Source organism: Manihot esculenta, chromosome 13, assembly GCF_001659605.2.
Source record: "Manihot esculenta cultivar AM560-2 chromosome 13, M.esculenta_v8, whole genome shotgun sequence".
Classification (NCBI taxonomy): domain Eukaryota; kingdom Viridiplantae; phylum Streptophyta; class Magnoliopsida; order Malpighiales; family Euphorbiaceae; genus Manihot; species Manihot esculenta.
Window position 1 is genome coordinate 8,984,467 of NC_035173.2, and position 72,089 is coordinate 9,056,555.

General features: G+C 34.5%; 2 protein-coding genes and 1 pseudogene across 3 annotated transcripts; 2 read left to right on the forward strand and 1 right to left on the reverse strand.

Moving 5' to 3' along the window:
* Positions 1-3,422: 3,422 nt before the first annotated feature.
* Positions 3,423-7,663, forward strand: LOC110630131 (protein usf). Its single transcript, XM_021777457.2, has 5 exons — positions 3,423-3,661; positions 4,164-4,306; positions 4,420-4,549; positions 4,980-5,171; positions 7,105-7,663. Exons 1-5 carry the CDS (start codon positions 3,467-3,469, stop codon positions 7,312-7,314), a joined length of 870 nt encoding a protein of 289 aa, XP_021633149.1. The 5' UTR covers positions 3,423-3,466; the 3' UTR covers positions 7,315-7,663.
* A 4,917-nt stretch (positions 7,664-12,580) lies between these two features.
* On the forward strand, positions 12,581-15,231 carry LOC110630130 (annotated as a pseudogene).
* A 3,323-nt stretch (positions 15,232-18,554) lies between these two features.
* LOC110629795 (cyprosin) lies at positions 18,555-34,135 on the reverse strand. 2 transcript variants are annotated; one of them, XM_021776913.2, is made up of 14 exons: positions 33,988-34,135; positions 32,508-32,878; positions 32,352-32,412; positions 30,216-30,310; positions 30,023-30,135; positions 29,653-29,821; positions 29,528-29,567; positions 29,339-29,403; positions 23,414-23,527; positions 23,106-23,170; positions 21,680-21,836; positions 21,481-21,600; positions 19,480-19,568; positions 18,555-18,894 (listed from the first exon to the last, which is right to left on the reverse strand). In XM_021776913.2, the coding sequence occupies exons 2-14, from the start codon at positions 32,868-32,870 to the stop codon at positions 18,810-18,812; spliced, it is 1,536 nt and encodes a 511-aa protein (XP_021632605.1). In that variant the 5' UTR covers positions 32,871-32,878; positions 33,988-34,135; the 3' UTR covers positions 18,555-18,809. The 2 variants fall into 2 exon arrangements, with proteins under 2 accessions (XP_021632605.1, XP_021632604.1); XM_021776912.2 differs by having other exon boundaries at positions 23,106-23,173.
* Positions 34,136-72,089: the final 37,954 nt, after the last annotated feature.

Here is a 72,089-nt window from a genome sequence, read left to right on the forward strand (position 1 = left end):
AATTTAAAAAAATTAATTTAATTTTAATTTAATTTAATTTTAATTTTTTAAAAAATTAATTATTTTAATACGTATTACTAATTACTTATAAATGAAATGTCGTGTTTTATAATAAAACTATGTACTTCAATATGCATATTCATTATATTGTTTAGAATTAATAAAATTAAATAGAATTTTCAGACTTATTAAATAAAATAAACTAAATTTTTTTATGAATTCACAATTATATTTAAATTTTTTAATTTTGAACAATTAAATTATAATTTTGAACATATATTCAAATTCATTTTGATCAAAGTCCAAATTCACTATATATCATTCCACTGGGCTTTTCTTAATTTTATCTAATTAATTATATTTTCACCTAGTAAATAAAATAAACTAAACTTTTTCTAATTTATATATATATATTTTTTAATTGGAAATTGGGGATTGGGGATGAAAATGGGATTGAAAATTGAGAAAGTAAAACTGAGACCTTTCAGATTTACTAAAATGCACCACCAAATTAAACCTGTAAATGCTCATAAATTTATATTTATATTTTAACTTTTAAATCTTGGACAATTAACTATAACTTTGATATTGATTATAATTAAACGACTTTAAAAGGCGTTTGGTACAAGATTAAGAAGTGTGATCGAACATAATTTCAACATATACTTCATATTGTTCTTAGAATTGAATCGAGTATTTTTCTGATTAATTTTATATTTTTTAGTGATCTTTTACAAAAAAATAAAGAAGAGATAAATTTGATGAAAAAGGAGCGAAAAGTGCTGAAATTGACTTGACCAACAATTTGAACAAACTTACTATATAATCATGATTCACTGAACTAATAATTGTCTAGATTCTCGAGTTGAGTTGATCATATTCCAATTGAAAGATTGGAGCAGTGGTTTGCCCAAACCACTGGCCAAATCAATAGTCTATATATAGACTTGACAGTGAGCGAAAAAATAATTTAAATTTGAAATAAAAGACCATATCTCCTCATTTAAAGCTGCAGGATTTCATATGATCTTTCCCCCTTCAGCACCGCATAATATCTTCCTTAAATCAAGAAGTCCGCTCCTGAATGGAAATATATTAAAGTAGGAATTCTAAATTAAAGCAACGAAGATTTTATATTTTCAAAAGGATTCTACTAAGGTTCGACACCTATTTAATCCTATTTTTGTGGACAGCCGCAAATCATCTTCTGGCACTATCTCTTCCGGCCAAATTTCTTCTCTTCTCTTTTGTATTTTCTTTTAAGTCATGAGTGACAAAACTCTTTATTTCTAGTTGGAGTTAGGTTAAAATTTGTTTATTATTGAATTGTAAGATCTAAACATAATTGTTTATCTTTTATTCTTCCAATATTTATATAATTTCAGTTCTTAATATTATTATTGCTCTATTATTTGATCAATAGAGCCCATTGTTCATATTTTCAAAATGATTTATTGTTAGTTCGGATACTTGAAATTCGTAATTGTTTGGGTTATTCAACAATAAATAATAATTAATGTAACCCACTAAGAAATTATATGATTTAGTTTGAACTCATTATGCAGTTTAGTTTGTTGGTTAAAATTGAGTCTCTCTAATTTTTAAGGCAGTTGATAAATTAAAATACCATAGACATTCTATAGGTGATTTGTTGACTAGGGTTAGTTAACGAACGTCACCTAATTAATTTAAATCTAAGGAGAAATTTGTTAGGTGAGTTGTTGAGTAGGGTTAGTTAACGAACGTCTCCTAATTAATTTAAATCTAAAGAGAAATTGGTTATGTGGAGCGTCTTACATGACTAAAATTAATTTATTGGAATGAATAAAGTATTTTTGTTTCTATGATCGATTTCCAAAACTGAAATAGATCCTAATATTCAACTATAATTTATTTGTATTAATTTTATTCTCTTTTGATTATAATTTTATTCTCTTTTGATTACTATTTTATTTAATTGTCATGATCTTTATTTTGATTTCATCAAACCCCTTTTTTACTTTTATTATTTATTTTGAATTCTACCTTATTCACTCTATACATAATTCATATTTGTTGGTCTTTGATAGGTTATTTTCGATAATTTCGACACCCATAAAAAATTAATGCCATTGTCGAGGAGTTAATTTAAATTAATTTATTTCTTTTTATATCTATGTTTGATCATGAAAAAGATTTGCTTTGCGATATTGAAATTGAAAGGACTGCAAAAAACTTATGAAAACAAGCCAAATTGAAGAAATAAATCTCATCAGTATCCACTTCTGTAGGCTGCAAAGAATCAGCCCAAGAACCAAATTCTTGAGCTGCAAAGAATTAGATCTTCAAAAGTAATGCTTGAAGCTGCGTTTGGTGGGGAGGCAGCCCAAGTTTTGATCTTCACACCATTTGTTATATTAAATAATGTACAATTAGTTATGACAATCCCATTAACATTTATCTTATTCTTATACTTGCTAGGGCTACCGATATTATTACAAACAAGAAACAAAATAATTTAGACAAGAATTTAGTTAACTAATTAACATTATATTAATGCATATATTCTCATAGAAATTCTTATGTAAATCCAATTCATTAGGGACTCAAGGCATAACATGTATAATAGGATTTATATAATAAGCAAATGGAATCCACATGTTCATTGGGCTATAATCAATTAGGTTTGCTAAATTACTCCTTGCATACCTTAAACGGTGTCCAGAGCGCTACAAAAGACTTTAGAGATAGTAGCATTAGTGACTCTTTATCTAATAGAAATGCAATCATCATTAGTTTCAATAGTGCTATTGGTTACAGTAACACTATTTATGTCGCTAATATGCATCTCATCAGTATTAGGACTATGATTAGGAGCTACTATATTGAGATTGTTAGCTGTAAAGTGAGTGCAGGCTATGATAAGAATGTGAAAAATTTTATTATTGATTGAAGTAATACTAGAAACAACTGTATTGATCACCCTTTGAATTTTAATTGACCGCATAAGATCAAGGCACTAATTATAATTAATATCACTTTAAATATATTTTAATTAGTTATTATTTTAGAGATTTATTATATTATAAAAGTAAATAAATGTAAATACTTACACTAGGAAGTCTAAGGCAATTTTTTTTTTCTTACGATCATTGTACTTTCAAATCAAAAGGGCTTTACCCGTGAAAAGTTCTTCCACCACCACCTTTGAGAATCACTTCATTAACCTTTTCAAATAATATCCAAATATTCTTAGTATATGGAGTCAAATCATTGTGTGTATATATTACTCGTACATAATTTTCTTGTTATTAAATATTTAAGAGTTATCAAATGAATTTGACAAAATATACTTTAATTCAATGGCACAAAACAACTGCAAGCCAGAACGGCGTCGTTCCTGAGTTTTGCCCCTCAATTTATATCCCAGGCCCCCAAAAGAAAGGGCAAAATGGTATAAAACGCAGTGGAGTGTGATAACGGCAAAATGCTAGCAGCTGTACTGTCACCATCATCACCTACTAGAGTTTTCGCCTCAGCTACTCTCCGAAAACCTCCCGCCACCTTCTCTCGTCTGTGGCCTTTTTCTTCTTCTCTCTGTGCTTCTCGCTTTCAAGTTCGTGCAATGGCTGACTCCGCCTCTGCCCCCTTCAAGAAAATCCAAATCCAGAGAGACGATACTGTATGTTTTTCCCACTTTTTTGAAGGTTTTAACTTTTAATTAATGGGTTTCTGTTATTTCTTTGGAATTTGGCAAGTGAATATGTCAATTGGGATTGCTTTTAGTTTCTGAACGTTGCAGAATTTGATTCCGCGTTGCATTGTTTGAAAGGCGATTGATTCTGTATTTAGTTCTACCAGTTCTAGGCTTGAAATGATCAATTTCTAACTTTTGTTGTGATTTTGAATGCGCAATTTTTGTTTAGATCATTCTACTCTGTGATCTTTTATGTGATTCATCATTTGTGGTTTAGTTAACCTGGCTTAATGATATACAATTAAAAAATGGCGGGCTTTATTATGGCAAGACAAGAAATTCTCTGTACTTGAAACTCTACAGTAATTGAAGCAAAAGTGCACCTTAGTTAGGGTTTATGGTGGTAGGCACAAACGATTAGAACTAAATTCTTGATGATGGTTCCCTTCTTAGATCTTCATTTGCTCTCCTTGTGTATATTGATCAGACTTTTGATGCATACGTGGTGGGCAAAGAAGATGCTCCTGGGATCGTTGTGCTGCAGGAGTGGTGGGGTGTGGATTTTGAGATCAAGAACCACGCTGTGAAAATATCCCAACTGGAGCCTGGATTTAAGGCTCTTATCCCTGAGTAACTAACTAAACATCTTTCGTTTTGCAATTTATTTTAATGATACAATGTTGTGTTTCCGTCATTTCTTTTAAAAAATCTCAATTTCAAACATTTTTTGCTTCTTGTTTCAGTTTGTATCGAGGAAAGGTAGGCTTGGATGTTGCTGAAGCTCAGCATTTGATGGAAGGTCTTGACTGGCAAGGTGCTGTTAAGGATATCCGTGCTTCAGTTAATTGGCTCAAGGCTAATGGTTCAAAGAAGGTTTGGCAGATATACTTATTTCAAATTTGAACTATCAAATCTTAGGTCCCTTTTTATCAATTGACTTACCATGTTCATTAGAAACGTAATGTGCAGTTCATCCTATTCCTCCAATATACCCAACATCTATTGTCAAAATTGCTAGATCACTATTTTAGTGAGAGATATTTTATAGATTCTTCAAGGATGAGAAAAGGACTTTGTTATGGATTAGAGTTCCTACCGCCCACCTTGTTTTCTTTCCTTTTTCCTTGTGTTCTTCAAGTTTTGCTGCTCCTTAAAATCTCATGTTAATTTGTGTGCTTCTCTCTTGAATATTTTCTACCTTGTACTTGCTGAATCTGATTAACATTAATGGATTTTGTGATTTGACTGATTTCATTAAAAAAATAAGTTTTTTGCTGATTAATCTCGTGGCTAATTGCAACAGGTAGGAGTTACTGGATTTTGCATGGGTGGTGCTCTTTCAGTTGCAACCTCTGTTTTGGTCCCAGAGGTTGATGCTGTTGTCGCATTTTATGGCGTTCCTTCATCAGAGCTTGCAGACCCTGCCCAGGCTAAGGCACCTGTTCAGGCCCACTTTGGAGAGCTTGATAACTTTGTTGGTTTTTCAGATGTTACAGTATGTCATCTTTCTTTTTAATTCATCAATTTCAAATCTTACTGGTTTTTTTTAGTTTTTACTGTATTTTTCCTTGTCCATGGCCAAGTTATTCTACAACAATAATGCAACTTATATTGATTTTCTTCTGGAATACATAAGTTTTCAGCTTTAAGTGCCTCAGAAATGAGAACTTCAGGATCTAGGTATTCAAGTAAGAGTGCTCATGAACTTTGGTATGGAGGCACTCATCAAATAGTTGGATGTGTGTTATAGATGTAGACATGTGTTTTGGAATGGATTTCTTTCTTTCTTTCTTTCTTTTTTTTTTTTGTTAATATTCTTTCTGTAATTATAACTAAACTACATCAAATAAGAGAACTTTTAAGTAATGAAAGCTTGCATCTCTCTTAAGCATTGTGAAGTTCCCATTTGAATGTAATCTGATACAAGTGTTCTGTGGGTGGGTTCAACATCCTTTATTTCTTCCCTTTCTTTTTTAAAATTTTGTTCATCTAATTTCATTGTCATCCACTACAAATTCATGCCTTGAATTAGGGTTACAAAAAGTTGAGCTTCTAGCGAGCTACTTGGGATTCAGCATTTTAGCTCAACAAAAGTTTGCATGAGCATGTTTACTTTGGTTAATTAGCTGACCGCTAGCTTACTTTTAAAGCTTGTCTAATAAATGAGCCTAATTCTAGCTAGATGAATGAGACTAGATGCATGAGGCTGCTTGTTTGTAGGTTTGTGAATCATAGATAATATTGTTAATTATCCAATTTTGAACTCAAGGTTTATGTATTTTTATTTATAATATTTTCAAAACTATTCATTTAAATCATGTATTAAAAGAAATATTATGAAAAATAATTATTTTTAATAAATTATTTTTTAGTGTTGTAATGTATACTTGCAATGTAATCTTTGAAGTTTATATGCATTTTAACATACAGATTGTTAGTATTTTAAGATTTTTACTGTAAATGTTTAAGTTTTCAGATAAATTTGTGAATGATTTTATTGATGACTCAAATTAATCAAGAAACTTCATCTTTATTTTGGCTTGTTTAAACTTGCGTCTTGTATAAACTAGTTTTAAGATAAACTTGTTAAATAACATGAGCCAAATCTAAGTCTGAATGAAAGCTATTCTATAATAAGCCTTGCTTTTTTTCTTTTTTAATGAGCCTAGCTTAAAGTTAACAAAAGCTTTGCTTAGCTTGCTTAGCTTATGCGCACCCAATTGAGGTTGTTATAACTCACATTTTGAGAGAGAAAGGGAGTCTCTGGTAAGGAAACTTGGATGCAAGTTCTGTTTTCCTTTTCCCCTTTTGGCTTGAAGCATCATAAAATAAATTCCCTTTAGGAAGGTAGTAATTTCAATTATAGTTGATTTTTACTGCCTTTACTCTGCTGTTTTTTCTTTTAAAGAAATTTTCCATGTGTATCCATTTTATAGTTTTGCCTGAAAATAGTGGACAACTTTGTATTGTACTTTATTAGTTTTAGGATATTGGCTCATAAATACCGTAGTTTACCATGTTTTTATGTAGTGATTGTGAATTATGATAGCATTCTTGATTAAATATTTCTATTTTGCTCGTTTGCTAGATAACCAATTATGTACTTCAAGCATATAAAGGTTGCTTTGTCATCCCTCATTGAGATCTCTCTGTGTCTTTTTCTTCCCCCACTTAGATAATTGGAAATAAAATAGAAATAGAACAACTTGATGTTTGAATAAGTTGGATCATTAGCTATGACAGTGTTTCCATGCATCGACTTTTATCCATAAACAAGCACGCACTACAAACATGTGTGCATGTGCACACACATCTAGACTGGTTGGTATATGTCTAATATTGATATTTAGAGATAACAAAGTTCTGATTAGGTCACTATCTCCGGAAAAGAAATGATAATTGTAGTAATGCTGTAATTGGATTTTCAGGCTGCTAAGGCTTTAGAGGAAAAGCTGAAAGCATCAGGAATGCCTTATGAGGTGCACATTTATCCAGGCAATGCACATGCTTTCATGAACAGGTCGGAAGAAGGCATTAAGAGGAGGAAGGGCATGGGAATTCCTGATGAGGATGAAGCAGCAGTTGAGCTGGCGTGGTCTCGCTTCAAAACCTGGATGACTCGCTACTTATCTGCATAAACGACTGGTTTGTGTGAATATTAAATATCTCTGTCTACTGGCTTTCGCTGTTATCTATGTTCGAAGGTACAGAGTATTTTGCTATGTTTGCATGCAACCTTGAGGACTTGTGATGTTTTCCTAAAAGCTTGAGGACTTGAATTTCCCTAAAATGAGTTAATTTGCATGTGATACCTATGTCTGGACATGGCTATCTTATCTTGTTTTATTCATGTGGGTTTCCCGGGACTTGCTTGATGTGGATTTCATGTGAGTTTCTGTGCATTTCTTAGAGCCTGTTTGGCATTGAGTTTGCTATTAAATAAATTTTAATCTACTATTCAATAAAAATCTATTTTTTATTATTTAATCAAGTTGATCTCATATCAGTCGGAGAAAGAATTTCATAGTGGTTAAAAAAGAAAACTCACCAGCATCTCGCCCAGAGAAAATATTAGTGGAAGTGAGAATAAGAAATGAAGAATGTGAGAGGATTCTATATGGGCAATATTTTTGGCATTAAGAACCTTGATTTTTTGACAGATTCTTTTAGACAATAAGACAGCATCTGGAAATAAGCATATTTACGTTAGATTATATAAAAATTACAGCCAAGTAAACTTATAAGAAATTACCATTGAATAATAATATATGTATTATGAAAAGTCAATAATGTTGCAAGTATTTCAACAGTGTGACTCCACTCAAACATCCTTATTACCAGAACTTTGAAGAAGCATGATTCTTGTTTGGTCCTAAAGATAACATACACACTCCATCATTTCTCACCAAAACAAAAGTTATTGATTGTTGACCACAATCTTAACTACTCAAATAGGTGACTAAGATTTTATTTATTTCATTAAAAGTATTTTTTATATTTTAATATTTAAAATATTTTAAAAATTAATTAATATTAATGTATAAAAAAATACTATTTAAAGAACATTTGAAATAAGTTATTATAATTTTTTTAAAATTAAAATTAATAATTAATTTTAATGATTTAAATATATAAATATTAAAAGGGAGATATTTTAGTACGGAGCTAGTGGTATGTGGATTTTCCTTTATTAATGGGAGAAAAGCTTCTTTTCCTTGAAAATGGTTGAGGGTCACGGTTTTTAGAAATTTCTGTGGGTAGCAAATCTCTAGTCATATTCCAAGTTTGACTCATATAGCATTCATGATCTCTTTTACCTAGTGTTTGAATGAAATAAATGTTTTCATTTATTTGTCCACATATTAATTCATAAAATTTTTTTATATTTAAGACACTTTGAAAATTTTAAATAATTAATAAAAATATTTTTAATAAAAATAAAAATTATATTTTTTTCCCATAATTTTTATTCACTTTATTTTTTTTTATAAAAATATAATTTTAATAAAGTTATAATTTTAATAAAAAATCCGATAAAACACATACTAATATATTTGTTTAAAATACATAATAAGCAACTGATGTTGCTAAAGCATATTTAGAAATTCCCATGATTGGTTGGTTTTTAATTTCTTTATTGACCAGCAAGGATCTACCTAGCAATTGCTTTTGGGACAAATACCCATTTACTTCTATTTTTCCTATATATATCCTTAATTTTTAATTTTACATTTAATTTAATTTAATTTAATTTTGGATTAAAATTTGGTCTATGTAAAAAGTTTAATAATATTAAAATATTATAAATAAATATAAGTATTGAGGTTCTTTTACTCTCTATTAAAGACAATTTTTTAAAAAACAATAGATAAAGTAAATGATATATAGTCAAACAAAACTAAGTTAATTATAAAATAAAGATGATAATAATTTACTCAAAAATTTTAAACTTGCTTTGAACGTGTCGAGATAAAATAAATATAGAGAGATTTATAATTTAGTCTTTAAATATTACTATTATTAATAAATAATAGCCATATATTTTCAAAAACTTATTAAAATATTCTTATTTTCTCTCGGTCAACAAAATAATAATTCCATTTATTTTTACAATTAAAAATATAACAAAAAATTAAATTACCTCTTTCTTTTCCTCTCCTCCTTTTTCTTTGATTCTTTTTTTTTTTCTTTAATTTTTTTTCTATTTTTTTTAAGGAGTGGAGAAGAAGAGATTCTTCTTCTTCTTTTTTTTTCCTCGTCATCTTCTTCTCCTTCATTATCGTCATCTTCTTCCTTTTTTTACAGAAAAAAATGATAAACATATTTTAATAAATATAAGAAAATATAAGAATATTTTAATAGATATGAGAAAAGATAAAGATGTTTTAATAGATTTCTGAAAATATAGGGATTGACTTGTTAGTAATAAAAATATTTAAGATTAAATAAAAAATTTTATTTAAGGATAAAATTAAATTTTAAAATTCTTCTCTCTCATCTTATATTTATTTTTAATGGAAAAAAAATAAAATAACTATTTTATTGACAGAAAAAAAGATAAACATATTTTAATAGATTTCTAAAAATATAGAAACTGACTTGTTAGACGTGATAATATCTAGAAACTAAATTATAAATTTTTTAAAAATATATATATATAATTGGAAAATCAGAATCTCTGAGTATAAAACCAATTACAATCTATTCTTTTCAAATATTAAAGCATAACACGTAAAATATATTTGTTTTTTTTTATCAAATATATAAGAAAATTTAAAATAAAATAATAATAAACATAAAAAAAAGTATAAATGCACTGTGAAACCTAATAATCTCTAGCCAATAATAGAATATGAGCACGTTTAATAAATTCATTTTTATTAGTTGAATTTCATGCTGTATTCAGTTCATATGCTTTGATTTAGACCCTTTTATTCTTCTTTGATTTTGGACTACACCACAACACGCACCTCAATATTTCTAAAAGCCTAATGGATAAGAAAATAGAATTTTATATTTTAATTTAAATATTTAAATATTAAATAAATTGAGTTAATATTAAAGTAAAGGTTCAAAGTTTTTAACTTTCAACAACTTTGAATTCAAGCTAGCTATAAATTTCTCTTTGTTTGAAATTAAGAAATTTAAGTGAATTTTATTTATTTCAATTAATTTATTTTTGTTAATATTTATTTATGTTTATAGGTTTTTGTATTTTTTTAATATAAAAAATATTATATTATAATTTTAATTTTGTTAATTCTTATTTAAATTTGTTCAAAAGGAAATAAATATAATTTAAGTGAGAATATTTGAAATTTATATACTATCTATTTTACCAAAAATTTATTTATTTTTTTATTTTTAAAAGTTTGAAAAATTTTAAAAATTTATTTAATAAAAATATTTTTTTGATAAAAAAGAAAAATATGACTTTTTTTAAAGAAAAAAAAATCATTTCTGAACTTTGATCATTTTATTAGCACTATTATATAGTAATAATTTATAGTATTTTTTATTTTTTAAATTTATTAAAAAATAAAAAATATTTTTATCAAAAAATATTTTCTAAAAAACTTAGTATGATTGTTATTAACACTTCGTTTGATATAATTTATTTTACAAAAAAATCAAATGAATTTTTTTAAATTCATACAATATTTCAATTTATTTTAAAATAAAATTCTTTTAAGTTGAGAAAGATTGAAATCTTTTAATCTAAATAAGAAGATGAATAAAAAAAAATAATTGAATTGAATTTTTAGAAAATTATTAATTTCAAATAAATGGTAAAAAAATTGAATCTGTATGAAATCTTCTCATTTTGACAAAATTTTATTTATTTTCTAATATGTTAGAAGTGGAAATTTTTTGTTTTATTTTTTTATTTTCATTAACCCAAAATAAAAATATAGTTATTGTGAAGTCAAGGAGCTCAGCGGTGTAGACAGTAAAACCACAAAGCCAAGAGATTCGGTCCACATGATCCAATGGGGTCAACCCGATAATCTGGTTCGAACCCGTGTATCCTACGTGTCGAAAGTCAAAAAAACTCTTCGGATCATAGGCAGGTCCCACTAGTAGTGGGGCCCAATATTCCCATTGACTGAGGTAACCCTTCTTCGGGAGTCGCAGAGAGAGATGTGGCGAGCCAATACCGGCGGTGAATTTTTGGACCGCGTCAATCTCCTCCGTTTGGTCCCACGTTTTGACAGAACAAGATCAAACGATTTTCCTTTCTCTCGGGCTCTTTTCATCTCGCGGGTCCCACTCTCACTCCTATTTTTCTCCCTGATGACTATGCGAAGCTCTAACGTCACCGTCTCTTTGGGGAGAGAGAAAGAGAGATATGATCCTGTGAGGAAACTCCTATTTTCTTTTGCCACGACTGCTTTTCTCATCACCACACATTTTAGTCACAAACTCACGTAACCTTTAGGAAAAAAAGAAAGAAGCAAAAAACTAGAAAAAATAATCAAATAATAGAAATAACTCCATAAAAAAATTAATAAAAATAATATTTTAAAATTTAAAATATACTCCTTTCATCACATAATTTATTATTTATTTTTTTATTATTTCAAAATTATTATTTACTTTTTATTTTTATATTATAATAATATATAAATTAATTATTATAATCTATATAATTTTATTTTAATTTTAAAAGATTTCTTAAAAAATTTTAATATTTAATAAAATTTAATATTTTTAAATAAATATAATTGAAAAATTAATAAAATTTTTTTTAGTATATATAAAAAAAAATTATAAAATAGAAATATTCCTTCCTTAATTCATAATTCAATCGCGTTTTTTGTTAAAAAATTTTATATATGATAAATTATATTTTTTTTCTCATAATTTTTATTTTTTTTATTATCTCAAAATTATTGTTTACTGTTTTTATATTATAATAACATACAAATACAATATTATATATCTTCAAAAAAAATACAATATAATAATTCTATTTTATTTTATTTTATTTTTAAAAAATTATTCAGATTATTTTTTAATATTTAATAAAATTAAATATCTTTAAAATAGGTACAATTTAAAAAGTCAATAAAAAAATTTTCTTTAAATAAAATTTATTGGACAGAAAATTACATGATTTTATGAAAATTCATTTAAATTTTATCTTTACAAAATAAAGCATGTCGAGTCCTACTTTATTTGTTTATGAAAAATTAATTTATATATAAAAAATATTTTTGAAAAGTATTTTCTATAAAATTATTTTTAAAAAAAATTACTTAATTTTCGATCATTAGGTATAATGTTAACAAATAAAGAATATTAATAAATTTATGTATATAGTTGTTAATAATATATTTTTTTTTAAATTTTAAGTCAAGACTTTTCAGTTTTTCTTTAAACATAAAAAAAAGAAAATTATTTATTAATATTTTTCAAAAACAAATAGAGACTTGGTATCCAATCCAGTCCATTGCTAGAAATCAAAAGCAAGGAAGAAATTTTTAACACATAAATTTTACTACTGTTTGGTCTTCTTCTAAGGTCTCAACTTCCCTTCTTTATTGCCGAGTCCATTGCACCGTTTTAAAGACTTACACTTCTCTCTCTTTCTCTTTCTTTCTTCATTTATGGCCAAGGGAATTATCAGTGGACTCTCCATTGATTCAGATCTCATCACTTCTACTTTCTTCATTCATAATCCTACTGATCTTCTCAATCCTCTCCTTCACAAAAACTTCGATCTTCAGTCTCATGGATGCCACTCCTGCTGCTGCTTCTCGGTCTCCTCCTCCCACTATCCAATTCCCAGTCCATCTTAACTCCACCACTCATGATCATCGTCGTCATAATTCTGATGATAATAAACGAACAGTCATCGATGAGATGGACTTTTTTGCTAAGAAAGAACATGATGATGATGATCGTGTTGAGCCCTCTAATGGTCATGGTTTTAAAGACAATAAGATTCCTACCCGATTGGAGTTTGACGTAAACGTGAGTTACCCATCTCAGTTTTTTTAATTTCATGTTGGAGTTTTTATTTCCTTTCGTGATTTTTCTTGGTTTTGTAATTATACACAGACTGGTTTGAATCTTCTTACTACGAATACTAGCAGTGAGCAATCCATGGTGGATGATGGAATATCGTCGACCATGGAAGATAAAAGAGCTAAAAGTGAGGTATAATTTCAATTTTCTTTCTTTTTCCTTCTTGTTCTTTATGTTTGATTATATATATTATGCAGTAGCGCTATCAACTTTTACTTTTTTTCGCAGATAGTAACCCTCCAAGCAGAGCTAGAGCGAATAAAAATGGAGAATCTACGCTTGAGAGAGATGATAAATCAGGTTACCAGCAATTACAATGCGTTACAGATTCATTTAGTGAGGGTTATGGAGGACCAAAAGCCTCGAGAGAACAATGAAGATCATGAGCAAGATGGGGAGCTTGAAGACAACAAGAAAAATGGCGGAAATGAAGCAGTGGTTCCTCGACAATTCATGGATCTTAGTCTTGCTGCTGCTGCTGCCGCTGCAAATGGTGGTGGAGGTGACACTGATGAGCTATCTCTGTCTTCATCGGAAGGTAGAAGTCAAGATCGATCAAGGTCACCGGGAAATAATGAAGAGAATCGGAATAATAATGAAGATGGGATGGTGTTTGATCAAGATAAGAAGGCGAACATCGGCAGAGAAGATAGTCCAGATCAAGGGTCTCAAGGTTGGAGTTCTAACAAGGTGGCAAGATTTAATTCCTCAAAAAGTAACGTTGATCAGACTGAGGCTACCATTAGAAAGGCTCGTGTTTCAGTCAGAGCTAGATCAGAGGCTCCCATGGTGAAGCCAATTTGCATTGATATTCTTCTGATGAAATTTTAACCTTCATGGGTTGATTCTAACTTGGAAATTTATTATTCTTTTCTTAGATAACTGATGGTTGTCAATGGAGGAAATATGGGCAGAAGATGGCAAAGGGAAATCCATGTCCTCGAGCTTATTACAGATGCACCATGGCTGCTGGTTGCCCAGTTAGAAAGCAGGTACTTGATAGATAATTGGAGAAGATTGGATTCCTGATAATAATAATAATGATATGAAATTTTAATCCTGATGACAAAAATGAGACGAAAATTTGATTTTGAATAGGTACAAAGATGTGCAGAAGATAGAACAATTCTTATAACAACATATGAGGGTACCCACAACCATCCTTTGCCGCCGGCGGCCATGGCAATGGCGTCAACGACTTCATCAGCAGCAAGAATGTTACTGTCAGGATCTATGTCTAGTGCTGATGGAATAATGAATCCAAATTTTCTGACAAGAACTCTGTTACCATGTTCCTCTAGCATGGCAACCATATCAGCTTCAGCTCCATTTCCGACAGTTACCTTAGACCTAACACAGAACCCCAACCCATTACAATTTCAAAGACAGCCAAGTCAATTTCAAGTTCCATTCCCAAACCCAACTCAAAATTTTGCAAATTCACCAGCTGCAGCAGCATCATTGCTGCCTCAGCTCTTTGGACAAGCACTTTACAATCAATCAAAGTTTTCTGGGCTACAAATGTCTCAAGAAACTGAAGCTAATAATAAATTAGGGCACCAGTCACAAGCAGCAGCTATCAACCAGCAGCAAGGGCATCAAAATTCATTGGCTGACACAGTTACTGCTGCAACTGCTGCCATTGCAGCTGATCCCAACTTCACAGCAGCTCTGGCAGCAGCAATTACCTCCATAATCGGTGGTGGTGGCGGTGGTGGTCATCCCAGCAGCATTAGTAATAGTAATGCTAGTAACTCCAACCTCACAACCACCACCAGTACCAGTGGCAACAATAAAAATTCAAGTTTTCAGGGAAATTGATGACAAATATTTTTCCTTTCCTTTCTTTTGTTTTCTGAAAAAATTTTTTCTCCCCTTTTCCTTTTTGAATAGACAAAAAGAAAACAAAATATACTTTCTCATTATATTCTTTTGTTATCTGAATAAGCTATTAATTTCCAGTTGTATGTCAATACAAAGTTACTGAAAAGAATAATAAAAAAAAAGAGATGTTGTAGTCGAAAGGTGAATCTATCAATGAGCTTTAGCTTAATAGTTAGAATTATTTTGGTCTTATTTTAAATCCCAATGCATCAAAAATAAATTTATTAAACAAAAATAACCCTATATACTTTGTTTGAATTTGTCACCTTTTGTCAAAGCTTGTTTTGAATGTTGATGAATGAAGGTGGAGGGTGGAGCCAAAAAAAACCCAGAGAGAGAGGAAAAAATAATAACTATAATAATAAAGGAGATAAAGAAAGAAATAAATGCTTAATGGATTTTTTTTTTTTAATTTTTTGGGTCAAATGGTTGATGGGGTTACGTGGAGAAGAGGGCAGTCAAGAAATCCGTCTACTGAGAAACATAGTGGTTGAAAAGGAGATTTGGGATATGTTTGACACGCAAAGGAAATTAAAGGAAGAGATATCAGAAGGTCTTGTTTTAATTTGAACTTTGTCTCTTTGGCAGATTTCATTCAAACCCCATTTGATTACAACCATTTATTATTATTAAAAAAAAAAATATGTAATCCTTATATTATAAAAAAATTTATTAATTCATCTCTTACATTTAATGAAATTTATTAATTAATCTATTGATTTAAAAAACTCATTAAGGCATTCGCTGAGGTATTAAAAGATCAATTAATCAGTTTTTTTTTACTATTTAGTATCTATATTATGAATAAAATTTATTAATTGATCTCTTAATTTAATAAAAATTAAACTAATTAATTCTTTATTTTAGACTTTTTTCAGTATTAACGGTTAAAATTAATTGAGAAATTAATTAATATATTTTTTTAAGAATAATTTAATATATTTTTTAAAATTAAAAGACTAATTAATAAGTTTTATTAAATTTGGAGGACTAAATAGTAATTTTTTTAAATATTATTATTATTATTATGACAGACAGCCATTTATTAGCGAGCAGACAATGCCCATATCATATGTGCATTAGATTTAATTAGATGGACAAGAATTTCGTTGGAGAGAATTAATCCATTCCCACTTGTTCTACCAAAGCTATGTAAAAGTTTTTAGAGTACTTTGTATTTGTCACCATTTCCTTCTAAATGAGTTGCACCTTCATAGCCCCAAACCTATATTTGATTTTCATTCACACTAAAATCTAAACCTCATAGCTGTACCTTCTGTTTGGATAAGAGGAAACTGAAAGAAAAGGAAAGAAAAATAATGGACAAAAAATATTTTAAAAAAATCTTCAATTTCATTTATTTGAGAGAGGAAGCAAAATAAATTTTGGAAGAAAGGATTTATTTTTTCTCTAAATTTATTTTCCTTTTTTTCAAATAAAAAAAGAAAATAAAAATATTTTCTTGCTGGCTAAATATGGCCAAAACTATTAAAGGATGATTTTTAAAACCATTAAGTTGAAGTTCCGCTATATATTCATTTTCTTGATTTTTGGGTTAAATTGAAATTTCTAAACTAATTTAAACTCCCATTAATCCATTGAAGTTCATGTCACTTTTTCTAGTGATTCTTTATCACTACATGCTTGTGAAGTACAGAAGCTGCAGATGGTTAGGTTTTGGGAGTGTATTAGTATTGTGCATGAGTTTACTCATACTATATTACCTGTGAAGAGAGGTTGAAATATCAAATAACTTTTGTAAGGCTCAGCTATCCTGTTTTCACAGCGGAATCATTCTAAATCTAAAAATTATAAAAAATTAAAATTATATATGATAACTAAAACGAAACTATTAAAAACTTGAATTAATAAAAAATTAAAATTATATATAATAATTAGTACAAAACTACTAAATAACTTGAATTAATCATTTTAAGCCAAATGAAAAGGGAATTCAAAAATTATTTGAGTTAGTTTGGCCCGGACTATTTCAATTGATATTAAAGTCATTTTAAGTCAGACAAATTGTGCAGAACTAGTAGACTTGCGAGAAAAGGGCTACCTAGTAGACTTGCGAGAAAAGGGCTACTCATAATAGATGAGGTAAAACGTTCGAAATACTAGCGAAACACGATACCAAGAGATCAGTCCTGATTAAGTAATTATATTCGATTCAGTTGCAATGAATACGTTGCAAAATTTAGTGGACTGAGCGTAATGGTAAGCTGCCTGCTTTCGCTGAAAAAGCCGTGTTACGTCGAAAGATTATAAAAAATTAAAATTATATATAATAGTTGGCACCTTGAATTAGATCGGACTGTTTCAACTTTATTATAATAAGACCATAAAAAAAATTAAGTTACTCGTGAGCTATTTAAATCTCAGTTAAATAAAAAATCAATTCAGATTAAATTAAACTTATTTAATAAATAAATTAAATTACACTTTAACTCATTATATTTAATTAGTATTCGTTAAAATTGTAAATTAGTCAAAGACATGAGTTATTAAAGACTTAGTTTGAGAAAAACTGGCCTAGCTTAAATAAATCAAATTTAAATTTATTAATATTTAACACAAATTTAAAATAAATAAAACTTGATTTCAGATCAAAGTTTTAAAAATTTTAACAAATTAAACTTAGTTTTTGAAAACTCAGTAGCTTTTTTTTTCTTTCATTATTTTATTATTGTGAAACTCAGATGAGTGAAAAAATTTCGATTGAATCAATCTAGTTGATTAATTATTTAATTCTTCCACTTTATAAGACCAACTAATAATTAATAATTTTAAAAAAGATGAACTAATTATCTATTTCTAGAAAAAGGAATAATTAAAGCAAGCTGTTAGTTTCATTTGAACCACTAAATATCATTTTTTTTTTTAATTAAAAGAAAAAGTGACATCTTAATCTAACCTAATCTCATAAAATAATAATAATAATAATAAGAGTGTCAAGATTCAAACCCTAGGCTCAATATTCAAATCTAGTTGTTAGGTTTCTACATTCAGCTGAGTAAATGAAAACTTACAAAATAAGAAAATGGCGTCAGAGATCTATAGAGATGTCTGGATAGATAGATTCCGACATTAAGTCAGCTGAAGAAAAAAGGAATTGAGACCCTTCTCAAGAGGAAGAAAACTCCCTTATCAAGGTCTGTTGGAAAACAAAAAGGAGAGAAATCCTCTTTATAATATTATAAATTTTAAAATTAAATTATATTCACAGTTTTATATAATAATGAATAATTAAATTTAATTAATTTAAAATAAATATTAATAATAATATATATAAATTAATAAAAAAATCATGATATACAAATAACGTTGCAAAATTAGTATATATAAAGGACCGTAACATTAATGTTGTGATTCATAATAGTACAGAATTAGTCAATATAAACTCGTTCTTGATTTTTGAAAACTTGATGGAAGAGATCTTTTAGCTGAGTTCTCAAAACTATAAGGACTAACTAATCAATTTTATCATATCATAGGAACTAAATACTAATTGTTCCAAACATTATATCAATTATAACATCTTGACCTTATTGAGGGCTTTTCAATAGTTAAGATTCAGAAATTAAACTTCAGTTAAGTGATACAAGACAAGCTCCACCACATGGTCAAGATATGCTAAAACCCCCAATTTACATAAATATTACACAAGGCAAGGGCAAAGCATATATATATATAGAGAGAGAGAGGTGGGTTTGATTTAGGCAGCTTCAGCAAATCCAACTCTTAGGTTGCCGTAGTCAAATACTGTGTGATAAGGGCCCATGAATACATCTCCCAAAATCCTGCATCATAAAAATTTCATGCCATTCACAAGTGATTTAAACAAAATCTTTCAACCTCTAAATGAATATTTCATCCTACTACTAGCTAGCAAGCAAAATACAAGTTTATAAAAATGTGGCATCGATTTCGCTATGTACCAGTAAAACAAATAAGGGAATAGTCCTTTTTTGTTTAATGCTATCAACTGTGATTCTGAGGCACTAACCACAAGGACATGTAATTTTCTGAAACTGCGTTCTAAGTAACTGAAAAATTATAATTTCATATTCACATATACTAATTTTCTAAAATAGAAAATCAGTAACTGATAGGTAGGAAGGTTGTAATATGCTAGTTCCACTTTTTAAACTTACCACTTGATAGGTAGGAAATGTCATATGCTAGTTCCACTTTTTAAACTTACCATACTTTTTGTAATGCTCATGGATCGAATTTGTTAATTTTTTTTCCGAATATAATCAATATAATTATATTTAAAAGAAAAACAAAAGAAAAAAGAATGTTATGCACTCTTGGCTACGTGCATCAGCAACAAATATGTAAATCTAAAGTATAATATAAGCAATAATGGAAGGGGAAATTACCATAGAGGTCCACGAGGAGGGGGCACGTCTAAAGCTGTAAATCCACTAATGCACTGAGCTGAAACTCCCTCTCCTACCTTAAGAACGTACTGTTGATACATGGCACCACCATTCAGAAAATTTTTCCAAAACAAAAGAAATACATCAGCATTACAACAGAAAGGAACAAACGAGATTATCAAGCATCAATATCAAGTTTTAACTTAAATATGCACTTTTCAGGATATGAGATTACGGTCTACCTCAACCATATATCTAGTGACAGATGCTACATTTATATATAAGTGAAGCTGTTAAATTTGAGTCCGGCCTAGCTTAAATCCAAAAGCTAGATAAGGGGAAGAATATCAAGACCCATATTACCCCTATCTCAAATTAATGTGGGATTCAAAACACCGTTTCACGTCAAAGACTAAACTGAAGCGTCTAGAGGCCCAACAACTCACCCCAAAAGTTAGCAGAGGGGAGGAGTGTCCAAAACCCTTATAAAAGGCAGATTATCCTATTTCAAACCAATGTGGAATTCAACAGAAGCAAAATATACACTTAATTGCTTTTAAAATTTTTACTAGAAACCTAGGGGATTAAATGTGGGTATTGATTAAAAATATATTCATATTCAACCTACTATCACTTGAAAATTAAATTTTCAGAGGGCAGTAGCCCTTGCCAATTTCTCTCAGATGTCATTGTACACCTAGCATAAAGAAATTCATGAGCCACTTAACAATGCGGGATTCACATTACCCTGTCCCAAACACGTTACCAATGTGGACTCAATAGAAGCAAAGTATACACTTAACAACTTTTTAAATTTTTATTAAAAATCTAGGGGATTAAATGTGGGTATTTATTAAAAATATATTCATATTCAACCTACTACCACTTAAAAATTAAATTTCCAAAGGGCAGTAGCCCTTGCCAATTTCCCTTAGATATGTCATTGTATACCTAGCATAAAGAAATTCATCAGCTACTTCCAAACATAATAATTAAATGGTTGAAAAAGCCAAATTTACTCTTGAACTATACAGCAAGGATAAAAAATATTAAATTTTATTTTTTTGTCTAAATTTGCTTTTGAACTATTATTAAAAAGTCTAATAAAGTAATTGTTTTTCAAGACTCAAGAGTGTGCATTATTGCTCTACAACTTCATTTAGGCTTATTTGGATTTCTAATGATACTTTAGAGGCAAATTTAGACAAAAAATGAAATTTGATATTTTTTATATCTGTGGTATAGTTTAAGGACAAATTTAACCTTTTTGCCATACTAAGATATCAAGCACCAATTTTTGTTGACCATTAGTTACTTCTAAACACCATTAGTCAACCATTCTAGTACCATCAACCTGACTTGACTATTACACTAATTATATTGTCCCAAAACTTGTCTCTTGAAATGTGCATGTAACATAACCAAAATTTGTCATACAACCTCTTTCGCTCATTACCCAAAATGAGATTGCTAAATTCCACCCTATAAGAATAGAATGGTTACCCTTTTATCCATTTACCCACTTAGAAAATATTGAATCCTACCCCAATCTACTCTCCACCCTTCCCCCACTGTTGAACCCTAACCTAGCATAATGTAAAACTTACATGAAAAAAGAAATTAAAACAGAAAAGGGAGGAAAATAGTCCAGAGCCAAGCTCCCTCTCTTTCCACTTCCTCCCTACTTCTCCAGATGTTGCACAGGGCCACATTGACCCAAATCAGGATATAACTGCCACATCAGACATTAGAGCCAGTACCAACTGGGGAACATCAACTTGACCCCTTCTTTACATTTCAAGCTAATTCATTACAAGTCTGACAATATTAAAAAATTAATTCAAAATTAATCAAGTTTGATAATATTAAAAATTCTATGACAACTATCTTTGAGCTTAATAAAGTAAATGGAAGCTGAAACTCTTGAAGCAAGAGCAAAATCACAATAAAAGACCAAATGAAATTTATACTCTTTTTATTAGAAACAATATAAGAACATACCTGCTCTGGTGTAAGGCCAAATTCTTTACCACCAATTGTGAATGAGACATGAGGCATGGAAGATAGACTGCTACAGTCAACTGCTGATTCTCCGTTTGGACTGGGCAATCGGTCGCATAGCTGAAATTGAAAGATCGAGCACTAGTTATTGCAAGACCATTTTCCTCCACAGAAATGTGAAATAAAAAGGACCACTTACTTCATTCACGTAGTTCAAGATCTGATCTTCTGTCTGATTTAGCTTTATGCGATTTTGCATCCATACAACCATCATCTCACAAGCAGTACACATAGCATCTTGTACACCATTAGATACTCTCTCTGTAGTTTCATCCACCACGCTCTCAATATTTGTACTGAAAAATTTGAGTTCATTTATTTGTGAGACCATCATACTACCACAAATCTATCTTTTAGCAGCATGGTTTACATGCTGTCAAAAGTTCAAAACACGTTATTAATAAGAATTATTAGCTGACATATAGTAATGTGCATAAATCCCATATCCTAAAGTTTTTAACAATACTTTTACAATAACTTGCAGTATTATTATGCATGACATTATACATATTATTTATTACATCATATGCTATAATGATGCCTTAATATGCTACCTTGATGCTATTTATTGTATTAATATCATGTACAAGATGATGTTTGAAAGGTGTTGTTAAAACCTAATTTTATTGTAGTGTCAATATAGTACCCTTAACAAATCAAGTGATATATAATAGTATTACTAATTCAGAGTGTGGGTGCACTGACACTGAGCATGGTTTGGTTCAGGAATTCAAAAATCCCTTGATTGAACTGAACTCTTTTTTTTTTCCCTAAGAACTGCACAAATGATGATGATGATGAGATACGGAACCAAATCAAAACCACAATACAATCAGTCTAATTCATTGTTTCTCTCCATCCACGTAGCTAAAGAACTTACCATTATAAAAATGTTGCAATATATTATAATGTAAAATTAAACCACATTTATTATAGTTATGAATTTTTATGGTTTACATTTCACTAAATATCATATTTTACTGTATCTAATTTATTTTATTAATTTTTTTGTGGAATTTATTTTCTTTTTTTTAAAGAAATCAGTTGTACTATTAAACTCTTTATACTTATAAACGCCTAACACTTCATACAATTTATTCATACACATCTTAATTAATTATAATAAAATCAATTATTCTTTCTCATTTACTTAATAAGCTTTAAATCTTTATAATACTTATTGATTTAGTTCTGCAAATAAAGTCCAACTACGATTTACTAACTAGAGCCTTTTATTATAAAACAAATTATAACACATCTGTGCTTAATTGAATATATATATATATATATTATATAACAATAATATACCTTACAAATCATATAAAAGCATATATATATAATTGGTTATAGCTTCAATTCAGTTGTTGATAAAGAATCAAAATCACATCAAAATAATAAAATAATTTGTCCAATATGGCTTCTACAATGTTTGTTCTTTTTAGCTCTAATTCTACTTCTAGTTCTAGCTCTATATGATTTCGTATTTCATTTCGATCTTGAGAAAATAAGGAACTATGGATATCCCTACTACAAATGTTGATATTGCAACTAGGTAGAAAGCTCACCTAACACCTCGAGTCCCATCAAAAGTACAAAAGCCCATTTGAGAGCAGATCTTCTGTGGTTTTGCCTGCTTTAGGAACGGGGAGAAAATAGTTTAAAAACAAAAATTTAAAAATATAACAATAAAAAATAAAAAAGTAAATATAGAAACTAGTTAACTGAAAGAAGTTCAAGGTTAAAGCTGGCCACAAAGATAAAAGGAAAAAAAAAAAATCTTAGCTGATTGCATCAAGTCTACCCAAATGTGCTACTCAGAAATGGAAGATTAGTAATGGACCAAGAAAAGCAAATGAAAACCTATAATTTTTACCTGAGCTATTAGCATTTCCAGTATGACTTTGCCATATTGTGCAACTACTGTCTTGCATTCTTGGCTTACAATACCAGAGGCTCCAATGGCATGATTAATTTGAGTAATCACAGTCTGTCAATGTGAAAGCATGTAGAAACATCAATCAAAAGAAACTTTATTTTCAAAGAGAACCATGATCATAATGGGCCAATCAATGTCCAACCAATAAATGATACAATCATAAGCAAAATGACTACAATTTTTCCAAAACTGGAATCTTAAAAATCACACAACAAACAAAAATACAATGGAACCAAGGAACTAGACAGATGGAACAAGAAAATGCTGATTGAAATACGAAGTTCATAGCACATACAGCAAAATTAAAAGATTTTAGTTATTTACTGGAAAATGAGAAAAGGAAACTAAACTAAATGTTGACCAACATTGAAGGTTCCTAATTAAAAGGATTTAGATTTTTGAGATTCTAATTAGACTTTATTATAGGCATTTTATTTTTATTGTAAATATTCCTAAACTAGATTGATTTTTTGTGTATAAATACTCAAACCTTGTAAAGATCAATTCAACTGAAAATTTGGAATATAATAAAAAATTACTCTCAAAATTCTTCATGGTATCATAACTTTGTCGCCTTAATTGGCATAGGCTCCAAACCTGTCACAAAAAGTTAGGGTTAACTAATAGGTTAAGCTCCTAGGCGACTATATCAAGGGAGTTGCTCGACACCACTTGTTCCAAAGAAAAGTCCATCCAATTTTCAGCCTATTCCTAGCGTTGCCATTGCCGTCCGGTCATGCGCATGAAGCCACGTGCCATCGCAAGATTTTGCATCTTTCCCACACTTCGGCGCGTGTGACGTTTTCCGATGGCCTTTTTCACCGGCGAACTTGTCTTCAAGTTGTGCCTCCAACTTGGTTCACCTTTTTCCGGCATGGGAGACGTTTTCCAATGGTCTTTTCTAATAGCGATTCTTTTTGGCAGACTCATCTTCAAATTGCGCCTCTAACCTGCCTAGGCTTGTGTCTTTTTGCCCGTGAACAGTAATTCTTCATTTGGTAAGAGTACTTTTCCACTGTTTTTTACAGGAAAGGATATTTTTTCCCTTTTCATTGAAATGGCAGTGTCTAGTGTGGGTAATGCAAAAGGCTTCTGATAATACTTTTGTTACTGCTCTATGGATTATTGGTTCTAATGTAAATAAACCATGACAGACACTTGTAAAGGCCTCTTTAATTACTTTCCGTGTCTACAAAAGGACACAGTCAGAATAGCCGATGGTCCTTTCGTTTCTATCTCTGAAACCGGATCGATTGTTTATACTTCCAATATTAAGTTATCCTCTATTCTCTATGTTTCTCATTTTCCCTATTAATCTTTTATCTGCTAGTGCTCTTATCAAAACTCTTAACTGTAAAATTGAGTTTTTTTCTGACCATTGTGCTATTTAGAACCTTCAAACTGAGAAGAGAATTGACTATGGTAGACTGTATAATGGCTTATATATGTTGAAAAGAAATCTATATTTGAATTCATCTCGAGCTCTTTTTGGAAAAAATTAGAATGTCAACCAGAAAATCATACAGTGGCATCGACGGTTAGGACACCCAGCCTTCTTTATTTTAGATAAATTTTATCCTGATTTATTTTCTAAAACTCAGTGTAATTCTTTAGTTTGTGATGTTTGTGAGTATGCTAAATATACAAGAACTTCTCATCCCTGGAGTAACAATAGGAGTACGATCCCTTTTGTGACCATCCATCTTGACATTTGGGGACCTACTCAAACGATCTCACTATCTGGTAATCGTTGGTCTGTTACTTTTATTAATTGTTGCACTCGCATGATTTATTTGAGGCAAAAAGTGATGTGATTTCTTACTTTCAATCCTTTCACAAGATGATTTATACTCAATAAAAGTTTTGAGAACTGATAATGGCACATAGTACATTGATGATCATTTTTCTGCTTATATGGAGTCTAGTGGGATACTACATTAAACTAGCTGTCTTTATACTAGTGCCCAAAATAGTGTTGCTAAAAGGAAAAGTAGGCGCATGTTGGAAGTAGCCAAATCTCCTTTTCACCGTGAATCTTCTAAAAACCTATTGGGGAGATGCAACCTTAGCCACAACTTATCTCATTAATAGAATGTTTCTCAAAACTCTTGCCTTTAAAAACTCTTTAGAGGTGCTACAAGAGAAAAATATTTATACTGTTTCACCAGAGGTGTTTGGATGCACGTGTTTTGTTTATATTAGGACAAGTGAAAAACTTGATCCGAGCGCTCTTAAATGTGTGTTTGTTGGGTACTCTTCTACACAGAAGGGTTACAACCGTTATCACCCTCCATCTAGAAAATACTTTGTCAATACGAATGTTATGTTTAGGGAGACTCCTATAACACTAAAATGTTTCACTCAAGAGGAGACTACTATACAAGAAAAGATTATTGGTGATAAGGAAAAGATAATTGGGCGTTTAGATAAACCAGATTTAAGGAGATACTCAAGAAAAGATATAGTAAAAGCAAAAAAAACCATTGTGCAGCCTATTCAGTATCATGAATCTTCATCTTCTCCCTCTGGTAAGTTAACTCTAAACTTTGAACCCATTAATGATCTACATAAACCAATTGCTAAAAAAAAAGGAGTTAGGTCTTGTACAAAACACCTTATTTCTAACTTTCTTTCATATGATTCTTTATTCCCATCCTATAGAGTCGTTGTTTTGTCTATTTTCTCTGTGTCTATCCCACAAGATTGGAAGGAAGCTCTCAAAAATACTAACTGGAAGGGAGCAATGATTGAAGAAATGAAAGCCTTAGCTAAAAATGAGACTCGGGAGTTGGTGTCTCGTCCACCTGAAAAAAAAAAAATAAGAAAAACTAGTTGGCTGCAAATGGGTGTTCATTATGAAACACAAAACGAACGGATCAATTGAAAGATTCAAGGCCAGACTAGTTGCCAAATGATACATTCAAACCTATGGAGTGAATTACTAAGAGACATTTACCATGTTGTCAAAATGAATTCAATCAAAGTTTTGCTATCTTGCGCCGCAAATCTTGACCGGGACCTACAATAATTTGATATGAAAAATGTATTCTCCATGGACATTTAGAGGAGAAAGTATATATGAAAATCATATCTGGATTTGCTAATGAAAAAACACAAGAAAAGGTGTGCAAGCTAAAGAACGCTTTATACGGGTTGAAGCAATTACCCAGAGCTTGGTTTAATCGATTCAGCAGAGCTATGATTTCCTTTGGCTATCAACAGCGCAATGTTGACCAGTAAAATTACTCTTCTCATAATCTACATTAATGTCATAGTAATGACAAGGCATGAGACTTAAGAGATGACTCAGCATAAAAAGCTTTTGGCTCAGGAATTCGAAATTAAAAATCTAGGAAAACTTCAATATTTTCTGAAAATCAAGATTTCCAGATCAAAAAAGGGAATCCTTATTTCTCAAAGGAAATACATTCTGAATTTTTTGAAAGAAAGTAATAGGTTAAGCTACAAACCAGCAAAAACTCCCATTGAAAGCAATCACAAGTTACAGGTAGGGATTGGTAAATCAGAGGATGATAGGCAGACTGATTTACCTTTTGCATACTCGATCAAACATAGTATATACAATCAGCTTAGTCAGTCAGTTTATGCATGGTCCTCATGAGCCTCACATGCAAGATATTTTTCACATTTTACGATACTTGAAATCTGCTCCTAAAAAAGATCTCTTATTCTCTAAACACAGACATCTCCGCATACACAAATTCACATATGCAGATTGGACTGGATCCCTTGATAATAGCAGGTCGACTAGTAGTTATTGCACACTTGTAGGAGGAAATCCTGTCACTTGGAGAAGCAAGAAGCAAAGTGTTGCTGCTTATCAAGTGTTAAAGCGGAATATAGAGCGATGGCACAAGGTGTTTATGAACTCCTATGGTTGCAGAGATTGTTGGAGGAATTGAAACTGTAGAGAAGAACAAACTGCTCTTGTACTGTGACAACAAAGCTGCCATCAATATAGCTTACAATCTAGTTCAACATGGTCGAACGAAGCATATAGAGATTGATCGACACTTCATTAAAGAGAATTTAATAAATGGTAACTTGAGATTAGATCATTTGATTTCCGATGAACAGTTAGTTGTTGTATTTACCAAAGGACTCAACAACAAAACCTATAGCACCTTGGTTTACAAGCTGGGCATGTGTGATATCAATACACCAACTTAAGGGGGACTTTTGAGATTCTAATTAGGCTTGATTATAATGATTTTATCTTTATTGTAAACATTCCTAAATTAGGTTGATTTTTTATATATAAATACTCAAATCTTATGAAGATCAATTCATTGGAATATAATAAAAAATTTCTCTCAAAATTCTTCACTAAAACATATTAAAATTGCTTGTGATTCAATTTTCCAATTGAAAAGAAATGAAGTGGAAAGAAACAAAGAATAAAAAAAATTAATAAATGTGGAAAGAGTTCTACAGCAGAGAAAGACACACACACATAGAAGTAGAGGCAAAGGGAGTAGATAGAGAAAGAGAGAAAAAAAAAACAGTAGAAGGATTGAGAGAGAGTTAAATTTGCATTGACCTGGATACCCCTCTTTAAGTGGAATAGTAGGAACTCTAAATAAGAAAACTAAAAAAGAGAGAGCACCTTCCAACAGGTGAGGCCTCAAGTGCCTCCTCCATTACACCTGACCTATGGTTATGAACGCGCCTCAGGCACAAGGCACACCAGGCTCTAACGGCTGCGCCTGAAAGCCTTCCAGGCGGGCAATGTTGCAAAGGCACAACAAGCACAAGGCACTGTCCAGGCGCACCTCTGTGTTCCAAGCCCAATTGACCCCAGTTCAGCAAACGTCAGGGAGAAAGAGAAAGGAAAAGACGACGAAGAAGTAGAAACAGAACTTGCCTCATCTTCTTCAGCTTCCTCAAGCAAATCTACAAGTAAGCTGGTACTACTACTTCTTCTCCTTCTTCTTCTTCTTCTTCACCACTATTGGTGCCATGAAGAAAATTGAGCACCTAGCTACTCTTTTCCACGTTTGTTACTAATCATCATGGCGTCATGTTGCCTATTTTTCCATGGTTTGGTTTTTGGATCTCGACAATTCATGCATGTCCCATTTTATGCTTAATTTCTTTCTAATATTGAAAATGAAAAATAATTTATTTTTATTTAATGTGATTAGAACTTTAGGTATGTTAATTTTTTAACTAAAAATTTATTATTATTATTATTATTATTATTATTAAATTATAAATAGGAATTTGAAATTGCAAATATTTTCTGTAAATATGAGGGTAAATTAAATTTGTATGATTAGCACTAAATTAATTATCATATTATTTAAACTTATTAAAAAATACAATTAAATAAATATAATTTGTAATAAAGTTTTATCGTATCACTAAACTTTTGTAATTATGAAAGTAGATAAATTTAAATGATCATCTAATATTATTTAAATTATGATAAATTATTCATATTTTTTTTTCTTTTTTTTTTCTAAATTTTGCAGCTCTCGTCGTTCAGGTGCGCGCCTGCGCCTGCGCCTTGCGCCCTGCGCCTTGCGCCCTAGTGTGCCATGCGCCTTGCGCCTTGCACCCTAGTGCGCCGTGCGCCTTGCGCCTTGCACCCTAGTGCGCCGTGCGCCTTGTGCCTTGTGCCTTGCGCCCTAGTGCGCCTTGAGCCTTTAATAACTATGACCTGACCTAAGAATAAATACGGCAAGTAAATGCCTTCGCAAATGTTCCCCATCTATTTTTGGCTAAACTAAAAATCCTAAAATATAAAAATCATTCATGCTTGTAAAGAGGTTCCAGTATGCATAATCAAACAGGAGTCTAGGGAAAACGAGTAACAGATAATGCTGCCTGAATAAATACCGTTGGGCCCGCCAGTAAAGAGGTTCCAGAATCAGCAATTGCATTACAGCCAGTACCACAAAGTCCTGAAAATTAGCATACATATTCCAAACATATCTTTCAATATACATAACAAGCAAAATTGCCAAATCAATAAGAAATGGCTCAAGATGATGATAACAGCAGTACACCATAGTTCTGTAGGACTACCTGTTGTATCATTGCCCACTAGTATGTCACCCATTTCGAACTGTGCAAAAAAGGAAGTACATTTAAATGTTTAGAATAGAATAAGGATCAAGATTCCAAGCACTAAGGGAACTTGAGAAGCTAACCTGCCAGTACCCTTTTTGAGTCACAGGAACATATGTGTGCTCGCCCTTGTAGTGATTAGCATCAACACCACCAAACACAATTTCTCCTCCTTCTTCTCCTTTAACATTGCGGTTTAGCCAAAATGAAAAAACTTGTTCTGTAACAAGACCTTCATTGACCATATTATACCTATTAAACAACATCATACTCGGTTAAGCAAAAACATAAAATGCAATTAAAAAACACTAAATATAATTTTCAAATTTCATAATAGAAGAAGATCCATTCACCAAAGCATGTTAATCATTTTATATGAAAAAGAAAGCAATTTATCATGGTATCTTCAAACAACCCATGCTCAGAATTTGGAGCTGAGGTGAAGTGACCCACCAAACTGGAACAGCTTTCCCAACTGAGATCTCTTGCAAACCAAGTCCAAGAATACCATCAAACTTGGCAGCTAAAAATGTGACACCTGGTTCTTTTGTTGCCTCAATGAAATCCTATTGCCAAACGCATTATTAATGTTAACTCAAATTACTAAGTTGGAAACCACCCAGATGAGCATCTTCTAAAAAATTACCTGATTCCTAACAACAATATCACCCACTTTCACATTGTCCTGGCTGAAGAAACCAGCAATTGAACCAGTTCCATACTGGATTGCAGCAGAAGTACCTGCAACAATGAGGAAACAATGACTAATCTGAAAACAAATTTCCCATCAGTATCAATTTCAAGCAGGTTCTTCTTATAAACCATGCAGTGGAAAATTTGTATTGCCTCTTATCATATGAGATAGGCAGTATAAGCATATAAAGTGATTTTGCTAGTTTAGAATATTTCATAATCCATGTTCAGGATAGTGTGAGCTATTCAAGTGTTGAAACTTGAAAAGAAGGAAACATGTTCTCGTCATTACCAGAACAAGTAACATATGACTTCATGCACTAAAACACATAGCATTTATTGACAAAAATAAAGCCATTTATATTTACGTTTGTCCAGGTAGTCAGAGTGCCACACCTAAAATATGGAAACTAAGTTATACCTACACGCATAAGCATTAAAAGAAATGATGCTCACTGCAGAGGCAGATTTACTGCATATTCAGTGTGGTCAACTGAAATATAAAATTTTTAAATTTCTTTGTAAAATATGATAATTTAGTTATTTGACATGGACGAATTTTTATTATTCCTATTTGGGAATTTTATTTAACTTTGCCTTATCACTAAAACCTAAAAGGTGTAATAACAATGCACTTGTTATGACTATTTAGCTAGCATTAGAGGTAAATAAGAATGAAAACTACACCATTCCATCTCTCAAAATATGACATTAAAATATCTAATATTTACTCTCTCTCAGTAAATTATTACCCTGTTTTGGGATCTCTAATTAAACTTTTTTTTCAAATGTGTAGATCCTTTAACAAGGTAAGGAGAACATTATGATTAAATTTTCTTTCTAACTAAATCAATTATACCTTACTTTCCAGAAAGAAATCTATTACACCTTGAAATAATTTTATAATTTCCTCTAATGCAATTAAGAACACTTAATTACAAAATCTTAGGAATTGTAAAAAAAATTTAAAAAAGGAGCTTTAATTTTTTGCATTATGCATTATTAGATCTATTTCATTAATTTGCGACTTTACTAACCAAATAATACTTCTATAAAACATGAAAATTTATAAGGATAGGACTAACACAATATTAAATTTATCTTTATGTGAATTATTCTTTTATATTTTATTATATTATATCTATTTTATTTAAGTAGATAATTATAAATAATATACAGAAATAAAGTCTTGTAATTTTTTTCCTTCACTAACACTAACATGCCTAGCTCCACCACTGGTTCACTTTTAGAATGAAGCATAGTTACCATTTAATTAAAGAAACAAGCTATGATTAAATGAATAAGTGAAGGTAAACAGAAGATTATTCCAAGTTAATTTAATTTACATTTTACCTGATATGATGCAATAAAAGGATTATGGCAATGTTGCATAAAATTCATATAGACTAGAGCTTCTTGTCTACAAGAAGTTCATTACACCAATAGGTGATTGCCAAGTATGAGCGAGTATAGAACACTCGTTGTACATGAAAATCATTCATTGTGTCCTCCTGTTACTCTTATACAAGCTAGCACTCTTATGCACTTGAATGTAAAAGACACGAGGTACTAGGCACTCACCCATTAGTTTGGAATAATGCACCTAGAGTAAGCAAGTGTTTCCCTAGACTAAAAGGGTCACTCAATGGATCCCAAATTCCACCACTGTCCTGACTTGTAAATAAGAAAAGGGAAGATCAAATATACTGGTTTAGACTCCATTTGTTAGCAGAAAATAATTTCTGCGAACAATGTTTTCTATGAAAAATATTTTCTAAGAAAATAACTTATTTTCCATTATTTCATTGTAATTTAAAAAATTAAGATATTAATAAATTTATATATAAAAATATTAATAAAACTCTCAAAGTGCAAAAAATCATTTCCTCTTTTGAAAAGAGAAAACCATTTTTCTTAAATGACTTAAATTTCCTTTTCAACAATTGACCAATTTTTGTAAGTGCCCAAATCAGAAAATATGGAAAATATTTTCCTAAAAGAGATTTTCTATGAAACAAACAAAGGCTTAGTCTCATTAGAAAGCATGTTTAAATCTCTTAAACATGGGGAAAAAGAAAAAAGAGCATACCATTCTTCTCATAGGTTCTTGATTCACTAGACTTATACTTGGAGTGAAAATAGCAAGCAAGCTGCATGAGAGATTTCACCAAGTAATTGCTTTAAAAAACATTAAGCAATAACTTGCTTAAACTTCAAAAAAAACAAGAAAGGAATAACAACCCACCGAGAAATAACATTTTGATGAGGGTACCCAAAGATTAGAACTTCCGGTGTCGAATATCACAGTGAAAGTCTGAGAAGGTGTCCCAATACCAATTTCACCATAGTATTGAGCATCCAAGTAGTTTTTCAGTTCAACAATATCAGCATCTCCAGAGTTTCCAATATTACCATAAAAATTATTCTTTTTGATAGCAACTCTCATAGCTTCTCCTTCTGTAGAGCCAAATGTTCTCACAGGACGATTGACTTGATCTAACTTTTTCTTTTTTAATCCAATTCTAATCAATCCATCCCTGTTTGCAGAAAGAACTGAAGGGAATAAAAGGAGAAGAGCGAACCACAGAGCACTGAATTTTGTTCCCATGTTCAAAGCTGCAAATACACCATAATTTCACATTCTTTTTTACAAATGATTCAATAAACCTAATTTGACAAGAAGTTTGATAACCAATAAAATAGACATTACTAAACACAGGAACCAAAAGAAAATCAACTTCTACATCTTTAGCTTCCTCATACAGAATTCACAGGAATCAAAACTTTAATCAGTTGAGCTTGAGCATTATAAAACTTATGTTTTTTTTTTTATTTTGCTCAAGCATCACTGAACTACAAGTAAATCATCCCACATGGAATGACACTTAGTGTTTACAATATCCCACTAGTATATAATATAGTCAATCAACAAACACAATAAACTAAGAAATTTTATAATACAACAGTTGTATTATAGTCATTGATCATAGTGGGTCCCATATGAATTCCACTCCAATAAACAGTTAGCAAAAAAATCATTGCACATATAACAGTTATAAAATAATTTGTCCAAATAACTGTTAAAGTTGTACAACATCAGCTCCATCTAGAAGAATAATTGAATTTTGACCAAGTCTGCCGTCTAGCTAATTTTTAGTTTCAGTTGCTATTTTTAGTTTGTTATTCAGTTGCAAAAACCTTTCCTGATTTCTGTAGAGAAATTGGATAGTGGGCTCGTGCCTTACATGAAAAACGTGGACTCTTCTTGTAAGCCTATATAAGGCCATTTAAGTGAATTGAATGAACATCCAATTTTGAGTCTTGCTGTCACATGTGTTATTCTCAGTGTTGAGTGTTTTGTTCTTCTGGTTTAGAATTTCAGTGTTTTATTCTTATTGTATTTTACTGATTTTCAACAATAACCCCCACTGTATTGTTTGAAGGAAAAAGTGGAGGAAAAGTTCTGTTAAGGGTAGTAAATACCTTGCGATACTCCTAACATAAAATGATCGCCGGGATTTGAATAAAAATGAAAGCAATATCAGCATGGATCATAAACGCATTACAAGCAATAAAAACATTCCCAAAGATTTTCTTACGTTTTCTCAGCAACCAAACAGCAACTTATAAGATTAAAACACAAAAGAATTAACAAATAATTGAAATTAGCAACAGAGATGAATTTGACTATTCCAGAAACAAGAAGAAGAAGAAGAAGAGCAAACCTTAGAGAGAATCAAGTGGAGAAGCAGACAAGCGAGAATTGAAATAAAAAAATTGAAACTGGACGGTCCCAAAGATAAGGGGAAACGTAGAGGGAAAGGAATGAGAAAAGTCTAATGTGTTTTTGTCCATAGACATTGTCTACTATGTGGACCGTTGATCAGAGTTTCATTGTTCTATATGATTCCTTTTCAACGGTCCTCTCATGTGGAATTTCAAATTGGTGGACTCCTGGATGATTTGGCATCTCTTTAGTGGCGGAAAATTGGTACACGGTAACGTTTATAATAGACCCAACCTAATCTTTCTACCAGTCTCTCGCTCACCTGCCAGTCCAAGCCTGACTGTGACGAGGATAAATTATAACGGACCGCTCCGATTTCGTTGTGAGCATTACTTGATTATTGGATAATTTACAAAAACGTCGATATTAACAAATTAATTTTTTATATTTTAAAAAATATATTTATATTATATTTGGATATTTATATTTGAAATGGAGTAAATGGTAAATTTAACATAAATTTTTAATAAACTATGAATTTCAGATGGAGGCAATTTCTCACAAACAAATATTATTTATATATATATTTCATTAGAAATTCAAAATTAAAATTGAAATTAAAATCAAAATAAGAAGCAAGAAAATAATAATAATTTGATTTTTTTTTCAAGGTTTTGGTCCAATAAAGAATTAGAATTCAATCTCTTTGAAATATATGTTCTCACTGAGTACTAAAATCAGAACTAATATTAAAAATTGAAATTCAATTGGATATATGATTTATATTTGATAAAAATTTATAGTTAAAAATTCATTTATTTTTACTTCTTAAATACATTTAACAATAATAATAAAATGTCTAAAATAACATCTTTTGTTAAGTTGTTTGATCACTGTATGATATATATTTTGGAATTAATAAAAGTTTGAAATTATGATAAAAAAATAAATAATATTTCCTTTTATATTTTGGAAGTCGAGAATATTAACTTATAAACAGATTTGAGTATTTATAAAAATAGGTATAACTATAAGAAAATGAAAAGAAATATATAAATATAAAACTAATTACTCACTCTATTTTTATTAACATCTTTATATAAAAAATTTTAATATATTTTATTTTTTAAATTAAAATTAAATAATAAAAAATATATTATGTTATAAAAATATTTTTTATGAAAAGTATTTTTAAAAAAATATTTTTTATGAAACCCTAATCTTTATTCTTTTACTTTGAAACATTATGCTTCAAAAATATAAGTGAAAAAGTTGTCCGGGTTTATTTGTTTCAAAAAAAAAATATTTATATTTCTAAGACTCTATATATTTTACAGAAAATATTTTTTTTATATTTTCTATAATTTTTAATATTTAATACATTCAGAAAAATTAATTAATAAAAAATATTTTTTTATCAAAAAATATATCTTATTAAAGTTTTACATATAAATTTATTAATATATTTTATTTTTTAAATTAAAATTAAATAATAAAAAATAAATTATTTTCTTAAAAAATATTTTTCATAAAAAATATTTCTACATAAAATATTTTTCTAATATAAGTTATTATTTTAAAAATAAATAGAGTTTAAATAAAAAAAAGCAAAAATTAAGGATGTGTTAATTTTGGTTGTAATTTTCTATTTTTCATTCTTCATTTGATAAAAATATAAAAAAATTATTTCGATTGTTAATGTTTTATTTTTAATTTTATTAATTGTTAGTGTTTTTAAATTAAAAAATCAAAAATTAAAAACTACAAATATTAATTTTCTTATTCCACATTTTATCAAATAATTATATTTCTTTATAATTTTATCAGATTATTATTAATGAAACAAAATCTTATATTAATGAATGAAATTTATTTTTTAAAATATATATTCATTCAATTAATTTATAAAATATATTTTTATTTTATTATTATAAAAAAATTTACTATTTAATTTTTATATTATAAAAATATTCATTAATTACCTCGTTAACTTTGAAAAATAAATCAAAAAAAATGTTAGAAGTTTTAACAAATTTATTAATTAACCTTTTTATTAGTTTCAGTTTACTATTTAATTCTTATAAAATAAAAAATTTATTAATTACTCTCTCAATTTTATAAAAATCATATTCAAATTATTTTAAATTTTTTATAAGAAAAATTTACTATTTAATCCATGCGATATATCAAAACTTATTAGTGGTCTCTTGATTTTTAAAAATATTTTAAAATATCTCTAAAATATTAAAAAATATACTAATTAATCTTTCTATTAGTTTAATCATTAAGTATTTTACTGTTTAATTTTTAGTATCTCGATTTTATAAAAATATTTACTAATTATTTTTCTTATGTTAAAATATTTTAAATTTTTTTATAATATTTAATAATTAAAATTAATGGAGAAATTAATTAGTATTTCAGAAATTTTTTAATATATTTTTTAAATTAAAAGACTAAATTGACGTGAGTAATTGACTATCTATACAGATAAGAAAGTAGATGCTTTAAATTTTTTGACAATAAACAACTAAATAAAATATAATTTTATAGTTTCTGAAAAATTAAAGTTACTGATTTAAATTAACCAAAACCAAACAACTTCAAAAATTAAGGGAAAAAAATTCCTCCCTTCTAGCAAAAGTGGCAGCCTAAGTGAATTATTTTCATTTTGATATATTCTTAGAACCTAATTACAAAGAATATAGTAGGAGCGATAAGGCATGGTGGGAGTTACTTAATGTTCCAAATTTTATAATAATTCCCTAAAAGAAGAAATATTCCATCTTCTATTGTCCACTTCTCTTTATTAAATTAGATAAAGTATTCAACAGTTTTGAATTATGAACTTCTTCTACTTATGCATCCTTGCATATTTTCTAAAACGAAAAGGGGTAAGTATTCGATATATTTGATTTAAAATTAATTAAGATTTAAGTATTTTATAAAAATAGAATGGAATCGAATTAGGAGAGATTGATTTAATTTGATTGGATGAACTTTTTAACGAATTTTTTTTTATTTTCATATAAAGTTCAATTGGAATATTTTAATATTGATTAAAATTTGAATCTCTATATTTTCAAAATTTATATAGTATTGATAACTAATCAATTTAATTTAATTTAATTTTTTTTATCAAAATTAAACTAAAAGAATCAAATTTTTTAAAATTAAAATTAAATAAAAATAATATAAAATTAAAATAAATTTTTTAATTGATTCGATCTATATTTGAACTAAATATTATTTACCCTTAACTTCTCCACACCGATTCAAAAACTCCCCCTAATGGGCCTTGAATGACCAAGTTTTTAAGCCTTTTCTTCTTGGGCACATTTGTATGCATATTAAGCCTATACTTGGGTGATCTAAAACACTCATTATGAGATTAATTTCCTTCTCAACTACTATAATTTTCAATTTAAAAAATAAATCACGTGACCAGTATATATTTCAAGATTTTAATGGTATATATCTATTTTGGATAATATAATTAATTAAATAATTAAATTTAGAGTAAATACAGTATACATATCTTAGATCATTTTTTGCATTCAACATCTCTTATTATCTTACTAGATGTGTTTTGAGTTCATAATTCTATCTTACTGATTGATAATGTCATTAATCAAAGGTGAATTTTCAGCTAAATAAATTCTTCCCTTGAAATATAGGATTCCATCCTTGTACTTCCATGGTTTCAGAGCTTCTCCTTCAAGAACCTTACAAACCAACTACTTTAAATCTAGGTTAGAATAAATTTCTTCCTTAATAGCATCAACCCAATTTGGAATGGGAGCTGATATGGCCATGACAGGGTCTCCTTCATCACTGGAATCTTTCCTTCTTGATAAGCATCAACTACAAAAATGTTTTCTTTACCTCCCTTGTACTCAATTGCGAAATCAAAGACCATTAAATAGAATAACCACTTTTGTTATGCTATAGTAGTGATTCTTTAAGTCCATAAGTGCTTCAAACTTTAGTAATCAGTTCGAACTATAAATGGGCAGCCTAATAGGTAAGATATCCATTTTTTAACTGCAAGAATAAGAGCTAAAATTTCCTTCTCATATATAGATAAGAGAAGGTCTCTTCCATGAAGAGAATGGCTGAAAAAAGCTATTGGCCTTTCCTGCATTAAGACGGCACTCATTCCGGTCCCAAAAGCAACACACTCAACAATGAATAGCTTAGAGAAATCTGGAAGAGCGAGGACTGGAGCATTAGTCATTGACTGCTTCAATTTGATAAATGCTTCTTCTGTAATTGGGGTCCATTTAAAGCTTTCTTTTCCATGGGCTAGCTATTTTACCGAAATTCTGAATAAATTTTTGATAATAGCCGCAAAGACCCTTCTCCGCATTGCTTTAAATGAAGTATCAAGACCTTCAAAATCTATTAAAATCATAACATGTCGGTTTGCCAACTTCCCTCGAACCCATATAGTATCAAGACCTTCAAAGTCCTACATGGCATGCAAGGATATGGTTGGATTTTCTGCTGACTCTCTATCTTCAATATCCATTTTCAGTAGCTTCATTGCTACAATCCAATATTACTTGAATGGAGAATAGTTTCTTGCACCTGTGACCCGGTCTATATTTCTCATTACATTTGAAACCCAGGTCTTATTTCTTTCATTCATTCAGCTCATCCCAAGTTAGCTTTTTGACATTGCTTTCTGAAAATTTTGAAGGAGAAGGCATGAAACTTAGGTTTTATGGAGTCGTTCTAACGACCAAGCCCTTATCTTGGCTGGAATTCCTTGCTTCATAGAGCTTGCAAGTGAAATTGCATAAGACAATGTTGCAGGTCAACTTGCTTGTACTTTAGTTCGTATTGAAGCTGTAAGCCCACTCATGAAACAGCTAATTAACTTGTCTTATTTGTGACAATTCCCCCACTTTAGTCAGCAACTCCTCAAACTGATTTTGATAATCTTGCACGGAACCAAGTTGCTGTAATTTAGTTAGTTCTCCGAAATGATCAAAGAATTGATTAGGACCATACCCTGAGTGAATCCTTTCTTTTAATTAAACCCAAGTGATAGTCGGCATTGCTTGTTTTAGTAGCTAGTACTATAGTTGTGCATCTACTTCTAGATAGAAGAATGCCAATGAAACCTTCTTGACCTCCGAAGTTTCAAGGAATTGGAAGAATTGTTCAGCTCTACATAGCCGACTTGTAGAATCTATAAGCGGAGAAAATTTTTATTTATTTAGAATTAATTTAAATATAATAAAATTTAATTGATTTTTTATATTAAACAAATTAATAATAAATTCAAATTGATTTAATTTATTCATCATTCTTTTTTTTCTAAACATAAATATTTATTCTTTTAAATAACAATATTTTTATCATATTGATTGAAAAATCATCATTAATATTTTTATAATATTTAAAATCTAAATTTTACATAATTTTTTACCATTAAAAAATATAATTAAGATGGTTTATTTAAAAAATTAATAAAATAATATAATTATTTTTTAATATTATTTATAAATTTAGTAAATATTAATAGTCAATGTTAAATTAAATTTTTTAAAAATAAGTTATTAATTAAAAAATAAAAAATAAATTCAAAATTAAAACAAATAAAAAATAAAAGGAAAAGAAAAAAAATTCTTAAAAACTAATTAAGTAATTTTGATATAAATATATTTAAGTAAAATTATTTTTTGTAAAATCTTAACAATTTTAATAAAATTTACTTTTAAGTTAAAATTAATATTTATAAGAATTCAAAATGATTAAATTTTTACACCATTAATTTTGAAAAATATAAATTTTAAAGAAAAATTTTATTTCTTTTAAATTCTTTTAAAATTAATCATTTGAAATAAAAGGTTGATATCACATATACAAAGCAAATACTTAAAAGAAATATGATTCTCTGATTTCGTAATGAATTAAAAAAAAGTCTATTAAATAAAAAATATCATAATTTTACATTTAATTATAATTAGAGTTAATATTTTTAATTTTAAATAATAAAATTTCAATTTTTAAATTTATTTCAATTATAAATAATCTCTGATGACCGCTGGATTTCTTCACCCCAGAACAGGGGCGTGACCGCAGCCAAAGGCCCATGATACAGAGGCCCACGCACTTGATACCCCCCAACAAGCCTGGCTCATTCCAGCTTCCAGGCCGGGCTCGACCAAGCTTCCTCACTCAGTCCAGTCTGATCCCTGACCAGCAGACCCCTCTCAGGCCCAGCGTCCAGCCCAACTCTCGGCCCATCCCGGGGTCCAGAACAGTACTCACCAGACAGCCTGGCAGATCCGCTCGAACGTACGCGTGAGGAGAATCAGAGGCCGTTATGCATGTAACAGGCAGCCGATACCCTATTACACCCGAATCTGTATGGCAGAGACGCGTGGCCCAATCCTGGAGAGACCTTTACACGTCACCAGCAAGCAAGACAATGTATAAAAGAGGAGTCCCCTCCTCAGAATGTTTTAAGCTTGATTATTCAATACAAAAACCCTATTCTATTGGATCTCAGATCATCAATTGGCGCCGTCTGTGGGAAACGACGAAGATCTTTTCATCACCGGAGTTTTCACTCTTAAAGAAACCCACTGAGATCCACAATGGCAAACCACCAAGAAAGTAACCTTAATATCCCAAATGACCTGAGCTCTGCCCAAGATGGGCAGCAGTTCTCTTTTTCTAGCCCTACAACAATGAATAACCAAACCCCTATTTCCCTTAACCCCTCGCCAAGCTTGGCAGGGAACACTCCTACCATGACCCTGTCTAATCAAGACATTCAAACCATGGCTCTCCAGTTACAGACCACTGCTCACTGGTTGGGGCAGATAATGCAACAGAGGGGACTTAGCACCCCAGTAAACGCACTCCCAGTAGTGGAGGAACCCAGAACCGATGAACCCCGACCTACCTCTATCCGCCTCCAAACTAACAACCACGATGCCGGAGAAGAGGAAGAACCGGAGGCCCGAATCCATGGGAGAAGGGCAAGAGAGATGATAGAAAATGAAGAGGTGGACGACTATTCTGCTGAAACAACCAGGGAAACGGGAACTGAAACAGAGGAGGAAGAATGTAGTTTGGGCAAAAGATCCAACCCAGAAGACGAGAAAATGAACCAAAAACTGAAAAGGTTGAAGGAGCAACTCCTAGCCGAGCTAGGTAAGAAAGATCAGAGTCAAACCTCCTTGCCTACTTCTTCTCCCTTCTCAAAGATAATGCAGCAGGAGACCGTTCCCAAAAAGTTTATGATGCCGCCGATGGCGGCCTATAATGGGGCTGGTAACCCGAGGGAGCATGTCATGAACTATAAGACCTTCATGGAGTTGCAAACCATGTCGGATGCTCTGATGTGCAAGGTGTTCCCAACAACCCTCTCGGGACCAGCGAGGGCATGGTTCAACAGCCTGGAGGCCGGAAGCATTAAGAGTTTTGGAGATCTTGCCGTCCGCTTCATCAGCCGTTTTGTAGCCGGGGTACCAGCAGAAAGAAAGACGAGCTATCTGGAAACAGTGAGACAAAAAGCTGGTGAATCCCTCAGAGAGTATGTCGCCCGTTTCAACACGGAGGCCTTGCAGATCCCCGAGCTTGACGAAGGAAGGGCGGTAGAGGCCATGCAAAAGGGAACAACCTCTGCTGAGTTTTTTGGTTCTCTGAGCAGGAAACCTCCGACCTCACTTGCCGAGTTGATGAAGAGGGCAGAAAAGTATATAAGGCAGGATGACGCCTTAGTAACGAGTAGATTTGCCAAAGGGGTGGCAGAAAAGGAGAAAGCCCCAGAGGAGGGGAGGCCGGAGAAACACGAGAAGAAGCGTGGAAAGAGGTCTGAGCCGTACAAGCAGGCCTGGGAAAGAAGAGATCAAAGGCCTCCCCCTCCTCTCAAGGCTCATGAACCACGAGTGCTCCCTCCTTGGGTGCCCGAGAAGCCTACTCCCCTCAACGCTTCTAGAGCCGAAGTGCTCATGGCAGTCCAGGATAAGGAGTTCCTCCAGTGGCCTAAACCCATGAGGTCGGAAGCAGATCAGAGGAATCCCGACAAGTATTGTCAGTACCACCGGACACATGGCCACGATACAAATAACTGTTTTCAATTAATCACGGAGATTGAAAGACTGATAAAAAGGGGGCATCTCAAAAATTTTGTGAAGAAACCGGAGGGGCAGAGACCTCAGCCCGGTCCGGCATCCCAGATGCCCAGGAGAACTGGAGCTGGACCAGTGAATGATGGATCCAGTGGGACTATTAATATGATTGTTGGAGGAACCGGAGGACGGATGAGCCGTCGAGGAAAGAAGAGAAACCGGGAAGGGGAGACCAGCAACGGCGAGGTTATGCAGATCGTTGAACATTCTCCCATGACCATCGCTTTCTCTTCAGAAGATGCACAGGGCGTTCAGATGCCCCATGATGACGCACTTGTCATTGAAGCAGTCATTCATAATTTTCGGGTGAAAAAGGTTCTGGTGGATGATGGAAGTAAGGTCAATTTATTGCCATATCGGGTTTTCCAGCAGATGGGAATCCCAGAGGAACAGCTTGTTCGAGACCAGTCACCCATCAAAGGGATCGGAGGAGCACCAGTACTAGTAGAAGGGAAGGTAAAGTTGGCCCTTACTTTGGGAGAAGCACCCAGAGCTCGCACCCATCATGAGGTGTTTGTGGTGGTCAAACTCCCGCTGAGCTACAATGTGATTTTGGGGAGGCCGGCGTTGTTCAATTTTGAAGCTGTCACTAGCATCAGGTATTTGGCACTCAAATTCCCAACGGAAGAAGGAGTGGGAATGGTCAGGGGCAACCAGGAAGAAGCAAAGGCGGTATACTTGGCCACGGTAACAGAGCCAAGCTCAACTGGAGAAGCACTTGACTCAGAAGTTCTGGAGGTCAGAGATGAAACAAAAGAAGCCCGGACAGAGCCAGTCGGAGAATTGGAGACCTTCCCTTTATCAGAAGCAGATGCAAGCAAGGTTTTCAGTTTTAATGCCAGCCTCACCAAAGAACAAAAAGGTGAAGTCATGACCCTGATTCGAAGTCACGCGCTGACCTTCGCATGGAAGCCCTCAGACATGCCTGGAATTGACCCCAAAGTGATGACACACCAATTGAACGTCCTCCCCGAGGCCAAACCAGTAAAGCAAAAGAAGAGAGTAGTGGGAAGAGAGAAGCAGCAGGCTACCCAGGAAGAAGTGCAGAAGCTAGAAGAGGCAGGCTTTATTAGGGAGGTTATGTACCCACAGTGGTTGGCAAATCCTGTGTTAGTCAAAAAAGCCAATGGCAAGTACAGGATGTGTATAGATTTTACCGACCTGAATAAGGCCTGTCCTAAAGATTGTTACCCCCTCCCTGATATTAATAAGATGGTCGACTCAACGGCCGGTTTTGATTACATGTCTTCCTTGGATGCTATGTCTGGTTATCACCAAATCCCAATGGAAAAGATGGATGAGGAAAAGACCTCATTTATAACTGAAGATGGGACTTACTGCTACAAAGCTATGCCCTTCGGATTAAGAAACGCCGGGGCAACTTACCAACGATTAATGAATAAAATCTTTAAGAACCAGATCGGCAGAAATGTAGAAGTGTATGTGGATGATATGGTGGTTAAAAGTTCAACTTTTCAACAGCATGTAGCAGATCTAAAGGAGATATTTGGGGTGTTAGATCAATACAGAATGAAGTTAAATCCAGCAAAGTGTGCTTTCTTCATCAGAGGGGGAAAGTTCTTGGGATACATGGTGAGTGGAAAAGGCATTGAGCCCAATCCGGAGAAAGTAGAAGCCATATTGAATATGCCAGAGCCGACCTGCGTAAGGGACGTCCAGAGATTAACCGGGAGAGTAGTGGCGCTCAACCGATTTATGTCGAGGTCGGCAGAAAAGTGTTTGCCGTTCTTCAAAAAATTGAGGAAGGTTCCGAATTTTGAATGGACAAAGGATTGCCAAGAAGCTTTCGCGGAACTTAAAAAGTATCTTAGCTCGCCTCATGTGCTCAGCAGTCCCATAAAAGGGGAAGAGCTTCTGATATACTTGGCAGCCTCAGAACAGGCAGTCAGCGCGGTACTAGTAAGGGTGGAAGAAGGAGAGCAGAAACCTGTTTTTTACATCAGCAAGGTACTCAGAGACACTGAGGTCAGGTACTCGAGCATTGAAAAACTGGCTTATGCCTTGCTGTTGGCAGTTCGGAAATTCAAAGTTTATCTAGAAGGCCACCAAGGAGTTGTGATGACGGACCAACCCTTAAAGAAGATCTTACGCAGGCCGGAAACTTCAGGACGGATGTTAGCATGGTCCGTGGAAATCAGCCCTTACTGTCTGGAGTACCGACCTCGGACAGCTATAAAATCTCAAGCGCTGGCTGACTTCATAGCAGAATGCTCATTCAATGAGGAGAAGGAAGGATCATCCTCGGAGATACCTAGAAAGGAAGGAGAGGGAGAGCTTTCCCAAGAATTCAGCTGGAAGCTATATGTAGACGGAGCATCAGGCTCTGAGGGCAGCGGTGCGGGGATAATGCTTAAGGGGCCGGAGGGCTTCAGAGTGTGTTATGCTTTGCGATTAGAATTCAAGGCTTCTAACAATATGGCCGAGTATGAGGCCTTGGTGAATGGGATGTTGGTAGCCTCGGAAATAGGGGTAACCGACCTCGAGGTGAATAGTGACTCTCAGCTGGTGATCAACCAGGTAACGGGGGTATATCAGGCCAGAGATCCAGTAATGCAGAACTATCTTGATAAAGTAAAAACCATAGAAGCCGAGCTCACAGAACGGGGAGTTATCGTCAGATTTCAACGAATACCTCGGGATGAAAATGAGGAGGCAGACTTGCTTAGTCGATTGACCAAAGAAGAGTTAGAGCAGCTCCCTGACGAAGTATACATACAGCATGTCCTCACACCTGCTTACAAGAAAACAAACACTGTATTGCAGGTGGAACAGAGCTTAACTTGGATGAGCCCCTATCTGAGATATTTAGAGAAGGGCGAACTTCCTGAAGATAAAGACGAAGCCAAAAAGATAGCAGCTCGAGCTGCCAACTACCAAGTAATAAGGGGAACATTGTACAGAAAGGGGAAGTCCAGCCCATGGCTCCGATGTGTGAATCCAGAAGAAGCCGTAAAGGTAATGGAGGAAATACATAGAGGCCTATGTGGGGCTCACGAGGGAGCAGGGACATTAGCTAACAAAATATTCAGACAAGGATACTACTGGCCCACTGTGAAAAAAGAAGCAGAAGAGTTCGTCCGAAGATGCGACGTATGTCAGAGATTTGCTAATGCCATCAGGACCCCTGCCACTCCTCAAGCAAGCATATCCAGTCCATGGCCTTTCTCACAATGGGGAATTGACATCCTGGGACCTTTCCCCAAGACTACGGGGCAAAGGAAATTTGTAGTAGTGGCTGTGGAATATTTCTCGAAGTGGCCAGAAGCAGAAGCAATAGCCACAATCACAGCTCGCAAGATGATAGATTTCGTATGGGGACATATCATCTGCAGATTTGGCATACCAAGAGTACTTATTTCAGACAATGGTAGACAATTTGATTGCAGCACTTTCAGAGCCTTCACAACAAACATTGGCATATGGCATAAGTTCTCTTCTGTAGCCCATCCTCAGACCAATGGCCAAACGGAAGTCACTAACAGAGCAATCCTCCAAGGATTAAAGAAGCGGCTGGACGGTGCAAAGGAAAATTGGGCAGAAGAACTCAATAGCATCCTATGGGCACTCCGAACTACTCCCAGAACACCCACTAAGGAAACACCGTTTGCACTCGCTTACGGTACAGAGGCCGTAGTTCCAATTGAGTTACAGATCCCCACTCATAGAATTCAATTTGTCAGTGAGGACACCAATGGGGACAAATTAAGAAGTAACCTCGATGCTCTTGAAGAAGTTAGGGAAGAAGCCCAAGTCCGAACTGCTGTTTATCAACAACGAGCGGCAAGGTATTACAATCAAAGGGTCAGAGAAAGAAGCTTAAAGGTGGGAGACCTGACTTTAAGAAACCTGGAAGCCACAGGAAAAAGAGCAGCCGCAGGCAAGCTAGCACCGACCTGGGAAGGTCCGTTCAAGGTGACAAAAGTGGTTAGGCCCGGGGTATACCGAATTGAAGACATGCAAGGAAACCCCGAGCCCCACGCTTGGAACATCCAGCACTTAAAAAGGTACTTCCCTTGAAATATGTGTAAAGAAAAATATTGTACCCTGAAAAGCATAAATAAATAAAATAACGCCATGATGTTATCTCCATTATGAATGTTACTTCTCTTTGAAAAAGAAAGAACAAAAATTAGAAAACCTCCTTGAGACATAGAGACCTCCTGGAGGTAGAAGACCGGGATCCCCAAGATCTCCCGGAATTACAAGACCAGGATCCCCAAGATCTCCTGGCAAAAGAAAACCTCCTTGAGACATAGAGACCTCCTGGAGGCACAAGACCAGGATCCCCAAGATCTCCTGGCAAAAGAAAACCTCCTTGAGACATAGAGACCTCCTGGAGGTAGAAGACCGGGATCCCCAAGATCTCCCGGAATTACAAGACCAGGATCCCCAAGATCTCCTGGCAAAAGAAAACCTCCTTGAGACATAGAGACCTCCTGGAGGCACAAGACCAGGATCCCCAAGATCTCCTGGCAAAAGAAAACCTCCTTGAGACATAGAGACCTCCTGGAGGTAGAAGACCGGGATCCCCAAGATCTCCCGGAATTACAAGACCAGGATCCCCAAGATCTCCTGGCAAAAGAAAACCTCCTTGAGACATAGAGACCTCCTGGAGGCACAAGACCAGGATCCCCAAGATCTCCTGGCAAAAGAAAACCTCCTTGAGACATAGAGACCTCCTGGAGGTAGAAGACCGGGATCCCCAAGATCTCCCGGAATTACAAGACCAGGATCCCCAAGATCTCCTGGCAAAAGAAAACCTCCTTGAGACATAGAGACCTCCTGGAGGCACAAGACCAGGATCCCCAAGATCTCCTGGCAAAAGAACACCTCCTTGAGACATAGAGACCTCCTGGAGGTAGAAGACCGGGATCCCCAAGATCTCCCGGAATTACAAGACCAGGATCCCCAAGATCTCCTGGCAAAAGAAAACCTCCTTGAGACATAGAGACCTCCTGGAGGTAGAAGACCAGGATCCAAAAGATCTCCTGGCAAAAGAAAACCTCCTTGAGACATAGAGACCTCCTGGAGGTAGAAGACCGGGATCCCCAAGATCTCCTGGCAAAAGAAGGCCTCACTAAGACATAAAGACCTCAGTAACAAAGAAGACCGGGATCCCTTAGAACTCCCGGGAAAACAAAATAAAGGATAGCCGGCGAGGCCCCAAGGTCACCCCGGCACAACCAGGATCTCGTAAGACCCCGGCACAGCCAGGATCTCGTAAGACCTCCGGAAAGTAAAAATAGTTGGTGAGGGACTTAAGGGCCTCCCAAAAATGAAAATTTCCCACAACTTTATGCAGGGATAACTTACAAAGCTATATTTCCGACCTCACAAACACAGAGAGGTCCGGAGTTCCCAAGAAAAATTAAGGCTCTGACTTACTAAAGAGACGTAAAAGCTAAAGAAGTGCCAAAGACGAGCCCCAGCTCGGACAAACTTATCTCAAAAACTCAAGGTACAGAAGAAAAGGTCGAGCTCCCAGCTCGGACCAATATCCTTGAAAGCCCAAAACCGAGCTCCCAGCTCAGGTACATTCCTATCCTCAAAAGATCAAGATACAAAGGCCAAAGAGAAAGGCCGAGCTCCCTCTATAGAAGAACTAATCTTAGAAGAACTCACAGTCGCGCTCACAGCTCGGACCGATAAGTCCAAAACCGAGCTCCTAGCTCGGATAGATTCATTTCTTCAAAAGATCAAGATACGAAAGCCAAAAACAAAGGCCGAGCTCCCTCCGTAGAAGAACTCACAAATCTTTAGGAGGATACTAAGGCTATAATCAAAAGCCTAAATCAGTTTATTTAAAAATAAATATACAAAGTCACAACGAAGAAAGAAGGACTAGAAGTCAAAAACTAGCATGACAGTTGCCATCAAATGGGTACGAAATTTGATCTCTCAGACGACAGCTAAGAGCTGAATTCACAACTTAAGATTAATTTAGAGCTTCTGAATAAACATATGAAGCCTACATTACACATACGAAGAGTAAAAATACATGTCAAAAAATATGAAAAACAAAAAGGAAACTAATATTCCATTAATAACTATTACAATTTATTTCTCCGGTGAGGAAGGAGGATGAATAGTCCTTAAAGGACTTACATCAATAAGAACACCCTCACTATTTCTATTTACAGCCACCACTGAAGGAAGCTCGGAATCCTTTGGATCAGAGCTCTCAATAGTAGGGGCAATTTCTGACCTAGGATGAAGGCCTCCTTTCACAGAATCAGGATCGTCCTCCTCCGACCCTAGCTCGGATCCCTCTGAAGAAGACTCAGCTGGCCGATCTCGGTTCCTCCGGCAATCTCCTCGGGGCAAAGGGAAATCATCCTCCCCGTACAGCACTGACTCGCCATCCGAGTCCACTTCGCGCCTACGAAGCTTGGCCAAAGGAATATCAGGAGCCTGTCTAGCTTCTCTTAAACCACGATTGTAGCCAGTTACATACATGCGGTAGGCCTTATCAAAGATAGTCTGTTTCATTTCACTAGAAGCTTTATACTCATCAAGATGTTCTTCACAAGCCTCGGCTACAAATTCCTCAAACTCAGAAGAATCTTTGTAGTCCTGAAGATGAGCTTCACAGGCCTGCTCAATTTTACCCTTTAGCTCATCAGACTCCTGATACTCCGCTATGTACTGATCGCGCTTTAGCTGAGCCTTCCCTTCGGCATACTTTACCACCTCAAGCAGGGCTAAACATTTACGTTCCAAAACTCTGACTTCATTTTTCAGCTGTTGTTGGCGAAGGTCGAACTCTTCAGCCGAGGAAGTCAAGTCTCTGATACGGTCAGAGCTTGTGCTCAACTCCTGCTCAAGGACCTGCACCCGAGCTAAGGCCATCTCTCTTTGAGCCTTTACTTCCTCCAGATGCGTCTGAAGTCCCTCGAGATCAGCCTTTAAGGCATCAAACTGGCGCTGGACTTCAGCTTTCTGGCTAACGGCCTCATCTCTCTCCTTGAGAGCCTCTGTCATAGAGGACAGCTGCTCTAGCACTCCTCTACAGCGAACCTCCAAGGTAGCTGCTCTCTCATCAGCCTCCTGGAGAACATTACGAGTCCGAGACAACTCATCTTCTAAGGATGAGGTATGCTTTGCCGTCTCGGCTGTTTTCTCTTCAGCCTTTTTGAGGGCCTCCAACGCAGAATGCAATTCCACCTGGAGGGACTGGATCTGCTACCGAGCAGCTACCAAATTGCCCCTCGCATCACTGGTAGCAGATATATTCTCCTCCAGACGTGCCTCTTCAATTCGGCGGTCTACGGACTCCCGGAGGGAGCGATCACGGATATCCACCTCCATAAAGAGGCCCGTCACCTAACATGAAAACGCAACCATCAGGAAAAAGAAACAAAGCAAATTGAAAGGAAGGGGGGAAAATGACTTACCATTAGAAGCATCTCCCTAATGGACGATCCGAGCTCCTCACGAGAGCGAGATTGGAAGGATGCTTGCTCCTTGGTAAAGCTGGCTAAAAGGCCGGTCAGAGCAAGAAGGCGTGGATCCGAGGCCTCTGTGGCTCCACCAAACATTTGCTCCCTAAGAAAGTCGGCAACAGCACTGGCCGGAGACTCGGATGTAATACCCGACGTCTTTAGAGAATTGCCAGGAGAAGGCAGTAACGGGTCGGCAGCAACACCTTTCCCTTTCCCAATGGGAGGAAGAGCTGGAGAAGATCCTGTTGCAACCCTGGACTTCTTCCGGACAGGAGAAGAGGCAGATTTTCCAGAGGAGGCTGGGCGCTTGCCTCCGGTCTTTGCTGAAATGCCCTCAGAGCCCTCAGGTTCAGTCCTCACAGGGGCAGGGGCATTTTCACCAGAAACCTCTGGACTTTGACCCCCTAGGAGGATGATCTCCATCCCCGTCCCAGAGGTCTCCTTGTCTTCAGCAGGGGACTTAAACTTTTCCCTTGACACCTCCTCAGTAGAATAGGCAGCACCCTGTCCCACTTGTTCAGTAGACTTTGAGCTCAACCCACCACGGCTAAATGGCTGAGCTGATTTAGTGCTGTGAGAGCTCGGCTTGGAAGCTCGAGAAGAAGCCTTACCAGAAGCTCGGCTGACCTTCTCGGAAGAAGCGACCTGAGCTAGTTCTATAGCAATCTCAGTTACAGAACGCCCATCCCCGAAGGCGTCAAAAATTGCGTGCATGTTCTCCCGAGACAGTTCAAGGTTCTTGGGGAATTTGATGCCGTCCATTTTAACCTCAGAAGCTGCAAAAAATAAGAAGTTATACAGACTCAGCATATTATCTGACATTTTTAACAACGAAGAAACAGAATAGCCGGACAAAGCACTATACCCGTGTCCTGGATATCCCTAAGGTTGGCCGCAAACATACACTTCTCGACATCATACTTCCTCTCAACGGAAGTCAGTCGAAGCAGCCCAACCTGCTCAATAAGACTCAATTCGGGCAGATCATTACAGCCCGGAAAGATCTCCCCCCAACTTAGGCCCACATCCCACGATCGGCAGGACCCTAGTTTTAGCTCCGCCACAAGGAAATTCTCTATCCACCCCTTTATAGAATCCTTGTAGCCCGTAAGAAGAGATAGCCCATTGCGGGGGGAAAAGTAATAGAAGTTTTGCTTCGCCCTAACCAGGCGGAAAAAAGTAACAAACAGACAGGCCGTAGGTGTGAAACCCCAACACAGACAGATAGACTCGAAACAGGACATGAATAAAATGGAATTTGGGGATAACATTCGAGGAGTTACCCCAAAGTATTCAAAAACCTCAACAAAGAAAGGGGAAAAAGGAAATGGTAGACCAAATTCTCTCTGCTTTAGGAAAAACACTATGCTACGACCCTCTTGGGGATCCACTAAACCAGGAGGGGGAGGGTAGGGAAGAACTATCCTCTCATTTGGACGAGGTGCTCGAATAAAATACAACGGAGTATCTAGAAGCCTCCGGGAGATGTAATCAGTTATATTGGAAGACGTAATACGCGACTCAAGGTTAACAACATCAGGAAGCTTTGAACTTGCCATTGAAGAACAAGGGAGCGTACCTGAGAACACAATAAGGTGAAAAACGCAAAAGGAGTCGCAGGAAGACAGAGAGCAGAAGAGAGCTAATTTCTTCGGAAGACAGAAGGAATTCGAAATGAAAGGCAATGATGAGACGGAACGTTGATCTGAACAGTTTTGTCTTGGAGCGACGCGATCATTAATTGCTCTCGAAGTTTACCCTCTCAACGGTTAAGTAATAACCGGAGAGAAGGTAAAGGGGCAAAAGGATGATCGATTGGGCTTGTCTACATCTATCAAGGGCCAGGTCCACAATGATAGCCCATCATTTAAAGGCCCAGGCAAGCCCAACTTGTTCGGACCCGATCTTCGGCCAAGACAACTTAACCCACAAGATTCATCACTTCACCACATTCGTGGTAAGTAACAAGGAAATAGAAGGAAAAACTCAAAGAGGCAAGCAGTTGAAAGCGTGATAAAGGTTAGACCTACTCATCACATAGAATTTGACTTATAGTTAAAGCAAGGGTTACGCAATCGGAAAGAGACGACAAGAGTACCTCGGATCTATACTGAGCTGAGAGCTTAGAGTCCAACTCATCAGAAACCGAGCTCATAGGTCGGACTAGTCCAGCTTGGCCAACGTGACTTGAGAGCTCGGCCAGATAAAGGAGACTCATAGCTCATTTCACTAAGTAAAGACAGAACTCTCAGGTCGGTTAGTCCAGCTCGGACAACATGACCTAAGAGCCCGGTCAATTAAAGAAGACCCAGAGCTCATTTCACTAAGCAAAAGACGGAGCCCTCAGGTCGGATGGTCCAGCTCGGACAACACGACACGAGAGCCCAGAGACTCAAAGCTTAATTCATCGAAGTAAAGACCAAGCTCACAGGTCGGTCAGACAGTCCAGTTCGGAAACTTGAAAGCCCAGTTGACTAAGTGGATCCGGAGTGTAACTCATCAGAGCTCGCAGATATGGTTAGCTCGGCAAAAAGAAGGACAGAGCTCAGTTAGTTAAAATTATAAGGCGAGCAATCTAAAGTATTTCACACATGATAAAGGAAGAACAGCTTGAGTATGAGAGCAGAACAAAAACTTCATTAAAAGAAAAGCACATTACAGCACGTTACAAAGGCCTACACTACGGGACGAAAGACTATTCTTAAAGGATTTACATAGCCACATACGTCATCATCTACGATTACATCATTATCGCCTATCCTATTACTTCGGTCTTCAGTTCGGAGAAATTCTCGCAGCTTGATATGTGAGTTTGGCAGAAAGAGCTGCAGAAAGCCAAGAAGTTAATCCTCATAAGCGTTTCCCATGGATCCTCTGTAGGTCGGCATTCGGTTGCCCAAGTGTGATACGCGTGACAAACTCACATGTCATATGCTGTGTGTATATCACGCATAAACAAACAGGCTTCAGATTACGACCTCAGGAGGATCGCCGGGCTAACGTGTGAAGGTACCAGCAGAAGCTTGACTGAGTGTAGCAGATCTCAGTCTCGCGTAATACTGGTACTTCACATCAACGAAACTAATAATACTGGTGCTTCACATCAAAGAAAGCAACAAACCGAGCACTTGAGCCCCTTCCATCCATACCCAAAGAAGGCAGCAACGGGGGAGGTCGGCCAGAAGATCTGGGCAAAACAATTCCAGCAATTGGCCGAATGGTCCCACCCATCGACCGCCCTACCAGACGGATCCCCAAAGCAACATTCAAACTCCTTAGAGGTAACATCCACTCCTCTGAAACTTTGAATTGACTCATCTTCATCTCAGGTACTACGAAAGAGTCCCAAAACAGAGATAAGTTAGCACAATTTTCCGTCGAGATGATAAAAGTAAGATTAAAACAAATTCCTGGGGCAACACAGCAATATAATATCAAGCTCGCCTTCGCCCGCTTGAAGAAGGCACCAAATGGATCCTCCACAGATAAAACAAGAAAATCCCTCTGTTCCAACAAAGTGCCTGGGAATGGTAAAGAGGTGAGGCTAATATATATATCCAAAAGTTTATGTTTTGCAGGACAAGGCAGAGCCGAATTCTCAATTAATGCTGTCAGAATCCTTAGAAGATGTTCATGAGAAGAGACATGTCCAGATAACAATGACAGGAAAGTAAAAATAATCGAGAACGCGGAGAATAAAGAAAAGTCCGAAAGAGGAAAGAGCAGATAAGATTCAGAAACTGCGCAAAGACAAAAAAATGAAAGAGTATTATAAAGACACCTGGACACGAACAGGCGCGGCCATGATGGTTCTTGATATTCACCCCCTCGGCAGTTGGAGCAATAACTCCCGAGAAGGTGAAGGGGCAATTGATGACCGCTGGATTTCTTCACCCCAGAACAGGGGCGTGACCGCAGCCAAAGGCCCATGATACAGAGGCCCACGCACTTGATACCCCCCAACAAGCCTGGCTCATTCCAGCTTCCAGGCCGGGCTCGACCAAGCTTCCTCACTCAGTCCAGTCTGATCCCTGACCAGCAGACCCCTCTCAGGCCCAGCGTCCAGCCCAACTCTCGGCCCATCCCGGGGTCCAGAACAGTACTCACCAGACAGCCTGGCAGATCCGCTCGAACGTACGCGTGAGGAGAATCAGAGGCCGTTATGCATGTAACAGGCAGCCGATACCCTAGTACACCCGAATCTGTATGGCAGAGACGCGTGGCCCAATCCTGGAGAGACCTTTACACGTCACCAGCAAGCAAGACAATGTATAAAAGAGGAGTCCCCTCCTCAGAATGTTTTAAGCTTGATTATTCAATACAAAAACCCTATTCTATTGGATCTCAGATCATCAATCTCTAAAATAATTTATTAAATAAAAAAATTTAAAACTTCACCCTCAGTCACGATAATGGTTAATACTTTTAATACTATATTTAAATTTATTTTTTATAATTATAATTTATTTTTAAAATAATTTTAATCAAATTTAAAGTAATGCATGTGTCTTCTCAATCTCTCTTCTTCTTCCTCTTCTTGTTTTTCCTTCTCTCTCCTTTCTTCTATTTTCTTCTCCCATTTCTTTTTTTTTTTTTTCTAGTTATGGCTTTGACATCTCTCTTTCTTCTATTTTCTCCTAATTATGGCTTTGCTATCTCTATTTCTTTTATTTTCTCCCCCCATTTCCCTTATTTTCTTCTAATTATGGCTTTGCCATAACACCTGCATTGGTGTGGGCCATTTGGCTACCACTCTATTGAATATGATTCGTTAATTCAATGTTTTAAATTTTATATTGATGACCGCTGGATTTCCTCACCCCGGTTTGGGATCAGGCCTATAACAATAACCCATTACTTAGAGGTCCCCAAGCCACTCACGCAAACTGGATCCGGTCCGCTCAGCCTCGCGACCGGGCTTCATCTGAATTTCTCAACCAGATCGGTCCAGCCCTCACGGCCCATCGAGCAGATCCTCTCTAACCTTATCTTCCGGCTCGGCTCGGAACCAGGAAGAAGTTCAGCCCATTCACCTTATGGGACCATCTGCATGCGCACCCGGAAAAAATCAGGGGCTGTTACGTATAGGGCAGAAATCTGATATCCTCGTACGATCGTATCAGTATGGCAGAGACAGGTGGTCCAATGGAAGGCAGGCCGTTACACGTCACTGACAGATAATGGAAACAGATAAAAGGAAGAAACACTCTCTTCTCAAGGGGCTTTTTTGGCTAAACTTACAGAACGCTTTGTAAACCATATTTTCTGAATCTCAAATCATCATATATTATTTTTTTAATTAAAAATTGGGTGGAGATCACATATTAATAATATGAATTTAATTATTGAACCAAATCAGGGTAGACATGTTGAATCTTTGAATTATGTCTAACTTAATTACTCACAATCTTTTTGTTCATGAACCGAAATTTTTTTAATGAAAATTACTATTTTATCTTATTGTATAAACTAATATATATTCTTTTATTGTTAAACTTCAACTGTGCAAAATTTTATATATTAATTTCATTAAACCGAAACCTTTATCTATATTTAGAAAAAATATATAATTTTCAATTTAATAAAGTCACTACATATGAACTACGCTACCTATTTTGGAATTGAAAAATTAAGATGTAAGCGTTAATTTTTCTCATAAAATAAGGATAAAATTAGTAACCTTAGTTTTTTCTTAGACTATTAATAGAAAATTAATGAAAAATTTTTAATTTAATGCAGAAAAAATATAAGTACAAAACTGTTAAATTATATAAATAAATAAAAAGATTATTTTATAATTAACTATAATATTTTAAAAAATAAAAATAAAAATAATGTCTCTTTAAGTTAATATTCATTTCGTCTCATAATTTTTATTTATTTTACTTTCTTATACATATTAATAAATATAATTTTTTTAATTATATTCATCTTAAATATATTAAATTTTACTAAATATAAAGATATGTTTTAAAAGATTTTATAAAAATAAAATAAAATAAACTAAAATTATAATAATCGATTTATCTGTTACTATAATTTAAAAAGAGAAATTGAACAATAATAAAAAAAATATAAATAAAATTATAAGACAAAAGGAGTAATATTAATTGTTAAATCTCTATAGATCGAAAAATAAATTAAAACCATCATGTAAATTGATCCCATTAATACACAATACACTAACCTAGTGCTGTCAAAAAATTGTCCTGTACGATTCGATTCAGCCTGTGTGCAGACAGACTCAATTTCAAAGTGGGTCAAGCCTAAATAATTAGACTTGATCCGTTCCGCACACAGACATGGACATTTTTTTTAATTTGAATTAAAATTAAAAAAATCAATCAATAAATAAAGATATTATAATCAACAAATAAATTTTAACCCCATATTGTTTTTAACGTCTAAATAAAATTTTTTAAAATCGTTTAAATAACAAAATAAATTTATTAAAAATTATACAAAATAAGAAAATATCATCAGTCTTTCACTAATTTAACAACATTTAAATTTTATTTTAAAATTAATACTTTATTCTCTATCTACTCTTTTATTGGCATCCACATCTTGATTTTTATCTATACAAAATAATAAAATTGACGAATAAAATAATATTGCTTCAGTATTTCTAACATGGATAGTCCGTGTAGCTTTGATTCTAAAACAGACAGAATAAAAAAGCCTGTTTTAAAAACAAACCTCAATTTTCTTGTTCAAATCCCAAAAAAATACAGGCTATTTCAAACTTTCCACAGGTTTCAAGTCCATTTTGATAATATTACATTAACTCTTTATTTGAAATAAAAATTTTTGTAAAAATTTAATTTAATTCTTTTCTATCAATTTCCTTATTTAACTTTTAAAAAATTATAAAATTTTTATTAAAAAAAATAAAATCATACATAATTTTATAAAAATTTATTTAAATTAGTTTTTTCCAAAATCAATCACACTAAAGGTGAGAGTAACTTAAATAGACTCTTCAAAACTATCATGGAAATTGATTCCATTAGTACACTAAGGCACTAACTGAATTAGACTCTTTAAATTTTGGCTGGAGTGCCTTAGCTTTAATATTATAGTTCAAATTCAACTTGTTGATGATATATTAATCTCTGCCCTTAATTTGAACTTGTCTTGTTTTAAGCCTCACTCTATGTTTACATTACTACATTTTGACATTTAGATAATAGTATTTAGAAGTAATTATGAAATTTTTATTTTAACATTATTAAAGTGATGATTTAACATCAGTTTAAAATTGTTACAAAAATTATATAGAAAATTTACTTCTTTTATTATTATTATTATATATTCTTTGATGAAAAGTTTATTTTATATTTAATAAAATTATAATTTTAATTATTTTTTTTATCGTAAAAAAAATAAATATATCACTATCTTACATTTAACTGTGAAAATAAATATAACAGTTTTGTAATTGTTGATATTCATATAATTAAAGTATAATAATACAATAATTTATTATAGTTGTTTTAGATCTATTTTTATAATAATAACAAAGCTCGGGTAATTCATACGCTCAAACTTAAACTCATTATATTTATTAGCATTATTATTATTATTATATTAAGATTCTATTTATTTTATAAAAAATATTTTCAGAAAAATATTTTTTATATTTTTTGATATTTAAAATATTCAGAAAATTTAATCAATATAAATTTTTTTTTGTTTAAAGGAAAAATAAGTGATTTTAAGAAAAAAAACTTCCTCTTAAAAAAAAATTTATTTCCACACTTTAATATTTTTATTAAAGCTTTCTATATATAAATTTTTTAATAAATTTTAACTTTTAAATTAAAATAAAAAATAAATTATCTTATTAAAAAATATTTTTCATGAAAAATATTTTCTATAGAGAATATTTTTTATGAAAAATATTTTTCAAACATAAATTATTTTTCATGAAATAAACAGAGTCTAAATTAAATAAAATATGAACACAAATGTAATTTATAAACTCAATTAAAATAAAATATAATTTAAATTTCATAAAAACATATATAAATCATATCGGTATAATAATAAAAATATTAAATTTACTTTTAAATTATACGGTTATGGTAAAAAAAAAATCAAACTTTTTATCTTTCAATTTAAATTTGTCACTGAACAATACTAAATTGTTAAATAAATTGATAAGAGCGAAATATACACTCTTAGATCCAAACAAGAGATAGACTTTATTAATTTAAAAAGAAATTTAAATTGAATCATGAAATTTTATATTTTTAGCGAATAAATTTAATTTGTGCTTTTAGTCGATTATAAATAATGGGCCCTTGTTGCCCATAATATGGCTTGACGCAAGCATTTTATGATAGAATTTGGTCCCCTGTGTGTGGGTTGGGAAGCCATCCTTACCAGCAGCCCACTTTATTTTTAACAAACCATCGGTTTGATTTGTATGTTTTATTTCTTTATGTAAATTTTTAATCTTCAATTTTATTTTATATAAAAGAAAAATTATTATTTTATTTTTAACTAAAAAACTCATTAGTTAATTTTTCAATTTTAAAAAATATATTAAAATATCTTTAAAAAGTTTACTAATTAATTTTTTATTAATTTTACCGTTAAATATTTTACTATTTAGTCTTTATGATTTTAAAAAATTTATTAGTTAATTTTTTATATTTTTTAAAATTTTATTAATTAATTCTTTTATATCAGTATTTTAAATTTTTTTATAATAATTAACGATTAAAAAACTAACAGAATGAATAACCGTAGACTTTTTAAAACGTCATAGATATTTTAATATATTTTTTAAAATTAAAAAATCAATTAGTAAACTTTTCATATCATAAAAATTAAATAGTAATTTTTTATATAAATAATTAATTAAAAATAAAAATATTTATATAATTAAGGTTTGGAGAATCCAAAATAGCCACCAAACCAAATTGATTGGACACAAATGAAACTCTCTCGTTAAGCTTAGTCTGCTAAAAAAACCAAAAAAATAAATACAAAAAACTATTTACAACCTCACTTGAAAAGGGAGGAGAATAGTCACATCTAGGTAGGCTCGATGATTCTACTAAAATCTAAGGCCTGTTACCTTAAGATCTTTCTTATTCATAGAGATAATCCTTGTGCAAAAAATCTTAAAGAGTGAGTGAACAAATTTTCTGTCTTTTGCACAAGAAAATCACTAGTTTATTAGAAAAATTTGTTCTAATAAGGTAAAATTTATAGTAATTTAATCATAGAAATAAGGGAAAATTGAAGTGAGATTCAATTCAACACAAATGATGAGCTACATACAATCTCATATAATGCTAAAATTAAAAAATTAAAATTTACATGCAATTGCTTAAAATACTTATATTTGTATATATGTATATGTAATTTATAATGCTAAAATATCTCTAATATAAGTATTTATATAAATTTTTTTAAAATTATTAATTTTCTTATCACTAACATGTAAAAAATTATCGTATTCACTCTCCAATTTATAAATAATCAAATTTTGTAATTTTGAAGATAATTTTAATATCACTAATAATAATATGACAATGAAATTAATACACATGAAAATCACTATACTTGAATTTGAATTTGATTGTAATTTTTAAATATTCAAATTTATCATAAATCCAATTAAAAATTATCCTCAACTATTCCAATTATTTTAAATTCAGTTATTATTTAAAAATATTTGAATTCATATAACCTTTTATATTTTAATTCATAACTTACATAAAATAAATATTTTAATAACAACCTAAAATTTTAATAAATAATAAAGTATTTAAATACAAAAAATAATAATATATAGTAAAATTATAAAAATTATTTATAAAACATACTATTTTTATATTTAATTTAATACCAAAAAATACCCCAGGAGCTTTTTGGTTGAAAATGAGGAAATGATTGGAATCATTTGAATAAAGATTCTAGAAGCAAAGTTTAAAACAAAAAGAAAATAAATATGATACACACTGACACCACACGCGTTACACATACACGTGTTTCACGCGTAATGGCCCACAAATAGAGAAAGTCCCGATCTGCTACAAAGCTTTAAACAACAAAAGCACGGGAAAAGTATTTTCAGTTATGTATTATTTTTAAATTAAATAAAATTTTATATTTATATTTATTGGATTTAAATATATAAAAATATTTTAATTAATTGATTTTAAATTATTAATTTAAAAAAGATGCAGGAATACAATGATAATAATTTGCCCTAAAAAGAAGGAAAGAAAAGAAAGGAAAGTAGTAGTGAGCTATTTGAGGCTAAGGAGCTAACTTGAAAGGCAAACCAGGAGCGAAAGCGACGCACATTTAACTCAAAAACAATATATATTTCACACGGCGGAAGCTCAAAGCAAGCGTAGAAGTTTCCACTCATTAAAATGCCGGCTAACAAACTTTATCGTCACAATCACATTGAAATGCAAAGCAATCCAACCCCCTCATTTTCAAAAGCCTGTATGTAATGATGATTTTCCCACAATCAAATCCCTTTTTTGCTTTATTTTCCCTACTACATTTTCCATTACATCTAATTGGATGGGGCTTTACCTGTTTTGTTTTTTTAATTATTACTCTCAATTATGAGGTTAGATTGCCAGAAAATAATAAAAAGATTTTTCATATGGATAATTATTTTTTCAAAAATAAAAATAATTTTAATTGAATTACTATATTATTATTTAAAAAATAAATAAGTTCAATGCATTTTTTTTAATTTTTATATTTTTATTTAAAAACTAAATACATCATGATATAATATAATATTATTAATATTTTAGATATTAGATTGATGACCGGAGAAAAATAAAGTTGTATTGTAATTGATTAAAAATTACATGGAGAATATACGGTAGCGATGGACATCTACAATAATCACTTCGATAGTTAAATTAATATATTAAAAAATAGAAAGAATATACTAAATTGTTTAAACTTTTATATGATAAAATAACATATTTTTATTTTTATGATATTTTTCATTTTATATTATAAAAAGTGAAAATAAATATAATATTTTTTGATAATTCGGTGATGATATGATCGGTAGTTCGATAAAAGATATCGTCAACTAATAAATTGATAGTTCTATGATTATAGCGGTAATTTTGTATTGAGATTCACCCTGTTGAGATAAGAATGAGTCATGATGATAAATTTGGGTGTTAAAATGTTTAAATTTTTTTTTTTTCGGCTGTACTACATTTTTTAATTATCAAATCCTTATCATGTAAATTTTTCTGATAATAATAATTAACAATTTATTTTTGAACGATTATCATGTAATATTAATTATTATTTTTAATTTAAAATATCACACAAATTTTAATATCGCATAAATTTTAATATTTTAACTAAGATAAATTTTTTTTAAAAATACATAGAAATGGTAAATTTTAATGATGAATTATCAATTTGTTTCCCAATCCCAATATATGAATATGTAGACACGAGGACTCAAATTCCTTCGACTATAGAACTAAATTTAAATTTATCTATAAAAAAAAACTGTATTTTTTGAATTTTCATTATTGTGTTTAATTTTAATAGTTTTTTATTTTAAAATTAATTGCAATTTGTTTATGGTTCAAAATTGGAGTTAGGAATGTTTATGTAATGATTGATTAGCATGAATAATTTTCTTTTTAAATATTAAAATCTGCATATTTGTAATTAAATTATTTTTTTATAATTATGGGTCTATATGAAATTAATTATTTAATTCATAATTTTTAAAATTAAATTAAGAAGTCCTTATAATTTATATATTTAGTTCTCCTTTAAAAAAAATAAACATTTATTTAGCCATATATAGTTACTTAGTCTTTATTTTTTCATGAAAAATAATTATAGGTGGAAAATATTTTTTAAAAAAATAATTTATTTTTCATTGTTAAATTGAAATGTTTAAAATAAAGAATATTAGTAAATTTTTATACAGAAAGTTTAGTATTATTAATAAAATTCTTAAAATAAAGAAATGACTCAATTTTTTTATTTAATTAAGTAAATTTTATACAGAAAGTTTAGTATTATTAATAAAATTCTTAAAATAAAGAAATGACTCAAATTTTTTATTTAATTAAGTAAATTTTTTTTCTATTTAAAGATAAACCTAAGTGTTTCAAGCCATAACAAATATGAAAATGTTTTTTTTTTTTAACAAATGCAACAATTTAGTAGTTATTTTTTAGAATTTTTATTTTTATTTATTAGACTATTTTTATCCATAATGTGAAAGCATTTAATGTTTGAGCATGACTTTTTTTTTTCCTATCTCTTTAAAAAAAAGCAGGCACATTTTATCTAATAATGCATGTTCTGCTTTTTACATCTTAAATCAGAGATCAGAGATATTAGGGTTAGTTTGATAATATGGCAATCGTTTATTGCATTTTACATTATTAATTTGTCGGCTGTACTTCAGTTGCTTGTCTTCTTCTTTTTTTTTTTTTTTTTTTTTTTTTTTTTTTTTCCAAGGCGTTTAACCCATTTATGCAATGTTGAGAAAATTATAAATTTATCAAAATATGAAGGCTGAATATACACTATACTTCTTGGAATTAATTTAATTAAGACAGTGAACGACTAGATTAGCTTGTCAGATTAGCTTGTCGTCTAATCCAAACTAAAAACTGAAAGAACTCTTGAATTAATAAAGATCTACAACAATTTATGATTTGTCTAAATTCTGATCAATTCTTATGAACCTAAATATGAATTAGTTATTGATGACCGCAGGATTTCCTCACTCCGGTATGGGGTCAGGCCCATGACAATAGCCCATTACTTAGAGGTCCCTAAGCCACTCACGCAAACTGGGTTCGGTCCGCTCAGCCTCGCGACCGAGCTTCATCTGAATTTCTCAACCAGGTCGGTCCAACCCTCACGGCCCATCGAGCAGATCCTCTCTAACCTTATCTTCCGACCCGGCTCGGAACCAGGAAGGAGTTTAGCCCATTCACCTTATGGGACCATCTGCATGCGCACCCGGGGAAAATCAGGGGCTGTTACGTATGGGGCAGAAATCTGATATCCTCGTACGATCGTATCAGTATGGCAGAGACAGGTGGCCCAATGGAAGGCAGGCCGTTACACGTCACTGACAGACAATGGAAACAGATAAAAGGAAGAAACACTCTCTTCTCAGGGGGCTTTTTTGGCTAAGCTTACAGAACGCTTTGTAAACCCTATTTTCTGGATCTCAGATTATCAATTGGCGCTGTCTGTGGGAACCGAATGAGATCTTTTCATCACCGAAAGTTCCACTCTTACAAAACCCACTGAGATCCACGATGGCTAATCACAATGAAAACAACAATCTTAACACTCCCAATGACCTGAGCTTTGCCCAAGAGGGGCAGCAGTTCTCTTTTTTCAGTCCTACAACTCCAGACAATCAACCACCCATCCCTTTCAACCCCTCGCCAAGCCCGACGGGGAATGTGTCCGCTGCTGCCTTGTCCAACCAGGACCTCCAAACCATCGCCCTTCAGTTACAAAACACCGCCCACTGGCTGGGGCAAATAATGCAACAATGGGGCCTCAGCACCCCAGTAAATGTGTTGTCGGTAGTAGAAGAGCCCCGGACCAATGAACCCCAACCTACCTTCAACCATCCCCAAACTGTCAGCTGAGAAACCGGGGACGGGGGGCGAAGGGCCGTAGAAGAGGAGGAACCGGAAGCTAGGGTCCATAGAAGGAGGGTGAGGGAGATGATTGAGAATGATGGGGCCGACAGTTATTCTGCCGGAACAACCAGGTGGACAAAAAGAGAAGCGGAAGAGGAGGAGTACCACCTGGAGAAGAAACCCAGGCAGGAGGAGGAGAGAATAGACTAGAAGCAGCAAAAGATGAGAGAGCAGCTCTTGGCCGAGCTGAGAACTAAGGATCAGAATCAAGCTCTCCTGCCCACCTCTTCACCCTTCTCGAAGTGGATACAGCAGGAGACCGTCCCCAAAAAATTTATGATGCCGCCCATGGCCGCATATGACAGAGCTGGGAACCCTCGGGAGCATGTCTTGAACTACAAGACTTTCATGGAGCTGCAGACTTTGTTAGATGCCTTGATGTGCAAGGTGTTCCCAACAACGCTTTCGGGGCCAGCACGGGCGTGGTTTAATAGCCTTGAGACCGAAAGTATTAGAAGCTTTGGAGATTTGGCCACTCGTTTCATCAGCCGGTTTATTGCCGGGGTGCTTGCAGACAAAAAGACGAGTTATCTGGAGACAGTCAAGCAGAGAAAGGATGAATCACTTAGGGAGTACGTTGCCCGTTTCAATACGGAGGCCTTGCAGATCCCCAAGCTAGATGAAGGCAGAGCGGTGGAGGCAATGCAGAAAGGGACGACCTCGCTCGAGTTCTTCGGTTCATTGAGTAGAAAGCCTCCCACCTCACTAGCAGAGCTAATGAAGAGAGTAGAAAAGTACATCAGGCAGGATGATGCCTTGGTGACGAGCAGGTTCGCCAAGGGAGTGGCCGATAAGGGGAAAGCTCCGGGAGAAAGGAGCCCAAAAAGGCAAGAGAAGAAGCAAGGCAGAAGGCCTGAGCCCTACCGACAGCCTTGGGAGCGAAGGGACCAAAGACCCCTCCTTCCTCGGGTCTCAGAACAGAATCCACTCCCTCCGTGGGTTCTAGAGAAGCCGACCCCACTCAATGCCTTCAGAGCCGAAGTGCTCATGGCCGTCTAGGACAAAGAGTTCCTACAATGGCCTAGACCTATGAGAACTAAAGCAGATCAACGAAATCCTGACAAATACTGTCAGTATCACCGCACACACGGCCATGATACCAATAACTGCTTTCAGTTGATTGCTGAGATCGAGAGGCTGATAAAGAGAGGACATCTCAAGAACTTTGTGAAAAAAACCGGAGGAACAAAGGCCTCAGCCGAACCCAGCAGTGCAAACACTCAGGAGAGCGGGAGCGGGGCCAGTGAATGATGGGTCCAGTGGGACCATCAACATGATCGTTGGAGGGCCCCTCAGAATAGCAAAAGTGGTCAAGCCAGGGGTATACCGAATTGAAGATACGCAGGGAAACCCTGAGCCCCATGCCTGGAATATCCAGCACCTAAAAAGGTACTTCCCCTGAGATATTATCAAATGTAAAAAACCAAGTGTACTCTAAAGCATGATAATAAAATAAGACGTTGATTATCGTCTAACTTCTTTATTTGTCGTTACTCATATTGCTTTCATGAAAGAAACAAAAAGAAAAATGAAACAGGCATAAAAGCCCAAGACCGACCTGAGACATAGAGACCTCAGGGAGGTAGAAGACTGGGATCCCCAAGATCTCCCGGAGCAATAAGACTGGGATCCCCAAGATCTCCCGGAGCAACAAGACTGGGATCCCCAAGATCTCCCGGAGCAACAAGTCCAGGATCCCCAAGATCTCTTGGCATAACCGAACTGAGACATAGAGACCTCAGGGAGGTAGAAGACCTGGATCCCCAAGATCTCCCGGAGCAACAAGACCGGGATCCCCAAGATCTCCCAGAGCAACAAGTCCAGGATCCCCAAGATCTCCTGGCATAACTGAACTGAGACATAGAGACCTCAGGGAGGTGAAAGTCCAGGATCCCCAAGATCTCCTGGCACCACAAACACCGAACTGAGACATAGAGACCTCAGGGAGGTGGAAGTCCAGGATCCCCAAGATCTCCTGGCACCACAAACACCGAACTGAGACATAGAGACCTCAGGGAGGTGGAAGTCCAGGATCCCCAAGATCTCCTGGCACCACAAACACCGAACTGAGACATAGAGACCTCAGGGAGGTGGAAGACTGAGATCACCTAGATCTCCCGGAGTAAAGCTAGACCCGACCTCCCAAAGGAGCTCAGATCCTAAGAGAAAGGGACTCAGATCTCATATAACAACCAAAGGAGGCAAAGCGCCATGCCGATCTCAAGAATATACTAAAGCAGATATAAAAAGTCTAAATCCGAACTCGGATTGCAGGCTAGTAAGATACCGACCCCAAAGATTGATGAATGACACTAAACCAGCTCGACTAACCTAGAGGAAGATCTAAGCAACAAAATACCCAGCCGAGGAATACCCAAAAACTGAATTATCAGATGAAGAACGACAAGAGGCCAAAAGTGCCGACCTGAAAAAATGAACTCAAAAAACCAAGCGAAGAAGAAGAACCGAGCTCAGAAAGCTCAAAGAATAAAATGAAGATAACAAACCTCTTATGAGCTGAAAGGAAGTTCAACGGCGTGAGCAGATAAGAAACAGAACTGAAAACAAGAAGATCAACCCTGCTCGTTGTTTTAAAGAGGTACATAATCCCTTTTACTTCAGTCATATAAAGGCTACACGCCCGAGCTAGTACATATAAAATAATGGAAAGAAAGTTGAAGATATTAAGTCAGCTGTTAAAAACCGAGCTCATAGTAAAGACCTAATGAGGTTGAAATCTATAAAAAAAGTACAGCTTGAAGATCTTAGCCTTAAGGCAAATCCAGCTCGGAGAAAATTTACAGATAAGAACGCCCTTGTGAAATTAGAAAAGATTATAAGTCAAAGACTAAGTCTCTTGCTAAGTTTTCAGCCCTGATTAACTGAGGGGCAAGAAATAAATGGCGATGTAGTCAATTCCTTACAAGATTTATTAGACACCGCCTAAGTGTTTTATTCTCAAATCTTTAAAATTAAACAAGTTAGATTGTTTAGACAGAATAAGTAGCCCGATGAGGATGGAAGAACAAGCAGAGGTAAGAACAGCTCAAGTATGAATAAAGCCAAAGAAATAAATAACAATTAAAATAACTCAAAATACCAACACAACTCGAAAATTAAATTTCATTAAAAAGAAAAGTAATTACAATGTCGAAAACCTCTAGAAGGGTAAAAACCATATTTTCATAAAATGTTTTAATGTATTTTATGGTTTTAAGCAAGAAGGAAATGAGTTTTATATGAAAATAACCTTGGAGGAAGACCCAGGTTCGGCCGCCGAACCTCAAGTTTGGCTGCCGAATATGCATGCATTTCGGGAGTGCTTTAGGCCCCCGAAGGCATGAAAGAGGGAAGTCCAGGTTCGGCCGCCGAACCTTATGTTCGGCCGCCGAACATGGCATGCATGCGGAGGCACGTTAGGCCCCCGAAAGTGGCCTGGCCAGCCACCTATAAAGGGGTCACCATGTCCGAACAGGTGAGCTTTTCTCCCCATTTTCTGCCAAGGTGAGTTCACCGCCGTCCCTCATCGATTTTGAGCTTCTTCCTTCGAATCTTCGTGATTTTCTTATGAGTTTTCACTTGGTTTTTGAAGATTTCGAGCTTAGATCGAAGTTGTGAAGCTTGGAGACCTCAGGAACCCATCCTCCCCAAATCTCCAAGTTAGGTCACACTCTCTCTCGATCTTCAAGAGGTAAGAGTCGACCTTGAGCTCATTTTATGTTTTAAGCAAGTTTTAAGAGGATTCATGGGGTAGAAATGCATGTTTAGGTTAGTTGAGCATTGTTAGGTTTTTATGTGAGTTTGGACAATGTAGGTTGCTGAGTTGCTTGTTTTGTGTTGTTGTTGGGGTTTAGGTTAGTTTGAGACCCCTATGTGTTAATGTATGTGTGTATGCATGATTTGAGAGGGTTGGATGCATGATTGGAAGTTTGGGAGATATTTATGCATGTTGGAGCTGAGTTTCTGCCCCTTTGGGAGAACTCAGGTTCGGCCGCCGAACCTGCCTGTGGAGGCCAACTTTCGGCTGCCGAACCCTGCCCCCGAAAGTGGACTTTCGGCTCTGGAAGGGAGTTTCGGCCGCCGAAGGTGCCGCCGAACATGCATGAGTTTCGGCTCTAGAACCCACTTTCGGCCGCTGAAGGTGCCGCCGAAAGTGGCTGAGTTTCGGCTCTGGAGGGACTTTCGGCCGCCGAAAGTGCCATGTTCAGCCTTCCTTTGCATGATTTCTATGGTTGTTCTAAGATGTTTTAGGGGGTTTTTGGGGAGCAGTTTAGAGTTATGATAGTCTATGTTTGGTACCTCATTTGAGTCCACCTGTGTAGGTTCGGACCCGAGGAACCGAGGACCCCGGCAGTGAGTTAGCTGCTTCAGAGTCTTTAGAGCATCAGCCAGAGGTGAGTGGAATAAACTTTATGTTTTAAAGTAAATGAATTTTGAGCATGATACATGCATCACGTATGCCATGAGATATATTAGGTTGTTTGCATTAGAATTCACGAATATGTTGCATTGCACATTTGGATGATGATGTGGATGAATGTTGGATGATCCTTTGGTCCTCACTATGATATGATATGTTATGAGATGGTAATGATATGGTGAAAGACTAGTGAGGCTCATTCTACGCCCCTGGCACTATGTAAGAGAAAGACCAGTGAGGCCCATTCTACGCCCCTGGCATTAATGGAATGTTATGTTATATTATGCTATGTAAGAGAAAGACCAGTGAGGCCCATTCTACGCCCCTGGCACTATTGGAATGTGTAGAGGGCTATAGGTGACAAATTCATCTTTGATATGATTTGTTTGTGATGTGTTGCATTTCATGAAAGCATGAAATTTAAATTGAACGTTTATTTATTCTGCTCACTGGGCTTTATAGCTCACCCCTCTCCCTTAACCCCCAGGTTTGCAGGTACAGGGTAGACCAGGAGGTCAGCAGGAGTAGAGTCATGTTATATGTAATAACTAGATATGGACATGAACATGATGTAATGTAAAAGTATAGTTTAGAAATGTAATGTAATGATGCTTATGGAAGTTTAGAGTTGTACTTGACCATAGTATGTTGTTAATCCCTTTTTAGTACACGATCTTAAATGTTTAATGATGATTATGTAAACCAAGCTTAATGTATGTTATGATACCCCATTGGAGTATTTGATGAGGACTCCATTGAGAGGTTTTATGTTATGATTTGTGCATGCACAGGTTAAGCTTGGTAAAGGAACGAATGAATGAGTAAATGAGAAAGTTTAAATTTTTTTTATGTATTTGTTGATCATGTATGGGATTAAACAGGTTTACAGGATGAATGTTTGGCTTGCTACGGGTCTCGGCTGTCTTATGCCGATCTGGATCCTAGCGCCGATAGCGGTCTGGAATTTTGGGTCGTTACAGATTGGTATCAGAGCCCTAGGTTCATATGGTCGGACCTAGAAAGTGTTGGGCTCATAGAGGTTATAGAAGGTCAAGCACAATAGGAAGATCATGTCCACTAGGATAGGATGTAGAGTCCTGTCTTGTTTGATATGATGCATGTGCATTAATAATATGCTATGTATGTGATGCGGGTTCATGTGTTTTCATAGGAACCATTTGAAGCTAATGTTGTGCTATGTGTGCTGTTTTTCAGTAAACAGGATGAGAGGAACTCGTCGATCTGCACGATTGACTGGAGTACCACCGGAGGATGAGGGCATGAGTGCCCGTCCCCCTGCATTCCCGAGGGCAATGTCTAGCAGGGAAAGAGCAGTGAGAGACCCTAGAAGGTCTTTGGATATGAACAGAAGCAGATCAGTAAGGGGAACAGTTCAAGGAGGAATGTCAGATGATGTGGGGGATGATATGGATGTGGATCAGAGGAGGGATGGCAGACTTGGAGTGAGTATGTCTGAAGAGGGCATGGGAGAGTCCCAGGGAGGCACTCAGGCCTCGGGTTTTGTTCAGCCACCCCAGTACCCACCCTTTTCTCTAAATCCCGGGTATTCGATGGGAGGTACATCGGATTACCCCAGCTTTAGCCCTTACCGCTCTCATATGCCATACCCACCCTTCTACCCACCATACCCACAGTACCCTATGTACCCACCCCCATCCTTCTACCCAAGTACAACAGACCCTAATCCAGGGAATGTTGCACCTCCTCCACCATCAGCAGAATCGAATGTCCCAAAAACCCAAGTACCTAAACCTAGCTCATCTAGAGGGAGCAAGGTCAATATGACCGATTACATGAAGCTGGGTGCTCCCTAATATGAAACAGGTGATGACCCGTTCGAGTACCTCGGGAGGGTCAAGATGATTACAGATGAGATAGGAGCTGATGATAGTAGAGCCATTCAGATGGCTGGGTTAACGCTAAAATGCAAGAAGGCCCGTGAGTGGTTAAAACTATGTGAACCCGAGGTTGGATAGTCTTTCATGGGAGGAGTTTGCGAATGAGTTCGCAGGATGGGCTTTCCTTGACAGTTCAAGGGAGTTAAAGATGATTGAATTTGAGCAGCTAAGGCAGACAGAAGAGATGAGTGTAGATGAGTACACAGATAGATTTTTGGAGCTGTTGCCATTTGCTGGGCAGAATCTGGACACAGATTAGAAGAAGTCAAGGAGGTATATCATGAGGCTCCATTCCAGGTATTCCTCCTTGATCCAGTCAGCAGAGAAGGAGAGTTTCCATGCTATAGTGGATATGGCTCGGAGAATGGAGGCTAGTGCAATCATTGAAGGGAAAGTTAAGCAGTCTGAGGCACAGCCTTCTGGTTCCAAGACCCCTGGTGGGGGCAAGTTAGATCCTTCTACCTTGAATGCAGCAGCTTTAGGCAGTAAGAGGTGGAGTAGTACCACAAAGAAGTCAAAGAAGAACAAGTTCTGGAGCAAGATCAAGTCAGGTCTGGGATTGGGAAGTGGCTCGAGTTCAGGTGCAGTTAATGCAGCTTGTAGGAAGTGTGGGAAGCCGCACAAGGGAGTATGTCTGGTTGGGACGACAGCCTGCTTCAGATGTGGGCAGGAGGGACACATGGCTCGGGAGTGTCCTAGAGTAGCTTTTATGGCGCAGTCTCAGCAGACAGCCTCTGGTAGTGTGGCTCAACCAGTAGCTCCAGCCGCGACTCAGGCCAGTGGCAGAGGCAGAGGGAGAGGGGCAGCCTCTTCTTCAGCGGGTTTCAGAGGTGAAGGTCCATCAGCCCCAGCACGGATCTTCACAATGACACAGCAGGAGGCAAATGCATCGAACACCATGGTGGCAGGTAATCTCATCATTGGTTGCTCAGATGTTTATGCCTTAATGGACCCTGGTGCATCTCATTCTTTCATTGGTCTGAGGGCCGTCGAGAGGTTGGGATTGATGGTCTCTGGGTTAGAGTGTCCCCTATGGGTCAGTGGACCCAAGTGCGACCCATCAGTGGCAGAGTCAGTCTGCCAGTATAGTCCAGTTTTTGTTGAGGGAAGATGCCTTTCAGCCGACCTTGTGGTTCTAGACTTGACAGATTTTGACGTCATTCTAGGGATGGATTGGCTATCTACCCATGGTGCTACCTTGGACTGCAGAGACAAGGTAGTCAAGTTCAGATGTCAGGATGGGTCAGAGGTTGTCTTCAGAGGAGACAGGGGGAGTACACGTAGAGGTTTGATATCAGCCCTTCAGGCTCGTAGGTTGCTCAGGAGGGGTTGTCAGGGTTTTCTAGCTCATGTGAGAGAGCTGGATAGTCATGTTAGAGAGCCCGCCGCAGTGCCCGTGGTCAGTGATGTAATACCCGGCTAGATTCCGGCATCGGAATCCCTACCTTCCGGCGGAATCTCCGTTGGAATATGGAATTCTGAAGATGCCAGAGGCTTCTAGAGGGGTAAAATGTGTTTTCTAAAAATATTTTCAAATGATTTTAAGGGTTTTAAATGAAAAAGAATTGAGTTTTGAAGAGAAAAGACCAAGGAGGCTTTTGCCAGGTTCGGCCGCCGAACATGGAAAGGCTTCGGGAGCGCCTTTGGCCTCTGAAAGTCTTGTTTGAACGAGCCAAGGTTCGGCCGCCGAAAGTCAAGTTCGGCCGCCGAACTTGCATGAGTTTAGGGGGCACGTTAGGCCGCCGGAGGTCTTCGACCAAGCCACCTATAAAGGGCCCTCAGATCGGAAATGGGTGAGTTTTCTCCCCATTCTCGAGCTCAGGTGAGTTTATGCCTTCCTTTGGTCATTTTCATGCTTCTTCTTCAATCCTTCACGTTTTTATGAGTTTATGTTGGTTTTGAAGAGCTTTAAAGCTTAAAAAGGAGTTTTGGGAGTTTTGGAGGCTTTTGGAGCTTGGATTCTCCACACCTCCGAGTTAGGGATTTCACCACCCTCGATCTCCAAGAGGTTAGTGTAGATCTTTACTTCCCTAGTGTTTTTATGAAGTTTTATGAAGGTTTTAATGGTAGAAATGGGTGGATATGCATGTTAGGATTTATGTGGGTTTTATGCCCAATGTATGTCAATGTATGATTATATGTGTTTATGTGATGATATGTTGTTAGTTTATGCTCCTTTATGCTTGTGGGAGTGAGTATGCATGTTTGGGAGAGAGTATGTAAGGATTTAGGGTGTTTTGAGTTTGGTTTTTGGCTTGGCAGAATCGGACCTGTCGTCCAGAGGGGACCAGGTTCGGCCGCCGAAAGGAGTTTCGGCCGCCGAACCTGCATGGGAGGCAGCCTTTCGGCTGCCGAACGTGCCCCCGAAGGAGGGACTTTCGTTTCTGTCCAGGGGTTTCGGCCGCCAAACCTGCCGCCGAACCTACCCGAGTTTCGTCT

Coding starts and splice junctions, on each gene's coding strand:
- LOC110630131 (XM_021777457.2), top strand. CDS start 3,467: ATGCTAGCAGCTGTACTGTCACCATCATCACCTACTAGAGTTTTCGCC. Junction 4,550..4,979: donor AGGCTAATGGTTCAAAGAAG/GTTTGGCAGATA, acceptor TAATTGCAACAG/GTAGGAGTTACTGGATTTTG. Junction 5,172..7,104: donor TTGGTTTTTCAGATGTTACA/GTATGTCATCTT, acceptor TTGGATTTTCAG/GCTGCTAAGGCTTTAGAGGA.
- LOC110629795 (XM_021776912.2), bottom strand. CDS start 32,870: ATGGGAACAAAATTCAGTGCTCTGTGGTTCGCTCTTCTCCTTTTATTC. Junction 29,822..30,022: donor GGGAAAGCTGTTCCAGTTTG/GTGGGTCACTTC, acceptor GTTGTTTAATAG/GTATAATATGGTCAATGAAG. Junction 21,601..21,679: donor TCTTGAACTACGTGAATGAA/GTAAGTGGTCCT, acceptor TTTCAATTTCAG/CTATGCGACCGATTGCCCAG.